A 72089-nucleotide genomic window follows, 5' to 3' on the forward strand; every position below is an offset into this window, starting at 1 on the left:
CCCTGGACGTGTCCCTAATGGACTCCAACACGTTACACGGCCTATCGGCCCAAAAGATGGTGGCGCAGCACCATGACAAATTATGGACGTCTCCTTGTTTCGACGATTCCTGTTGACTCAGAAAGAATTTGGACATGGGACCAGTTCCTTTGGAAAGATTATCTCCTTTGCTTTCTAACCATATGTAGAACGTCAAAAACGGAGTCCGTATGCGTCCTGGGCGACGATTTTAGTGCAGACTGGTTCTGGACTCCGAAACGGACTCAAACTGGATTGGACCTCCACCTTGGCTTGGGCGCCCTTGCTGTTCTTCTCCCGTGTTCCTAAGTAACAATACATCACAATTATTCAGTAGCATCCCATCCTCATCAAAATATAAAGGACACTAAGGAATGAGCTCATCTCATGATTTAGTTGACGTGCACGAGCTCGTGTCAATGGACCTATTGTTGGATGAATACTCGTTGTGTGTGTATCCGAAAGAGTGATGTCCTCATCACCGCATGCGAAGTGTGATCTCAACATAGCCATTTCATGATGTTGTAGAGGCTTAGGAACGTTTCGTAATGATGCAAGCGAAGCCTCCCTCGACGAACGCCATCCCCCGACTCTAGGGCCACATGGAACTTCGACAGCAAAGCCCGCGAAGCATTTTCTTGAGTGTCGTCATCCCCGACATTTTAGCCGGAGGGATGCTTCGGCGGCAATGAAAGTTAAGTACTGTTCTGAGAACAGCGTCCCCCCCCCCCTGACTTTTGGCCATAGGTACCTTCGGCAGCAATGCAAGTTAAGTACCATTCTAAAAACGCCACCCCCGCCGCCCCGATTTTTCGGCCGTAGGTACCTTCGGCAGATGGAACCTTATTCCTAATGGCCCAGTAGCACGTGGCATTATTTCGCATTGTAATTCCTATTTATTCTTCTCTTTTTCTTTTTGATTCCGAAGGTTAGCTTTTTCTTTAGTGCAGGGGCAGGCACTCTTAGCCCTCGACTTTGCCGAAAGGTGCGCCGCCTGATCTTAGGTCGAGCAATACTTTGACTTTTTTTTTCTCCAAAGGTTTGTTTCTTCATGTGGGGGCAGGCACTCTTAGCCCTCGACTTGGCCGAGAGGTGCGCCGCCTGATCTTAGCTCAAGCAACACTTCGCCTTTTTATTTTCTCCTTCGGTGCGGAGGCTGGCACTCTTAGCCCCCGACTTAGCCGAGAGGTGTGCCGCCTTCTTTTAGGTCGAGCGACACTTTGGCTTTTTATTTCCTCCAATAGTTTGTTTCTCCTTCGGTGCAGGGGTAGGCACTCTTAGCCCCTGACTTAGCTGAGAGGTGCGCCGCCTTTTTTTAGGTCGAGCAGCACTTCATCTTTTTTCTGAAGGTTTGTTTCTCCTTCGGTGTGGGGTAGGCACTCTTAGCCCCCGACTTAGCTGAGAGGTGCGCCACCTTCTTTTCGGTCAAGCAGCACTTCGGCTTTATATATATATATATATATATATATATATATATATATATATATATATATATAGGTCGAAGGGTATGGTGTCTTTTCTTGACTCTTCGCACCTCAAGTTTTGCAGCTGATTTTCAGCGTGCTCCTCATCGATTAGTGTGCCCCCATGTTCTAAAGGGCTGACACTTCGACGACGGGTTATTCGTACTGAAACCAAAGTGCATTCTTTCTTGGGGGTATTTCCATATATGTATTGATGTTTACAAAGGTCTTTGCCTCATTAAAAACCTCATGCCCTAACGAAGGATTCCCCCTATGAGGAAAAGAGTGCAGTTCCTGTACATTTTTTATTGCATGAAAGGAAAACAAAATTACATAAATGCTACCCTGGTATGGGTGCTTCACCCGGGGGTGCGAATACTTTCACTGCTACTCACGTAGAACTTGCAAAGGTTGTCCGCATTCCAAGTATGCGGGAGCTCCTCACCTTCCAGAGTAGCCAAGTGATAGGAACCGGGTCTTAACGACCTCTTCACCAAGAAGGGACCATCCCACTTGCTTTGTAGTTACCAGATCCTCAGGGGCGAAGTTCTTTAAGGATGTTTTCTTGTCTCTCCACCTTCTAGTCTCCTCCTGGTATTTGTTCAAGTTTTTGGTAGCCTGCAATCTCACTTCCTCGAGTGCATCTGGATAGGGCTGTGAGCTTTGTTAGATAGTTCTTCAGTTCATTAAAGGCTTCTTGCTGCTCCGTGCCCCATTTGAATGGGTCGGAGCCTTTTTAGCGTCTTGAAGAAAGGTAGGCTTCGTTCTGCGGATTTTGCAATGAACCGATTCAATGCCGCCAACTGTCTGCCACACGCTATGCTTGTTTCCTACTCTACGTAGGTTTCATGTTGATTATTGCCTGAATTTTTTGGGGTTCTACTTCCATGCCCCTCTTCGACACCAAGAACCCCAATAGCCTCCCGGACTGTACTCCAAAGGCGCATTTTTTTCAAGCTTTAGCTTTAGGCCTGCGCTTCGCAAGTTTCCGAAAGTTTCCTGTAGGTCTTCAAGATGTTGGTTCTTTCTGGCACTCTTGACCACTATGCCGTCGACGTATGCCAGGATATTTCACCCTATTTGTGAACTTAACACTGTTTGCACCAACCTGGTGAAGGTAGCACCAGTATTTTGAAGGCCAAAGGGCATCCTTACAAAGTAGTATATGTCGAAGGAGGTTCTGAAACTTGTCTTCTCCTCATCCTCCATCGCCATCCAAACTTGGTGGTACCCAGAGTATGCATCTAGGAAACACAACATTTCACAACCAGCAGCAGAGTCCACCAGCTGATCAATTCTTGGTAGTGGGAAATCATCCTTAGGACAGGCCCTGTTTAGGTCCGTGAAGTCTACGCACATTCTCCACTTGCCATTACTTTTCCTAACTAGCACCGGGTTTGCCAGCCACTCTGAGTGTAACACTCCACATATCACGCCAGCGTCGAGCAGCTTCTTTACTTCAGCCTTCGCTGCTTCTTCCCTCTCTTTCGAAGCTTTTCAAAGCTTTTGCTTCTTTGGCTTCGCACTGGGGTCTACATTTAAAGTGTGCTGAATGATTTCCCTACTGACTCCTTGCAGCTCCTTTGGAGACCAGGCGAAGACATCCTCGTTGCTGCAAAGGAACATTATCAATTCTCGTTGGTCTTCCTCTGGGACCTCCGCCCGATGATGATTTTTTTATCTGGCTTATCTACACTTAGCGGCACTATTTTGGTCTCCCCTTCTGCTGTAGCCTTCGCCACTTTTTTTACATTTTGCTGGACCTCACATTCCCTGAGATCCATCGAAGGCCCCGTCACCACATGGACATTTCGCTGACCTGGAGTGATTCCCACTTTGATCCTACGAGCCACTTGCTGATCTTTGAGCACTGTTATGACGCTTCCGGGACCTGACATCTTCATACACAGATATGCATGGTGCGGTATTGCTCCGAATGTGTTCAGGACTCCTCGCCCGAATATTGCATGATAGGGATAGTTGATATCGACCACATGGAAGGTAATGTCCTTCGTCTGGAAATTTGACCCTTCGCCAAATGACATCGGGATTGTTATCTTTCCCAAAGCATTGATTGCGTTTCCGCAGAAGCCTAGTAGTGGAGACCCAGCCTGGTCAATATCGCTTCGCCATAAACCCATTTTGTCAAAGGCATCCGCAAAAATGATATCTGCCAAGCTTCCACCATCTATCAGGATTCTATGCACTTCATTTCCTGAAATGTTTGTTGTAACCACGAAGGCGTCCGTGTGTGGGTAATCTAGAACCCTTATGTCATCCTGTGAGAATATAATGGGCACATTGGACCACCTTGAGTGAACATAAGTTGGCCCTATGGCAACATGGTTAACCCTTCGCACATATTGTTTTCGCTGCCTCTTCGATTCTATCTCCTGATTGGATCCTCCTGAGATTGCAAACACCATGTTGTATCCATGGTTCACTATGTTTACCGATCTACTGGTCTCCAGTGGTGCTTCGATCGCTGGTCTCGGTGGAGGCGGAGGTAGCTCCCCTTGGAAGGCCAATTGTCCATTCGTCTGATCCAGCTGAGCTGAGGCTATGGGCACATATTGTTGTGCTGGTGTGAGGATTGGTTGCCACTGGTTAGCAAATGTTGTGCCTAGATTGCGGTTCTGATTGTTTTCCCACGCTTCATCGCGCCTGAACTTTGGCGTGGTGCATGGTTCTTACTTGATCGAAGGATTGCTTCGCTAAGCTTTCTTTCATGGCCATGACCTGTGGGCACCGCTTGGTCTTATGACCAGCGCCTTCGCCATGTAACTCACAGTAGAACGTGGCCAGATCCTGCGGAGCCTGTCCAACTCGACCTCCTCGACCTCGGCCTCCACCACTTCTGTCTCCTCGAGTAGCCCCACTTTGCCCTTCGCTTATCGCTTGAGCAACTTCGACTGGGCTGGAGTCTATCTGATTGACCTCTTTTTTCTTTGTTGTGTATTCGGATGCTTTGGCTTTTCTCACATGCCTCAATCGGTCTCTGGAGCGGCCAGCGCCTGCCTCCCTGGCCGACATATTTGTTTTTAGTGCTTTTGAGGCTACCATTTCATTCTTCCTCCGAAGGTGATCGAGCTCGGACCTTACGTATTCTTCCATCTTATTGAGCAGCTCTTGTACACTCCCTGGCCTCTTTCTTGTAACCTTTCCTGCCAGAAGTCCCCCTCTAATGCTCTGTATGGCAGCATCGATGATTGTGTTTTCGCTCAGCCCATTGTCCTGACAGGAGATGTGTATGAAGCGAGACATATAACTCTGTAATGTCTCTGTTGGCTGCTACTTCAGTGTGAAGAGGCCGCCTACGATAATCTTGTCTGCCCGATTTCCTTGGAAATTGCTGTATAGGGCGTTGCGCAGTTGCTCCCATGAATAAATGGATCCCAGAGGTAACGCGGAGTACCACAACCTTGCTATCCCTTTTACAGCCAATACAAAGCCTTCGCTAGTGTTGTGTCATCTCCTCTAGCAGATTCGACTACCGCCTCGAAACTCATTACAAATTCTCTTGGATCTGACTCTCCGTCGAACATTACTACTCTAGGTATCTTGAAGCCTGAAGGCCACGGCTAGTTCTGCAAGCCAATGGAGAGTGGGGACTCTGGATCGCCTGCGGATGACCGTCGCGGAAGGTCCTGCGCCGGTCGTGCTGTGATTTCTGATGGCATCACATGGTGAGCTGTTTCCTCCATGCGATGTAGCATATCAATCTCTTCTTACATTTTCTCTAGTGTTTTCCTAGCTTCCTCCGCTCCCTTGCGATATTCCACGGCTTTTCGACTTGCCGCTAGGCTATCTAACATGCGCTTTTTCTGCGCAATCTGCCTCTCCAGTTCTTCGGCTTCCAACCTGGCTGTTCTTTCCTCCTGTGTCTCATCTTCATCTTCATATTCTGCGAAGTCATCTAGGTCTTCCCACTCTTCATTTTGCGCTTTGCCTCGCTCTTCTGCCGAAGCCTCCAAACAGGCGCGATCGCTAGTTTCTATGACCTGCACTGCTGCTATGTTTTCCTGGACGGCAGCTCTGTGCTTGTCTCTGTTGTCTCCTGGGGGCACAACATCAACACCGTAGTGTTGTTCGCGCTCACCGGAAGCTCCTCCGGCCGAAGTGTTGCTTGAGCCTAGTACTGCCGAAGGGGGCCTTTCAGCCGAAGCTCTGGCTGCAGCCGAAGGCTCCGGCAATGTCTCCGATGTACCAAGTGGCTTTGTCTTCTTTTTGGGTGCCTTAGCTTCATTCCGTTCGATCCCCACGGATGGTGCCAACTGTTGGAACCACTAACCCCAACCAAAGACGGCCTTTGTTCTAGGGGAAAACTGAAGGCTCCTGGGTGTGACACGTGTTATGAGTAAATGATCTTGATTTCTCCTGTCACTTCATGTACAGTATGACCCTATTTATAGCCTATTGGGATCGAAGTCCCAGACAAGGTGAGCCTTCGGATACAGAGATATCGAAGGTCCCTCAGAGTGACACGTGCCGGAGGCAAAACAGTTTCCGTTCCCCATTCCGGTTACACTGTGGCTCTATTTATAGCCCGTACCCGGCGACAAAGGGTTCCGTTTACATATCTTACCCCCTAACCTGCTACATTCCCGGAATATCCGGGGGCATTATGGTACAAATGAGCATGATCGCATAATTACAGCAGTACCCAGGACGACCATAGTTGGGCCCACTGTGTTGAGGTGGTTCATCCCTTCGAAGGGCGCCGAAGCCTTCTTCGCCCGGGCGCATGCCGGGCAGTCCTCGCCTCCCGGCGAAGGTCAGCTCACGTCTTCACCTGCTCCAAACGATGCGGGATGCGAACTAGGGCTTCGCCCGCCAGTCGAAGGTCATGAGCCTTCGTCTTCGCCGGTTCGGGAACTTGAAGATGCGAGGGCGCCTGCACCCTTCGACCAACTTCGCTCCATGATTTCTGCGGCTGATAGACGAACTCCTGCAACAGAAGCAAGACAGCTATCACACAGCATCTCCAGTTGACTTCGCGGTTTCCTTCGAGTTAGGGGTGGCGGGAGATGATCCCCAACAGTAGCCCCCTGCTAGCAAGGTTTATCTTTGATTGGCTGAGCCTGTAGCCTTCGAGATATCTCAACGCTGTCCCCCTTCGGCCTGTCGAAGTATACTGGATTCAATGCACGCCGTTAATTTTGGCTCTTATATATCATTTTTTTTTCAAACTGCTCCTTAGTAGCTACCTAACGATCTCTGTAACTGCTTGCATTTAATGTTCTTGGTGGATGCCTAAGCATGGTTTTCGGTGCCGATTCAATTTTCGATGCGGGAAATTGTAACCGCCACCGCCTCGCCCTATAAATATCGGGCCGCTGTCAAAAAAATTTTACCGTGCCCTTGCTAAAGCTGTCGCTCTTGCACGAAGTAGAGTAAAGTTTTTCGAACGCCATAGACAAAGCCCCCGGTTGTCATCCTGCTGTTGAAGGCATTCCTTGGACTAGATGGCGCCGAAGCTTAGATCCTCCTGACCGAAGACCTACTGGATTGGCCAATCCAAAGTGGACGGCGAAGTTTTGGCTGGCCTTGTCAGAGAAGGTTTAATCAGCGATGTTTCGAAGGTCCGGCTTCCCGGCCAACAAGAGATACCGGAGCCAGCTGATGACGAGGCTGTTGTGTTTGTGCACTATTTCTGGGCCGGCCGTCGCCTTCCTTGCGACGAGATGGTGATTAAAGTATTAAAACTATTCGAAGTCTATTTGCATCAACTGACCCCTAACGCCATAGTGAGAATGGGTCTCTTCGCTTGGGCCACTCGCTCGGAGGGTGTTAAGGCATCCGCTAGGGCCTTCGCCGCTGCGCACCGACTGCACCACCAACTGAAGCCGGTCTTTGCCCGCGGAGTGCAGAGCAAGGCCCACTATGGGTGCTTGAACTTCGCATATCGCGCTGGGTTGTCCACGTCTGTTGTGGTGTACAAGAACAAGTGGCCTAGCGACTAGACCCAGTGGTGGTTCTACCACAAAGTGGAGGCCGAAGAATATCTTGTATCTATATGCGAAGAAGTTAGGGGAAACAGCACACCAGATGTGTGGCTGAAATCATCGCAGCAAATGGCCCTTGAGGCCTTCGCTAGGTGCGTGAAGTATCTTTCAACTCGCGACTTGGTAGAGGAGTTCATAGCTGCCCCTGAGCCGTGGCTGGGTTATTCCGGAATTCGGGGACAAAGGGCCCGAGGGGCTCTGCCAGCCCCATCCTACTGTACACGGCTTCGCAGGTACTCCCTTGTCCATACATGGTTACATAATTGTAGATTTGTCAGTGGCCGAGGTAGAGGCCAAGGCTATAATGTTGGTCGGCAAGTTCACACAGGGTGAAGCACAGCTCTGTGCCGACTAGGGCCTTAACCGAAGACTGAATAAAGTCTTTGAGTATCGAGGTCTATCATATTCTGAATGACCGAAGATCGCCACCGTGCTGCAAGGTGGCGCGGGGGGCTCCCCAGCAGCAGACGCGGGCGAAGAGGCCACCGCTGGCCCTTCGACGAAGAGGAAGCACTCCGAGCAGTCGCCGAAGGGAGGCCGGACTAAGAAAGATGTTGCCCTCTGTAAAAGGCCGTGCGAAGCCGCACCTGAGGTTTTTCACACAGAAACATCTCCGGAGGGTTCTGCTGCCTCGCGCGACATGGCCCGGTGAGAGAGTTTCGAAGGCGCGCAGGAGGGCCAGGCGCCAAAATCATTATTTTGCTCTTGCGTCGATCTCCCAACATTAATACTGAGTGATGACGAGGAGTTGGCAGAGGCGGGGGCGATACCTGAGGGTGCCAACAACATAGAAGTGGTGGCGTACTCATCGCCCTCTTCGCCTTCGAGCTCATCTTCTGAGACCGGAGAGTCGATGCGAGTGCGCCCCACCGGGGCAAGAAGGGTTTGATGGGCCTCAGCGGGCTGCTTGATGCGAAGGCCATTGTGCTTGAGGCGTTGCGGCCCGCCGCTTTTGAGCCAAGTGTCGGGGAGGTTAGTGATGCGAAGAAGATGTTTGGTACCTTCATCCTCCCCGAACTCGAAATTCCGCTCGCCGAAAAGTCCACAAATGAGATGCTCGATGCCTCTGATGTGGCTATTGCGAAGGTATATCGTTTATTTTCTTACATTATTATACTCGGTATTTTGCTGACTTGTATTCAACGCTGCAGGTTTTGCTTCTATCGCGGGCTCAGCGCAAGCAGGCTGAGAAATCCGAAGCCTGGGCCCGAAGCGCACACGCGCAGATTGACTTACTACAAAAACGGGCAAAGAAACCTGAAGGCCAAAAACGCGAGCTGCCGCGGCGAGCGAAGGATGCTGAATTGCGACTGGAACAGCTTGAAAGGGAGCTTAGCACCCTTCGCTCGGAGAAGTAGATTGCCGATAGCGAAGTAAGCTGCCTTCGCCAGAACCTACAGTCCTCCGAGGCGCAAGTGTGCGACTTGCAGGCACTTTGCACATCAGAGAAGGAGAAAGCACAGCGGCTGCAATCTGAATTAAGCGAAATGAAGGCTTTTAACGATGATGCCCTTAATGTCATTGGGGAGCTTGAGCCGAAGGCGGTCGTCGTGTGCGAAGCAATCAGTCATACCTTCGAAGGTATTGGCGCCTCGGCGACTCCCCCATCAATAGAACTTGTCGGGCTGGGGAGACTTATAAGTTGGATCAACAAAACCAGTGGAAGCCTCCTTCCTACCGCGCAACTTTACGGCAACTTCTGCGCGATGGTTGCCACCCAAAGTCTCATGCAGTCTGTCGAGACGACGGGTTGTGACCATCATACTGCTCTCCAAAGGCCTTCCTTCCAGTACCCGGCGGATCTGTCGCCTTCGGCCGTTAAGAAGGCGTCGAAGAGCACCGCTCGATCATTCACCACCAATTATTGGTCCAAGCACGGCCGCGAGCTCGCTCTTCGAGAGGCCGAAATGAATCGACAAAGGGTACACTAAGTTAACTATTGTTTTATCTGGTCGAAGATTATAAATAAATTATGTGTAATAATAATAATATTTTCCCCAGGCCAAGGCGAGGGATGACCGAAGATACTGGGAAGGTACTGGGAAGGTGGGCTGACTCAGCACGAAGGGTCGTCTTGTTTTTTTTTTTTTGCTTTTGTGATTGACGATGTAACACATTGGTTGTGTAATATATTTTATGCTTATATCGAAGTGTTATTGACTTTTTTGCGCTCCCTGCACAGGTCCTTTCTTCGAACACTACGCAGGTAGGCAAAGAAACTGTCCCTTTGACCATGATGAGGGACAATTTTTATGTATCTTGGTCTTGCCGGGAATCATTTCACCGATGCCATGCTGATATCGAGCTGGAGCGGTATTGGCATGCGAAGTGTAGGTCATATGATGATATGAATCCTAGGACAAAAGCTTTTTGGAAATCCGTTAGTCCTTCGACGCTAGCTAGTCGCTGAGCTAAACGGAATCTACGCCGTGTAACGAGGGGAGACGTCGAAGGCACATCGGTGCTCCTTGAGCCAAAGATTGAGCCTCAGGACGAAGAGCCAGTTTTTCACCGACCGCAATTTTGCTATCGCCGTGGTCCCTCTTCACAAGTAGTGAGGCGCAATGGTGGCGATGACGATATCCGTATGTCACCATCATATTGTACTCAAGTTGGGGCCCATCCGGCCCCAACGACGCATTTTCATGCCAGCGAAGGCATTGCTTTTCAATTTTCTTTCAGTCATTGGTATAAGGATTTTGTTGATCCAGATGTTGATGACGATGCGGAATAAATCGGTTTTGTATTATGACTTGTTCTTTTGTTACACTTTTAGTGACATGGTGCCCGAAGCATTTTCTGCGATTTGAGACGTTCCGAATCTTGTTGGTAGGGTTTTCGGATTGGATGTACTGAGCGACGCTATTCCCCCGACCTTCGCCGTAGTTTCCTGTGATTGCATAGGACTTTTATGTTATTATTGTTTTTTTTTTAAAGCGCCATCCCCCCCCCCCCCCCGACTTTTAGTCGCAGGTAACTTCGGCCTGTAGGCATTTGGTTCCTTTTGAGTTCGCCACGGGGGCAGGCACTCTTAGCCCCTGACTTTTAGCTTCGAAGGTTTGATTTTCCTTCGTCTCGGGGGCGGGCGCTCTTTGCCCCCGAGTTTTTCACGAAGTGCGCTGCCGTTTCGTTGGTCAGGCGATACCTCATTTTTCCTCCCGAAGGTATGTTTTTCCTTCGGTCTAGGGGCAGGCACCCTTAGCCCTCGGTTTTTTCGCAAAGTGCGCTGCCGCTTCTTTGGTCCAGCGACACTTCATTTTTTCTCCCGAAGGTATGTTTTTCCTTCAGTGTGGGGGCAGGCACTCTTAGCCCCTGACTTTTTCACGAAGTGCGCTGCCATTTCGTCGGTCCAGCGACACTTCGTTTTTACTCCCGAAGGTATGTTGTTCCTTCGGTGCGGGGGCAGGCACGCTTAGCCCCTGACTTTTTCGCGAAGTGCGCTGCCATTTTGTTTCTCCAGCGACACTTCATTTTTTCTCCTGAAGGTATGTTTTTCCTTTGGCCTGGGGGCAGGCACCCTTAGCCCCCGGTTTTTTCGCGAAGTGCACTGCCGTTTCGTCGGTCCAGCGACACTTCGTTTTTACTCCCAAAGGTATGTTTTTCCTTCAGTGCGGGGGCAGGCACTCTTAGCCCCTGACTTTTTCGCGAAGTGCGCTGCCGTTTCGTTGGTCCAGCGACACTTCATTTTTTCTCCCGAAGGTATGTTTTTTCTTCGGTGCGGGGGCAGGCACTCTTAGCCCCCGAGTGGTTTTTGTAATCCCATAAAGGTCGCAAGTGTACGCCTGTTTGCTGACACTTCGCACCGCGTTCTCGTCGTCGATTGGTGCGCCAATCTACCTCTAGGTTGGCGCACTTCGACAATAAACCACTAGTACTCGAGACAAGCAACATTTTTTGGGGGTGCTACAATCAATGTTTACATGGGTTCCTGCCTCGTTAAAAACCTCACCCCCTAGTGAAGGGGTCCCCCTGTGAGGAAAAGAGTGCAGTACCCTTACAATGTGATTACAAGAAATACTACGAAAGAAAAATTACATTGGAGTCTCGGACTTAGTTGCCGACTTTCAGGCGTAGAACTTGCGAAGATTGTCTGCGTTCCAAGTGTGTGGAAGCTCCTCACCTTCCATATTAGCTAGATGATATGAGCCAGGTCTCAAAGTTCTTTTAACTATAAAAGGGCCATCCCATTTACTCTGAAGTTTTTCAACCGATGTTGTTGTACCGAACCTTCGCAGCACCAAGTCTCCAGGGGCGAAGGTCTTTTCGGATATATTCCTATCTCTCCATTTTCTTGTCTCTTGTTGATACAGATTTTCTGCGGCTTGCAATCTTACTTCTTCAAGGGCATCTTTCGATGATAGTTCTTCGCATTGCTCTGGTTCATTCCTGACCCTGAATGATTTGGTTTTGCATTCGTCTGGAGTCATGGCCGCTTCACCGAAGAGAAGGCGAAATGGCGTGTATCCAGTTGGTCTTGCACCGTTGTTCTTAATGACCATAGTACCTTGGGCAGTTCTTCAACCCACTTCCCTTTTGGCAATCCGTGAAGACGCTTCGCGACCCCCGCGAAGATGGTGCCATTCGCTCTCTCACCTGCCCCATTAGATTGTGGGTGGTATACTGATGCAAAAATTACTTTTATCCCCAGACCATTGCAGAAATCCCTAAAACTCGCACTATCGAACTGAGTGCCATTGTCCACAGTTACTTCGCTTGGGACTCCGAAGCGGCATACAATATTCTGCCAAAGGAATTTTTGTATGTTTCGTGATGTTATGCTCACAAGTGGCATTGCCTCTACCCATTTTGAGAAGTACTCTACTGCCACCACCGCATACCGCAAATTCCCTGGAGCTAGCGGCAGCTGCCCAACAATGTCAATTCCCCATTGCCGTAATGGCCAGATTGGCGAAATAAGTTGTGTCTTCGTCGTCGGTCTATTTGATCCCTTCTCCCAGAATTGGCACTGTTGGGAACTTCGGACCAGTTGATCCGCATCGTTTACAGCCGTTGGCCAATAGAAGCCTTGCTTGTATACTTTTCTGACCAAAGCCCTTGTTCCGATATGAGAACCGCACAACCCGCTGTGAATTTCTCTTAACAGTTTTTGGCCTTCTTTCTGAGATATGCATCGCAAGAATGGTGCACAGACTCCTGCTTTGTACAAATTGTCTTCCATAACTTTGTAATTTCTGGCCCTCTGAGCCATGCGCTTTGCTTCGACCTGATCTTTGATGTCTCTCTGACCGCGAAGATACGCCAGTATTGGAGAATGCCAGTCTTCGCTTTCGACAATCGCAACCAGGCGCGTTTGGTTCAAATTGTCTTCAAGGGCCGGTTCAGTCAGCTTCTCATAGAAAACGTCTGAAGGCATAGGCAGGTTCTGCGAAGCCGCTTTCACTAGCTCATCTGCTTCGGTGTTATCATTTCTTGATACACTCTTGACTGTGAATCCGAGGAAGTATTTTTCAATTCTTCGCACAGCTGCTTTGTACTTAATCAGCTCTGGTTCCTTTGCCTAGAATGTTTTATCAATTTGACTTGCTATGACCTTCGAGTCTATTTTGACAAGTACTCTCCGGGCCCCCAAAGCCTTCGCCTTGCGAAGTACCAGGAGGACTGCTTCGTATTCCACTGTATTGTTTGTGGAGCGGAACTCTAACCTGGCGGCGTATCGTAGCTTCGTCCCCGAAGGTGAAAACATTACTGCCAAAACTCCTGCTCCTGTAGCTCCCCAAGCTCCATCGCAATACGCGGTCCAGACAGGTTCTGGTGGTTCATCATCCGAGGCCTCGGTTAAGGGTGTCCATTCCACCACGAAGTCTGCCAGTACTTGCGATTTTAATGATGTTCGTGCCACAAAAACGATCATGAATGGAGTGATCTCTGTTGCCCACTTCGCTATTCTTCCAATGGCTTCTTTGTTTTCGAACATGTCGCGAAGGGGTAAGGAAGTTGGTACTGTAATCTTGTGAGACGTGAAATAGTAGCAAAGCTTGCGGGATGCCATTACTAGTGCATATGCTACTTTTTCCAACTCTGTGTATGACTTTTTTGGGCCTGCTAGGGCTTCGGATACATAATATACCGGTGCTTGGTGTAGCCTATTGTCTTCGGGTTTTTCCTGTACAAGTACAGCGCTGACTACCGAGGGGGATGCCGCTATGTATAACAGCAAATCTGCGCCTGGATCCGGGCTAGTTAGTGCCGTAAGCTTTGTCAAGTAGATTTTTAACTCATCGAAGGCTGCTTGCTGCTCCGCACCCCATTTGAAAGGGTCAGAACTTTTTAACACCTTGAAGAATGGTAAACTTCGCTCGACAAACTTTGCAATGAACCTGTTCAATGCTGCTAGCCTTCCTGCCAAGCGTTGGGCTTGCTTTCTGTTCTGTGGTGGTTTCATATCTAAAATTGCTTGTATCTTCTGAGGATCCACTTCGATGCCTCTTTTCGGCACTAAAAACCCTAGTTGTCTTCCAGATTACACTCCGAAGATGCATTTTTCTGGGTTTAACTTTAGACCTACTCTTCGTAGAATGTCGAAGGTTTCCCGGAGGTCTTCGATGTGTTGGGTCCTCTTGGTACTCTTTACCACTATGTCATCAACGTAGGCCAATACATTTTGTCCCAGCTGCAGCTTTAATACAGCCTGCACCAACCTCGTGAAGGTTGCTCCAGCGTTTCGAAGTCCGAAAGGCATCCTTATGAAGAAGTATGTTCCGAAGGAGGTTTTGAAACTCGTTTTGTCTTCGTCTTCCTTCGCCATCCATATTTGATGGTACCCTGCATAAGCATCTAGGAAGCTTAGCATCTCGCAGCCGGCCGCAAAGTCTACTAGCTGGTCAATTCTAGGCAGTGGGAAGTCATCCTTGGGACAAGCTTTATTTAATTCTGTGAAGTCGATGCAGATTCTCCACTTTCCATTGCTTTTTCTTACTAACACAGGGTTGGCCAGCCACTCTGAGTGCATTACTTCGCGTATGACTCCGGCATCGAGCAGTTTTTCTACTTCAGCCTTCGCTGCTTCCTCTCTTTCGCCCAAAGCTTTTCTAAGCTTCTGCTTCCTTGGCTTCACTTTGGGGTCCACATTTAGGTTGTGCTGAATGATTTTCCGACTTACTCCTTACAGGTCCCTGGGAGACCAAGCGAAGACGTCGTCGTTGTCGCGAAGGAATGTTACAAGTTGTTGCTGATCCTCTACCGGAGCCTCTGCTCCTATAGTGACCTTTTTATCTTCCTTTTCATGATTTAGCTGTACTATTCTGGTAGCCCCTTCTGGTGCAGCCTTCGCTGCTTTCCCTATCTTTGGCTGGTTGTGGCTTGCTTCGCGACCGATCGAAGGGTCTGTTATGTTGTGGACATTTCTTCTTCCTGGAGCTATTCCCACTTTGATTTGTCTAGCCACTCGCTGATCTCCCAACACCTTTATGACTCCTTCCGGGCCAGGCATCTTCATGCACAAGTATGCGTGGTGTGGTATTGCTCCGAATGTATTGAGGACTCCCCTCCCAAATATCACATTGTACGGGTAGCCAATGTCCACCACATCGAAGGTAATGCCTTCTGTGCGGAAATTCATCTGCTCACCAAACGACACTGGGATTGTTATTTTTTCCAGAGCGTTGATTGTGTTTCCGCCGAAGCCTAGTAATGGCGATCCAGCTTGCTTTAAGTCACTTCTTCGCAGCCCCATTTTGTTGAAGGCGTCAGCGAAGATAATGTCCGCCGAGCTTCCTCCATCGATCAATATCCTGTGTACTTCATTTCCTGAGATGTTCACGGTAATGACGAAGGCATCTATGTGCGGATAGTCTAGTACCCTCATATCCTCTTGCGAGAATGTAATAGGAATGTTCGACCATCTTGAATTGATGTACGTTGGTCCCACTCCGACGTGATTGACCCTTCGCATGTATTCTTTTCATTGTCTCTTGGATTTTGTTTGCTGGTTTGATCCCCCTGAGATGGCCAACACCACGTTGTACCCATGGTTTATCGTGTTAACTGATTTGCTACTTTCTGGTTGTGCCTCGATTGCGGGTCTTGGCGGTGGCGGAGGTAGGTCGCCCTGAATGTTCATTTGCCTAGTTTGATCAAATTGAGCTGAAGTTGCAGGTGCATACTGTGGTGCTGGAATTTGCTGCCATTGGTTCGGAAACACCATGTTCTGATTGTGGTTGTGCCACCCTTCTCTTCTTCCGAAGCTTGTTGCATGGTGAACTGTCCTTCCGTGATCAGCAGACTGCTTCGCCAAGCTTTCTTTCATAGCCACGACCTGTGGGCACTGTTTGGTCCGGTGGCCGGCTCCTTCGCCATGCAGCTCGTAGTAGAAGGTTGCCGGGTCATGCGGAACTCGTCCTCCTCTGCCTCCGCGGCCTCTTCCCCTGCCCGCTCGGCCTCCTCTATTGGATAAGTTGTAGGCTTCGCACGATCCCTGAACGGCTTCAAGCGGGTTGGGGTTGATCTGATTGACTTCTTTTTGGCTTGGATAATCAGAGCCTTCGGGTTTTCTTGGACGGTGCAGTCTGTCTCTATGATTGCCGCCACCTGCCTCTTTAGGTGGTGCATGTTATTTTACTTTGGAGGCTGTTAATTCATTTTTCCTTCAGAGATGATCGAGCTCAGATCTTGAGTATTCTTCCATCTTGTTGAGCAGCTCTTGGACGCTTGCAGGTCTTTTTCTGGTGAGCTTTCCTGCCAATAGCCCCCTCTGATGCCCTGTATTGTGGCATAAATAATTGTATCTTCGCTTAACCCCTTCGCCTGACAACGTATGTGTACGAATCGGCCCATATAGCTCTGCAAAGTTTCTATTGGTTGCTGCTTCAGCGCGAAGAGGTCGGTTGCGGTGATGTTGTCTGCCCGATTCCCCTGGAAGTTGCTGTATAGTGCAGTGCACAGCTGTTCCCATGAATATATGGATCCCGGGGGTAACGCAGAATACCATGACCTTGCTATTCCCTTTATGGCCAATACAAAGGCCTTCTCTAAGGTTACATCGCCCCCCCCCCCCCGGTAGACTCCACAGCTGCTTCGAAACTCATGACAAATTCTCTCGGGTCTGATTCTCCATCAAACATAACCACTCTGGGCATCTTGAACCCTGGCGGCCATGGCTGATTTTGCAGGTCCATGGCTAGGGGTGACTCCGGATCTTCCATGGAAGATCTTCGCCGAACTTCCTGCGAAGCTCGTATCAAGTCTCCCGGCGGCATTGGCCGGCGAGACATGCCCTCCGCTTGGTGGAGTATATCGATTTCCTCTTGGATCTTTTCTAATGTTTTTCTTGCTTCGTCTGCCTGCCTGCGGTACTCTGCGGCTTTCTGACTCGCTGCTAGGCCATCCAACATGCACTTCTTCTGCGCTAGCTGCCTTTCCAACTCTTCGGCTTCTAACCTTGTGTTTCTTTCTTCATTTGTTTCTTCCTCGTGTTCAAACTTTGCGAAGTCGTCGCGTTCCTCCCATTCTTCATTTCGCCCCCTTTCGCCTTCTTTTTCTGGAAGATCGAAGTGAGTGCGATCTATTGGTTCCATGACCGGCATTTGCTCTGTGCCAACCCAGAGTGCTTCGCCCTGTCAGCCATCACCAGGTTGTTGTGGTCCTATGTCAACTTCGCAGTGCCGCTCTCGTCCGGCTGAAGCCCCCCCCCCCCCCCGGCTGAAGCATTACTTGATCTTGGTACGGCCAGAGTGGGTCTTTCGACCGAAGGCCCGGCCGCGGCTGGGGGTTCCAGTAATGCCTCCGCTGTTTCGGGTGGCTTTGATTCCTTCTTGGGTGGCATGCCTTCGTGGGTTCGATCCTGCGGATGGCGCCAACTATTGGGATCGAAGTCCCAGACAAGGTGGGCCTTTGGATACAGAGATATCGAAGGTCCCTCAGAGTGACACGTGCCGGAGGCGAAACAGTTTCCGTTCCCCCTTCCGGTTACACTGTGGCTCTATTTATAGCCCGTACCCGGTGACCACGGGTTCCGTTTACATATCTTACCCCCTAACCTGCTACATTCCCGGAATATCCGGGGGCATTATGGTACAAATGAGCATGATCGCATAATTACAGCAGTACCCAGGACGACCGTAATCGGGCCCACTATGTCGAGGTGGTTCATCCCTTCGAAGGGCGCTGAAGCCTTCTTCGCCCGAGCGCACGTCGGGCAGTCCTCGCCTCCCGGCGAAGGTCAACTCACGTCTTCGCCTGCTCCAAACGATGTGGGATGCGAACCAGGGCTTCGCTTGCCAGTCGAAGGTCGTGAGCCTTCGTCTTCGCCAGTTCGGGAACTTGAAGATGCGAAGGCGCCTGCACCCTTCGACCAACTTCGCTCCATGATTTCCGCGGCTGACAGACGAACTCCTGCAACAGAAGCAAGATAGCTATCACACAGCATCTCCAGTAAACTTCGCGGTTCCCTTCGCGTTAGGGGTGGCGGGAGATGATCCCCAACATAGCCCGTACCCAACTACCCAACGCTTGGATTTATAGTTTAACCCCCTCAACTGCCACATTCCCGGCATTATGGTACAATCAAGTACATTTCCATAATTACAACTATACCCTGGGCAGTTAAGTGAGCCTTGACGTCCATTTGTGGTCTTCGGCCAGTCTCATGGCTGCGCTGAGGGCCCCTCTCTAGCTTTCAACTGAAGGGTCGCCACGACCTTCGCTCCTGCCCTCCGGGGCTGTGGGTCAACCTTCGACCTCTGGCCGAAGGCATGCCAATACCTTCGCACACTCCGGTAAGCGGAATCGCCGGTCAACCTTTGGCTACCTACCGAAGGTCTGCCGCAGCCTTCGCCTACGCAGGCGACAGGAGTCACAGACGTATCTTCGGGCTTCAACAGAAGGTCCATCGTGGCCTTCGCCTGCATAGATGGGGGAGGTTGTAGGCCAACCTTCGGGCTTCGACCGAAGGTCCACCATGGTCTTCGTCTGCATTTCCTGAGACACCACTGCAACACCCATCAGTATTTAGCCACCGGTAGACTTCAACTTGCCATATGAAGGGAGGTGAGAGATCATCCCCAACAGATGCTATTAGATCTCCTATCGGACATGCTTCTGGATGGAAACAACCTGCCCAAAAATACATACGAAGCAAAGCATATTCTTTATCCATTGAAGCTGAAAGTAGAAAAGACACATGCATGTTCGAACGACTGTATCCTCTACCACAAAGATCCAACTACTTTGCATTCATGATGGAATTTATGCTTTTTAGTCCTTTACAAAAAATTATTTTACAAATAGACTCTCTAAGAAAATATATCTAAAAATAAACCATTTTTAGAACACCATGACGTATAGCGCTGTTAGTTTATTACATGGCGCCATGACCTCGTGTGCCGTACCATTGCCACATAGAATCTGGAGAGTTTTTTTATTTTTATATTTTTTTGAGTTAAAATTTAAATAAATAGATTCCCGGCAAAGATATTTGCAAAACTATGCGCCTGCAGCCCTCTCAGGGGGCTGCAGCCCTCTGAGAGGGCGGTTACGGGTCCTAACCGCCCCCTGAGAGGGCGGTAGGCCTAACCGCCCCCTCAGAAGGCGGGTGGGGCCTTCCCGCCCGGCCCAGAGGCTTACCGCCCCTTGAGGGAGCGGGTAGAGCTCCTTACCGCCCTCTCAGGGGGCGGTAAGGGCTCCTCCCCGCCTGCCGCGCTACACTGCCCGCCCGGCGCCCTCTGCTATAAAAAGGCCAAAAATTGGCCAAAAAATCATAAAAATCCGAAAAAAGGAAAAGTTGAGAAGAGAGAGGAGAAGAGAGGAGAGGAGAGGGGAGGAAGAGAGGTCGGCGAAGCCCTGCTGCATTTGGGCCGCGGATTTGAAGGAAAATTTTGGGTAAATCTTTTTTTCCTTTTTATTGTTGTTAATTAGTGCAGTAGTAGTATATGACATAGATTTTAGATATTTATGACCTAGGGTTTAGAAAATTGTCAAATTTAGTTAGAAAATGGTACGATAGCAGTTCAATATAGAATATTATTTTTAGTATATTATTTTCAGTATGTTATCTGTAGTATATTGTTTTTAGTATATTATTTTTAGTATATTATTTGTATTATATTATTTTTAGTATATTATTTGTACCTGCGGACATAGGAGGCAACAGTAGATGATAATTTGCGAACCTAGGGTAGCATTTAAAAATTATTTTATCCGATAATCAGAAATATAGTTTGTTGTCTTAACATGGGTTATGTTTGCGGGTGTTTCCAGGGATGCAAGATAAATTAATTTTTCAGATATATTATGGTGAGGGTGAAATTAGAGTTGGAGGAAGGCCTTGCCAATGGGGATTCTTCTGATGAGGAGGGTAATGCTCCAATTCCTGCAGAGTGGCGGGATCAAGAATTTTTGAAGTTGGTGGTTAGCGAGGCTGACCAGACACCGTGGCAGTACCATGAGAATGAGGTGTCACAGGGTGCTATGTACCCTACAAAAGAGGCAGTTATTGATGCAGTGAAATTCTGGTCGTTGTCTCTTCGTAGGCAATTCAAGGTTGTTAAATCAAGTAAAAGAGAGTATGATGTGAAGTGCTTGGTGCCTCAGTGCCCTTGGCGGGTGCACGCATTCAGAGGGAAATGGGCAGACTACTGGCAATGCTCAATAGTTAAGGAACATAATTGTCACATTGAGGAAATAGAGTTCGCCCACCGAAACCTATCTTCTGCTTTCATTGCAAATGTTATGTACGGAGAGATTGTGGACAACCTAAGGTATGAGCCACGATCAATAATCCGTGCTATTGAGCAAAGGTTCCAGTACACAATAAACTATGTGAAGGCATGGAGGGCGAAACAAAAGGCTATTGAGATGAGGTTCGGTACATATGAAGATTCGTATCACAATCTACCTCGTCAATTAGCCACGATTTGTGCAAGAAATCCAGGCAGCTACTATGATATCAAGCATTACCCCTCTACTGATGTGGAGTACAGCGGAAAAAGAGTGTTGCAGCGTGCTTTCTTTGCATTCGCTGCAACTATCAAAGCATTTAGATATTGTCGACTCATCATATGCCTAGATGGAACATTCCTGACTGGGAAGTACAAAGGACAGATTTTGTCTGCAATAGGGGTCGACGGTAACAACCAAGTCCTGCCACTAGGGTTTGCGTTCGTGGAGAGTGAGAACGGGGACAGCTGGTATTGGTTCCTAGAGCAGGTTAAGCATGCAATTGTTCTTGACCGACCAGATGTGTGTCTCATTCATGATAGACATGCAGGATTGTTGCAGGCTTTGCTGGATATGCAACATGGTAGCGTGCGACGGGGTGTACCAGTACAGTGGCCCGATCTCAAAAGCAGGTGGTGCATGCGCCATATGGGTGCGAACTTCTACAGACAGTTTAAAAACAAAGAGTTAATGAAGCTCTTCAAGAAGTTATGCAGTCAGAACCAGCAACGTAAGTTCAATGCATTATGGGCAAGACTTGATGAACTAACTCTAAAACAAACTGCGGAGGCTGCACCTAACGGTGATGCACCAATAGCTCTCGGTCCTCTCCCAACCGATACTCCGCAGATTGTAAGGAGATCAGGCTTATCTATTAGGAGCTTCTCACAATGGATACGCAATGAGCCGAATGAAAAATGGGCTCTGCTGTACGACAGTGGTGGTGCAAGGTATGGAGTAATGACTACAAACCTTGCAGAGGTTTATAACTGGGTCATGCGAGGAATGAGGTCCCTACCACTAGTTGGAATTGTAGAAGGCATTTTGCATGGGATCTGCAAGTACTTTATTGATCGGTATGCAGCTGCTAAGGTTGTAATGGAGGACAATCGTATGCTTTACGGGTGGATGCTATGTGAGTATATGGAGAAGGCAAATAAGAAGGCCCACATGCATCGCTTAAATCAAGAGGGCACTGCAGAGCACAGGTTCAGTGTCCTGTGTCGGGATAAGGGTCGGAGGGGGGGTAGACGTGAGCGGCATATTCAAGAGTGTGTGCTAAGGAGTGGGACATGCATATGTAGTTGTCAGAAGCCACAATTACTCCACAAATCTTGTACACACGTCATAGCTGCGTGCGCGGAACACCATATGCTTCCCAGGCAATATGTGTCACAGTATTTTATGAAAGATCAAATACTCAACACCTGGAACCAGGAGCTGTATGGTTACGGCATTGTTGACACTTTTACAAGTAAACCAGGGCCTGCAAGAATATATGTGCCTGATTTGGGAAAGATGAAGAATGCACCGGGCCAAAGATAAACTCGTCGGATTCGCAACGATATGGATGAATCCGAGGCTGGCCCTAGGATTAAGTGATGCAGTCAGTGCAATGAAGTAGGTCACACTTATAAATATTGTCCCAAAAATGCAGGCGGTGATGCACCTGTTGTCTAGGTGAGCTTTATGTGTGTTGTGCTAGTTTTGTACCATTTTAATATTCGTTAATTTCGCATATAGTTAATTTGCATTCAAAGTATATTGTTGTTGTATTTATTTATCAATGTATTAATGTACATGTCTTTCAAATGCAGAGATGACTCACCCTCCGACCCCCCGAGCTTTTGGACCCTGCCGTGGACAAGAAGCATCGCAGCTTCTTATCCGCCGAGCACCAGACAGAGCTAGGAGTGTTTCGCCCATGAGGCCCTGGAGAGCTGCTGACGATAGACGAGCGATGGAGTCACAGGTACTTAGAAAATTTGATACGAAATTGTAATATCACAGCTGTTGTTCCATATTATTGATATACTGCAACACTTATAGGTTGGCAGCGGCCGGACTCCTACCGCTTTGCCGGTTGGTCGAGGCCCGATCAACGGAGAACCCTGAGGTTGCGGCCCGTCGTTTCTACTTCGATCGGTCGCTGATAGTAGCACTGGTCGACCGTTGGAGGCCGGAGACACATACGTTCCACCTCCCGTGCGGAGAGATGACCCCGACCCTGCAGAACGTCTCCTACCTCTTAGGCCTTCCTTGCGCGGGAGCTGCGGTTGGGGTCATCGATATGCAGGCTGACTGGATGAACGACATGCATCAGCGATTTGGCCCCGTGGAGCGAAAGGCGGACACCCCCCCCCTACGTGCCTGAGTTCTTATCCGATGCACGAGGGCCAACGAAGAAGTGGATCCTACAGTTCCAGGTACGGTAACATACAACCTATGGAATACTAACAAAGTATGTCATAATGATCCTTTCTGACACCAGTCATATGTGCAGCCGGCGTACATACACCCACACGCCAACGGATACGCGGTCTCGAGACATTTGGAGGCCTTTCTGCTTTGGTTGTTTGGGTGGGTGATGTTCACTAGTGGCCAAGACCACCTGGTTACCAGGACGCTTGTGCCGTACGCCCAGTCGATAGCGGACGCTGATGCGGAGGACGTACCGCAGTTCAGCTGGGCATCCGCTGTTCTTGCTGCGACGTATCGGGCGCTCTGCGACACATGCACGAAGAAGGAGGCACTAACCACTTTCGCCGGGTGTCCACTTCTTCTTCAGCTATGGTCGTACGAGCATTTCACCATAGGCAGGCTGGTGGTGGACCGCTCCTCGTACCTAGAGGAATGGTACGGCGAGACGGACGAGGACACGCCTACAATAGCCTCGATGTGGTGTCGTCGTTGGGTACGTATTGTACATTAATAGTTTCCTTCGTATTGTGTTTCTCTCTAAATATTTGTATTGATGTTTGTCACTCAGCCACACTGGGCGCACGAGCAGCCTCGCAGCGCGTACGAGTATTTTCGTACCCAGTTTGACAGGCTACATCCTGACGATGTGGTATGGGAGCCATACAACGTTCCGTCCGTGCAGGCGCGTGCAGGGTTGGGTCTGTCACCCTTGTGCACCCGCGACGAGGAGTACTGGCTCACGAAGGCGCCCCTTGTCTTCGACATCTATGTCGAAGAGTACTCACCGCACCGCGTCATGCTGCAGTTTGGCCGTCACCACGCATTCCTGCTAGTCCACATCCATAGCGTCCCCGTGCAAGTCCACAGGTACATTTGCAAAATTATAGTTTTAGCAACCTTCGTTTCACTGTGCCTTACATTTACCGTGGTTTCAATGCAGGTACACGTGGAAAGGCCAGCCAGCTAGCAACCTCTGGGCGGAGCGCTTGGCCCCTTACGTGGCAACATGGGCCCAAGCGCTACAGGACGTCGCGGAGGAGGCTCGTCCACACACCGAGCGGAACTTCAGGGAGTACCTACGGTGGGATGTACCACGTACGCGGACCCGTGTCACCTACACCCCTGAGGATGTCCGGCGCCACATCGCGTCGACAGCGGAGACATACCCGGTGCATTGGGACGAGGACGCCGCTTTAGCAGTAAGTAACTTTTTGAAGTCCGTACTCCATATTGAATGAACATAAACGTATACTGTAATTGTTCACTTCTGTTCGTATCCGCAGACAGATATCCTTTATGACGTAAATAGGGATGCAGCTGCTGCCATGGAGCGCGTCCAGCAAGGGCACCACCTAAGTGCGTCGGATGTTGCGAGCTTCATTAAACGGGTTTTCGACAAGACGACGTGCGCCTTGAAGCTCACCTCCTGCCGATCTACCACAGATGTAGCAGGGCCGCCTCCCAGATCGAGTGGTGTACACGCCGAGTCGTCTCGGCCATCAGACATGCACCGACGTTCTTCAGTGTCAGCACTCACACGACCCCTTCTACCACGTCATGAAGGGTCGGAGCAACATGGTACAAATTATACTTTTGAATAATGTTGAACAATATCCTTTACTTATTATTATTAAACATTCATTAGGTCCGCCTGCACAAGTCTCGACACAGCCTCGTAGATCGAGCCCTGTGCGTCCACCCTCAGGTACTCCGGGCACCTTCATCCTAGTTTCTAATACATTCAGCAAAATAAGTAAATATTGTGGTCAGGTTACTTTGGTGACGAGGACGGTCCGTCTTCGGCGGCCCCACGCCCTACCCCGCCCGCAACGTACTACGGCACGTCAGCGTGGCCTTCTTCTGCTGCACCGTTGTACCACGCAGGTACAATTATACATTTTTTACTACTACTTTCAATATATACTGTTCGTATCTAACGTGATTATTTGTTCATAGGCCCCTCCAGCCAGTACACATGGATGCCTGCCGAGCCTTCACAGTCCTCCTACCCTAGTCAGGAGGATGAGGCTGGCCCCGACACCGCATACGACATCATCCATGACTTCTTCGGGGGCACACCTGACTACGACGTCATTCAGCGGTCCCAGGTTTCCAGTGCTCCCCTTCGGACACAGCCCACGCAGGACGAGCCCTCAACACCGGTGGTCCCTACTAGGCCTACCAGACACGTCGGTCCACCCGACCCCCTCACCTACTCCAGGGGTCACGTGAGGGTTAACCAGCGGCATTGGGACTACGATGGGGCGCACGGGCGACAGCAACGAGGGAGGCATGAGTAGCATTTTACATTTTATGTAACTAACATATGCATATTCGCTTCGTGATGTACTCATATGTATTAAGACACGTTTACTTTGTATGGTCGACTTAGCATTTCGTAAATACATTTCATATTCAGACACGTTCAAAGAAGAAGTGACCACAACACTATACTTTAACCATGACTTGACAACACATGCCTCCTGCCGCAGGCTTTAAACAAGATATGACAACACTACCCAGCTTTTTGCAATCAGTAAATGCCAACACGGGTATCAATAAACGTGGAATCTCTGACCATGGGCAATGACACAACTTTCCTATTCTTCAAGATGGAATCCGATACTCCTCCCACCAGCTACGCCCATGCCCTCACTCCTTTCTTCACGAGCGAATCCAATGCTCCGGCCTCCCCCAACTATAAATAGCCGAACCTCCTTACGGTGAAGCATCGCTCATTTCTCATATCTCTCAAGTGCAATGTCTTCCTCAGCTCCATCGAGCCCACCAAAGAAACATTGGGGAACTACCATACCTGAAGGTCTCGAACCACCAATGTGCTTCTGTGGTGACCTTTGTAAGCTCCGCGAGTCGCAGGACATCTCATACACCTATGGACTGCGCTTCTTCATGTGTGCCAACTACGAGTATGACAAGCCTCGCCATACAACAACTGGTTATCGACCGGTACAGTAACAGATATCCGTCTCATCTCTTCCGATTTCGTACCCTCTTTTACTAACCGCTCATCTTGTTCCATTTGTTCAGTCCCCTCCACCGCTCTGTGGTTTTATTCAGTGGCTCGACAATGAGCAAAATGACTCACAGAAGCAGTGGGTCGACATGAACATGAGGTGGAGAAGGGAAGCGTACGTACGTCGGGAGTACGAGCAACAGCAAGAGGAACTTCGCCTCAAGCGGGAGGAAGAAGAGCGCATGAGGAAGGCGGCGCACGACCATACCGTGGCTTAGGCTCGAGAGGCTGAGAGGGAAAGGAAGCGGGAGAGAGCCCGCCGTGCTAAGGCGGCAAGTCCCGATGCCCTCCGAAAGGGAAAGTATCCTAGATGCACGCAGTAGAGAGTACCTAATGTAATCCGACATACTTTTCCTCCCTAAGGCATGTTATGATTAGGATCGGCGCACTAATAAGTAGGTCTTAGTGCGAACCGTACATGCCACCTTTGTTTCCTCATCGTGTCGTCGCGGTTACAGTGTATTGTAATGTTTTCACCCTATGTTTAATACTATGTTTGTCCTTGTTCGCACTCCATACCCATGTAAAATGCTGCAACTACTAATTATTAATTTTTTTCTCCCGCTATTACATAACCTACTCCAAATTTAAATTCTTAATTTCCTTACCCCTTCTTTTTTATTTCTTTAATAATAAAAAAATACATTTTTAGAGGATAAAATGGGAAAAAAAATATTTTTAGAGGAAAAAAATATCCCTAACCGCCCCCTCTGAGAGGACTGCAGACGATTAGTTTTGTAAATACCTTCGCCGGGAATCTATTTATTTAAATTTTAACTAAAAAAATATAAAAATAAAAAAAACTCGAATCTGGATGTCCTGACTAACGGGCTAGCATGGCGCCAGAGCCCATAGCCGTATTTGAATAGCACGGTGCAACAACTCTTGGCCCCGTGCTACGGGACTCCGCATCCATCCCTGACTTCTCTTCCTCATCTCACTCCACCGCATGTATCGATGCCATTCACCCCCGCCGCCATCGCCGCCACGCCGCCGCCCCTGCTAGTGCCGCCGCCCAGGCAGCCGCGCTGCACCGCCGCCAGCGCCCCGCCGCCTGGCTCCCGTGCGCCCATGCCGCCCCGTCTGCCGTGGCGGGGTGGGGCGCGGCAACAGTGGTGCACGCGGTGCGTAACTACGACTCGATCCCGAAGCGGGAGCCTTTTAGCTTGAGCCACAGTATCCTCGACGAGTTCCTCAGGCAGGAGAAGTCCCTCATCCAGCGCACCAAAGACCAGATCACAGGCACGCTGCTCGGCTGCTCAGTACTTCTCCGTTTTATGCCATAGGTTATTTTCTGAATTTTTAATGCGTGTGATGCGGCATCCTGTCAAGATTAACTGGCTAAAGTCAGTTCTGTCTTAGCTTGGTTCTAGTTTTGTTGTTTTGCTGATTAAATTGTACTTTGGATGGTAAGTATTATATTTTGATCTAAAATTAGATGGATTCGTGATCGATAATCTGCTATAGGTTATACATTTTTCCACATATTTTGGTAAATTTGTATGGCAATATAGCCAGCATCTAATACTGAATCCCATATTTGTTTACTGTTTTGAGTGTGGTGATGAACAAGCACAAGTGAGAATTAATGGTGATGATGGTTCTTCTTTGGATACACATTATTGCACAACCATTGAAGGTGATGAATGTTGCAGCTGTTGGGATGCGTACGTTGAGCTGTATAAACTTGAGGTATGCGCCAGTTAAATAATCATCACTACAATAATCTGCAAGAGATGTAATTCTGTGTTTAATGTTGGATTCACTTGTTTTATCCATCTGTTCAACAGCAAGAGCTCCCCAAAGAGGAAATTGCAAGGATGGTGAAGGATTCAGAGGGAGATGTAAGGTACCTTATTGATAGCATCCATCACCGTTCACATCTACGGAGGAAGATGGCTGAGAAAGCTTGTGATTCAGTTTCATCACGCTCTCTGGGGCAAACGTCGAAGCCAAGGCCTTTCCCTGTGCCTGATGGGTTGCCAAAAACGCAGAAAGAACTTGATGAAGAAGAGGAGGCCCTAATGCCAGAGTCACCATACACAAGGTTACTGAGAATAATGGGGAGATATCCTGATTTGTACACCCCACACCCAGATCATGAGACTGACTGAATCAAGTCATTGACCATCCAGATTATCCGATTTGGAAATTTTGCTATGTGTGCCTTGTGCTAAGATTAGATTGCAGCTATCCAGATTAGATTGTGGTTGCCCTGCTTTGCTAAATAAGTTGTACAATTGCGTGTGCTTCGTGGTGTCCAGCTCGCCTCTAGAATTCAGATATCTTTTATTCCCCTTTGAGGTTCAATGTGCTGATGTATCTATGTATATATTCTGGAATCAAATATCTGAATTTGATGAGTTTCTGGGCATCCCAGTTAATAATGTCTTGTTGGCTGATGTTGTGGCTGCCATTTTTCAACATGGTCATTTTCACATGTGATGGCTTGTGCTTTAGGGATGGCATGCCAAAACCTTCCTGTTCGTTGTTAGACTTTTGAGTGACAAACGTGATGACGCACCCCAAATGTCCTGTTAGGATCAGACATCAACAAGTACATTAATCAAGGCATCGACCAAGGCAAATCTGCAAAAGCAATGCCTCAACCATTATACTTGTCACAATGAGCTCTATTCATCTTATGTATTTGTATCATTTTGATGAAACGATAATAGTCAGTAAAGTTTCATTTATCGATAAACAATGAGCTCTATTAATCTTCACCTTGTTAACCTCAACATGCATGCCCAGAACAATCAAACGGCAGAAACCACAAGAAATGGTGATTTAGGAATACAATTTTCCATGCAACGCAAAAAGTCTTGTTCCAGATAAACACACCGATAGAACATATCCATGGATTAGGAATACGTGCAGCAGGATATGCTGGATGATAACTGGACCAATGATCAAAGAGAAATCTAACAACAAACTTTCACTTAGACAAGCTGTTGACAGGATATAGGGCTAGCTGCATTAGAGAGAAAGTCAAGTGGATCTTTTGTAGGGGTCGTTGACATGGTTGTCAGCACTGTAACGATGAAAGTCGCCAGCGTTGCCTCCTTTGTTGTTCCGGCCAGGATGAATAAAGCCCAAACATACATTAGAAAAAGGAGTCACACATAAAAGGAGTGCATAAAGTCCAAAGAGATGAACTTAAATGATCAAATCTACTCTACCAAAAGAATGCACAAAAACTTACGAATAAGGAACTTACATAATAATCAGTATGAGAATGCACAATATCTAACTCATAACAGGTTTAGCAAAAAGAACAGAGAAACAGAATATGGGAGCAACAAAAGCTCATGGATAGGAGATGCAGAAATTAGAAAGTGAGGCATGCTGCCAGCACTTCCATCCTGCTGTTGCATATATTTTTAGAGCTTTCTTCCATCCTGTTAATGCATATTTTGAGAGCCTTGTAACACGCTATCCTCTAACTTAAGCCTTCTAATTTTCTCGTTATCATCCCTACATACGCCTCTCTGATGCAGTTATGCAAACTAAGACCCGTAAAGTAAAATTAAATGGACAAATAGAAAGCTCAACCAAATCACATGGTTCGGCATATCTACTTTAGGTAAATTAGGTTTAAAGGTATCATGTATGATTCAATAAAACTGACTATATATGACTATGGTTCAACATATCTAATTCACATGGTTTTCCAACTTGAAATATTGAAACAGGTATTAAACAAATTAGATAGGATCAAATAGACACAACCAGATTTAGGCAAAGGAACTTGTTGGCATGATTTAGTCACAAAGCCAGCTTCTAACCAAAAACTGATGCAATCATATTGAAGACCTTTGCGAAACAATTGGTGCAATCATATGTAGGCTTTGTCACACACAAACAATACTATTACTATCACATTACCTAACTGATGCACAATGATTGAGCAGTACCAAAACAAATGTTAGATTAATGGCTGCTCAAAGTTACTTGGCAGGTTTTCCAGGCAACAGAAATTAAAGTGATCATCAAGATAATTGATGAGGATGCTGACTCATTTTCAAGAAGAGCAGATTGTACTCAGCTGAGTTTTTGCTGATTGCTGAATGGAATACTAAGTGTAGCGAAATTTCAACAACCAATTACGACCGGGTATGAAATTGTTTTCATAGGCATATCATTTTCATTAAAGCTAATGAAAAGTAGTCAACAGCTAACAACTAATCAGACAAATCCAAAGAGCAAGAATTTATTCAACATTTTTTTTAATTAGTGGTTTCTTGAACAGTGAAATGAGTGGAGTTGTATTGCTGTCTTCTCTGGCGCGCAGGATAGACCAAAGAGCGACTTTTCTCAATGCTTTGATGCTGCTCACACGAGGTCTAATCTCTCTGAAGTCTGAACAATTGAAGCTTGTGCACCTCAGCAAGTCATCATCGAAAATTATGATTATAGTAAAAAATAGTCATACCTCCCTGTGTTGCGCTGCTGCCGACAACGATGACTCACTCCAAGACTCCGAGCCTCCGACGAATAAAATTTATCGGAGGTCTCCAGTAAATTCGATTTCTTGGAGATATTGGATTTACCAGAGTTTTACCAAATAAATTCAAACAAATTTAAATAAAATTCAAACGGAATTTAAATAAACAAAATTCAGATATTACCGATAAGTGGTTTTTTATTGTGGTATAATCTTTTGAGAATGTAGAGACGTTTATGAGAGGTGGCTTCAAATTCGAAATTTAGATTGGTAACTTTAGGATTTTAAGAAAAAGAGGAAATCAAAAGAGGGGGAGAGATTCGAACTAGGACCTCATCGAAACAAGTGATGCGCTCTACCAATGTGTTAGATGTTATTTATGCAATATTCTATGACTTCAATATTATATACATTTTAAAACTCAAATTAATCCGAATTTTTTTGACCGGTTTGTTCTTTTACCAGTACGCACCGGTAAACCAGGTTTATTGTCGGTTTTTGGTCAGTAAAGTGAACCTTGCCGACGATGCCCTCGGTCGGCTGGCTGATGGTCCCCCCCCCCCCCACAGGCCTCTGGATGGCTAGGCAACATGGGCCATGGGTGCCGGAGAAGGGAACCGTCGTATATCTTGGAGAATGAGTGGGGAGCCATAGCAGATCTTGGATAATGACGCTGGGTGGCGGCACGGGCTGACTTGCTGTCTACCTTGCGACTGCACGGGTGAGGGAAATTATAGGGAAATGAACGGGTCCACTTTTAACTCCCCTAGCATGGCAGCGGAGGTTGTGGTGCCATGCCATTTACCAATGGCGCCATCATCTTTAGCGACATGCTATACCACGTCACCCTGCCAATCCAGCACACACCCTATGTGGCAGAGCACAGCGCCAGAGATCATGGCACTGAGAAGTATGCCAACGGCACCAGAGGTGGTGGCACTGTGAAAAGTGTCCATTTCTGGACATCTTTTCCCAGAGTGTCCATTGGAAGTATGAGGAGGTCGACCTAGGGTTGTGCAACCGTTGAGAGAGGCATGTACAACCTGGACTCCGACTCCTACACGATTACAAAACCCGGTAGGGTTCAAAACGGTGATGCAACATCTTATTCCTTTGACTCTGACTAAATATAAGCAATATTTGGTCATGCTCATATCCATTGGAAAGGGCTCGTCGTAAGCTTTCGAGAATATCCAAGATTGCTTAAAACGGACTTCGTATGAGAGAGTTATGCTCGTTTTTCTGACGTGCTGTCTTGGAACTCGACTTCGACCACGATCACAACTTCGACCATGACGACGACCACAACTAGAGCTCAGCCTTGAGCCCAAGTAGACTTGGCCTTCGAGTGATGATGTCCAGGAGGGATTGTGATGCTTCTCCCATATTCCTAAAAATAACACAAAACTTAGTAGTACTCTATTCTTTTTCGAATAAAATATAAACAATAAGGGCGAATTCACCTTGTGTATATCCGAGGGAGCCGTGCCCTTATCACGTAGCAACCTAGGAACGATATTGATGTATACCTAAGACCATTAGTAGAAGATCTAAAAACACTATGGAATGAAGGGGCAAGTACAGGATGCATACAAAAGAGAGAATTCCATGCTACATGTCTTGTTGTTCTACACTATCAATGATTTTCCTACCCTACATAACCTTTTGGGCTAGAGTAAAGAAGAATGCATGGCTTGCCCTCATTGCTTAGATGGTACCACTATTTTGTGCCTACCCTATTCGCGCAAAATGGTGTTCATGCGCCATCATAGGTTCCTTAACAGAAATCACTTGTATCGCAATATGAAGGAATAATATTGATTGGTTGGCAAGATGGCCAAGTCACAAAGTCATGAAATTTGAAGCATACAATGTAAATGGGTACACCTTTTATACCAGAGCAAGGGGATAGTAAGATTATGGTACAGAATAACAATGTCTACATAGATGTCTTCCAGGATAAATGTGGGGTCTGTGCATACTATAGGTACATAAAGGAGATTTAGGAACTCGACTATGTACATTTCAAGACCCCCTATTTTGATGTCATTGGGTCGTATTCTCAAGTGTTAAGGTCGATAAGTATGGAATGACTACTTTGAACCTTGAATGTGCAGAGTACAAAGATGAACCATCTAACCGGACCTCCCTGTGGTCTGACTGCCAGGGCTCAGAGCGGCCACTAAAGCCCAATCAACCACCTTTCACTCCCTCACTCATTCATTCTTTCCCCCACCCGAGAGAGAGAGAGAGAGAGAGAGAGAGAGAGGAGAGATCCCCCGCCATTTCTCCACCTCGAGCCCAATGGAAGCCAAAGATTGAAGGAGGAGATCCCCCACGAGTTCTCCACGTCACCCAGAGCTCATCCCCAATCACCCCCTCATCAGAGCAAGCCCAAGCCAGAAGAGAGAGAGGAGAGCTCCAACTACACAACCACGATGGTCGGAGATCGACGGAGACAGCTTCCTCGAACTTCCCAAAGACTTCCCTGAGCTTCACCCTACCATCTTCTCATCGGAGAAGCTTCCCACGTCTTTTCCACCTCTAGGCTGGTTGGATCATCCCGGAGTCGGTCTCCGCATCGGAGCTTTCCCACACCAAGGTGAATCTCTCTAACCCCTTTCCCCTTGTTTTCCATGAGTTTTCCCCACTCCCTATAGACATAGGACCGAGCTCCACCTAACCATGGACGTCGATTCATGGGGCCCAAGCTTTTGGCCCTATGCATGTCGCCCAAACCACCCAAGATACACTCCTTTAGTCATGTAGAGTATTTTGGTACCACCCATGGTTAGAGGCCTCGCCGGAGCCATCACCGGCGATCTCTTCGAGGTGCTACCGGCCAGGCCCAGCGGTCTGACCGCCACTAGGGCTAGTCTGACCGTCGGGATGAGACTTGGTCAGTTAGACTCAAGTTAGACTCCATAGTCTGGAGTAAGACCACCACTTGGCTGGTCTAACCGCCAAACCCTATGGTCTGACCACTAGGGGTGTGTCTAACTGTCATGTTTACTCAGTACTGATTTTCTCTCTGTTCCACCCTCATAGTCTGACTGCCACCTCCCACTGTTTGACCGCCATCCACCCAGGATATAGTGAACTTAGTTTATCCCATGTGATGTTTAGATCCTTTCTAGCTTACTCATTTCAAATGTTCTTTTACAAAGGTTTTCATATTCATGCATCATAAAGATTACTTTATGGCATTTGATAATGCTTATTGTGATGCATTTTTCTTTTCTTTTAGTGCTTGATGAACTAGAGGGTGACGAGTTTTCTTCAGTAGAATTTTGTGGTTGATCTTGATTGTGAAGCAGAGCACCAAAGCAAGAATTGATGCATATTTCTCCTATATTTTTGTGAATTATTGGTCAATTTTGCTACATATTGCTATCTGTCATATAGGCATGTTTAGCGAGTTGATGTCGGGAATCGGGTAGAACCTATTTTGCTGCATATATTCCTACCTTGGTATATTGTTGATCTCAATCCTTCTAACCTGGGGATAACCATGTTAATGTCTAACTTAAAATTTATCTAAAATGCTTAGCAATGCGTAGATCATCGGTAGAAGTCGAGCGGTAAAATGTTCCATCGTTCGCGAGCTATAGGCTTAATTACTTTCACAATGATAATGATGTTGGGATTATGAGTTGTAAGAATGTGACAAGATATGAGCGGTGTTAGGTCGGGAGAGGAACCCAGATGCCATAAGTCGTTTGCACCATTTAAGCATCGCTCGTTGGTGTTGTTGACTTAACCACCTTTCCGTACTACCACATATCCGAATAGGGTAAGTATGAGCCAAGTATTGTAAGTTGCCATGTTCATTTGACTCATGCATCCATGATGTGAGCAAGAGGGCTTGTAGAGGCACCTGAGGTTGCTCCAGGAGTAGATAGATGGCCTCCACATACTTAGGAAAAGGAACAAAGGTTTAGGGTGGGTACATGAAAGATTGTCATGTGAATCATCGCTTACAACTGACGGGTTGTATGGAGGGTGGCCTCGTGTCATGTGGGTAAAGATGTACTCCCTTGCAATGTGTAAAATCAATTCAAATTTCTGCGCTCTCAGTTATGACCACACTTAATTTTCATTAGACGTCACCGTAGAGTCTCGTTTGGTTTTGATGGTGTGGAAGTTATGTGGGATGGGATGAGATTGCTCAGTTATGTTTATGTTGTGATAACCATATTCATGTGTTGTATATGGTTTTGTTCTTATAATCATGATAGGTTAGCTTAAGTGTTAAAAGTTATGTAGGTGCTCACATGTTAAGTTGTAGGTTGAATTGCTTTTCGCATAATTCAATTTAACCTTGTGGACTATTCCTTGCTAATTCATTCAAATGCATTATCCTTAGAGTCGGAAATATATATACACATACAAGTAAGACTTGCGAGTACCTTCATACTCATCATGCTTTGTTGATTGTTTTGCATAAAAAGTTTAGAAGCTAACTACTTGTGCCCTACCAAGAGCGGTGTGGTGATGAGTAGTTACTGTACTTCTACTAACCCCGGTCGGTTGCCTTGTGGGCAAATGACACTACCGGTATTTGTCTTGTTTTAGATGTTTATTCCGCTACGATTTATGTATTTTTACGCTAGATGATACTTTTTTTTAATTTATCAACTTCTACTCATTTGAACCCTTGTTTAATTGGGATGTTGTGATATACATGTTGGTAGAGATATGTGTGGATAATAGCTCTCTTGAGAATTATTAAAACACACATATCGGGACTGCCAGGATTTGATTCGATTTAATCATTAGTGGCTGCGATTGTTGTGGTGAGATGTGGGTTAGCATGTGTCATGTTGAGAGAGAGATGTGTGCTACCTCTCATCTTATTACATTATTTCCTAATTTGATTAATTAGAATACAATTTAGATGGGTCCTCACACAAGGCAAGCATCTATACATACTTCTCCTATATTTCAGTGAATTATTGATGGTCAATTTCGCTAGATATTGCTATGTGTCATATATGCATGTTTAGCGAGTTGATGTCGGAAATCAGGTAGCACCTATTTATTGTATTTGTTCCTACCTTTATATATTGTTGATATCGATCCTCATATCTTGGGAGTCACATGTTAATGTCTAACTTAAACGTAATGCAATATGCTTAGCAATGCTTAGGTTATTGGTAGAAGTTGAGCGGTGGAACGTTCTGTTGTTTGTGAGCTATAGGGCTTAATTGTTATTCACAATGAAAATAATATTGGGATGATGAGTTGTGAGAATGAGATGAGATATGGGCGGTGTTAGGGGAAGGTCAGGAGAGCGACTCGGGTGCCATAGATTGCTTGCCTCGTTTAAGCACCATTCATTATTGTTGTTGACTTAAGCACTTTTTGGTACTTCCACATATCCGAATAGGGATATGATGAGCCAAGTATTGTAAGTCGCCACATATATTTGATGCATGAGCTTGAGATGTGAGCGAGAGGGCTTCTAATAGGCATATGAGGTTGCTCCGGGAGTAAACCTAGGTGGCTTTCTCATACTCGGGCATGCGAACCAATGTTCGGGGTGGGTACGTGAACGGTTGTCATGTGAATCATCGCTTGCAACTGACGGGTTGTATGGAGGGTAGTCTAGTTTTATGTGGGTAAATATATACTCCCTTGTAGGATGTAACATCAATTTGAAATGCCACACTTTCGGTTATGAGCAAGCTCAATATTCATTAGACATCATCGTAGAGTCCCGTTTGGTATTTGTGGTATGGTGGTATGATGGAGGAGATGAGATAGTTCCTTTATGTTCTATGTTGAGATGATCGTATTCATATGTTGTTTATGGTTTTGTACTTCTGGTCATGTTAGGATAGCCTAAGTGTTATGTTAGTTGCTCACATGTTTATGTTGCTAAATTGCCTATCGCATAATTCAACTTAACCTTGTGGTCTTTTTCTTGCTAATTCATTCAAATGCATTATCCTTGGAGTTAGGAATATATCTACCTGTAACATCCTGAGTTTTAGCATGTAAATTTATTACAAATTTCACCCCAATTTAAAAAAATTCTAATTATTTAAACCAATATAAAACCAAGCAGTATATATTTGAAGTATATATGCTCGTATGTATATATTCAAATATATATTGGGCTAAGTATTCCAAATAGCACCAAGAAAATTTTTGAATTAGTCCCTGCCTTAATTTGGTTCGTATGCTTTAGTTTGCGATCTTTATGGTTCTTTGTGTGGAGATTTTAATTCAAATCTACCCTTAGATTCTATTCGGCTCTAATCTAATTCAAATTCAAATTCCTTGATTCAAATCCTCTTAGGAAGCTCAAGATTCAAGTTCAAATCATAATTCAAATATATTTATTTGAAATGACTCAAATCCAAGTCAAATTCAAATTCAAATCTCTCATTTGAATTTAATGCCAAAACAATTTTCTTTTCCTTTTTCTTTTTCTTCCCTTTGCCAGATTCCTCTCTCCTTCTCGGTTTTGGCCCAAGCGCTGGCCCAGCTCCTTTCTCCCTCTTCTTAGTGTTTCCTTTGTGTTGTTTATCGGTAGTTCTCGCGATTAGTCGATAATGTTTCGGAGCAGTTCGAGGGATTTCAAGACCAAGATTTCGACAACACTGAGCAACATTGGGAAAAGGCAAGTGTCCTTGATCATCTTGAACCTATGTTTTTAAATGTTTTGTTTTACAAAATTGCATACAATGTCTGTCAATATGATGGGTAGTCACCTATGTTAGGGTTTTTCTTAGATTTTCCCTTATCATCCCTTGGAACCTAGATGGTTTATGGATAGGTGACTTTGTGGGTAGATTGCTTAGCCATGCTTTTGGGATGTTAAGAAGTGTCATAATCTTGACTAATGAACATATACAATATTTATGGTTAATTTGTTAATGGTCTAGCATTATGGAACCTTAGGCCTTGAGCAAAGTGGTTTTGATGGTTGTCATGGTTATGATGTTGGTTTAGTGTTTGCTCAAGTAACCTAAGTAAGGACCGGTTCGTGGAGCGACAACCCAAGAAATAACGTACCAACCACGAGACTGATATGGGTAAGGCGTAACATACTGATTAGAGTCTATCCAGTGTGTGTTGGGTCAGCACAAAAGGGGGCTTCTAGGTAGGAGCTTAGCTTGCGTAAAGCCTGGCGGTGAAACCTAGTGGGTAGACACATACTGCATTAGTCTCTAGTTAGTGGAAAGTGTCATACAGTGATTCTTGGCGGCACACCACTGGCGTGTGTTAAGTGTTTCGCGAACACGGCAACATGGAATTCACTAACTCGTGGGGAAAGCTGGACAACCTCTGCAGAGTATAAAACTGTTATAACAGCCGTGCTCACGGTTATGAGAGACTTGGATCCTAACATGATTAGTGGGTTGTGGTTATGAGTTTGGTTGTGGTTATGGTTCTGGTACACGGAGTACTAGATGGTTGTGGTTATGGTTCTGGTACAGGGAGTACTAGATGGTTTTGGTTATGGTTCTGGTACAGGGAGTACTATATGGTTTTGGTTATTATACAGGGAGTACTAGAAGGTTATGGTATGCAAGGTGGGGAGCCTTGTATGCTGCGTGTTGGACTGTATGGGTTACATTCACTTAATAATTGCTTAATACTTTTGAGTCCAAATATGTTTTCATTACTCGCATTTACGCAAATATACCATGTGTTAGCTTATTCTTAGTATAAGCTTGCATATCATTGCTTTCCCCCACTTGCTGAGTACTCTATGTGCTCACACTTGCTATTTTCCCTATACCATGCGACATATATGCTGCTGCTCAGTGAGTGAAGATGTTGAAGACTATCAAGACGAGGTTGTGACGTTCTAGGCGCGTGTCTCCCGGTCGGTTGCCTGCGGTGTTGTTGGGTACCAATGCTTCTGTTCCGCTGCAGATATCTTCATAGAAGACAATATATGTTAATTGTTGTAAGAGTTTAACGTTTATTTAATAAAAGTATTGCTTTTGTTACTTCACCTGTGACGTCCTTATGTGTGCTGAACATTCTGGGCACACATAAGCCGTATCTGGTTTTAGCCATTAAAACCGGGTGTGACAGATTTCTAGCATGCTTAGGATTGAATACGTCTCCTCATAGATGTCGCTTTTAAAATACTTCTCCTCAGAGATAAGACTTACTATTATCAATGATAACTCATATACCATGAATCCTTGATGGTTGTGAATTTTGTGATGGTTTTGAAATGCTTGATTTTGTGTGGGATATGGAGGGAGATGTGTAAAAATGGGTGAAAGCTTCTTTGGCAGGGGCATGTAGAGTAGTACTCTGGACGAGGATGTTCTTAGGGACTTGAGTTACCTTTGCGGTATTCATTGCTAGACGATACATGTCCTGGTCGTTTAAGGACCGAGTCATTTCACAGCCATGCCTTAGCAACCCCTGTGCAACAATGCATCTTGAATTGGCAGGAGTTGACTTCTCCTTCACCGGACTGAGTTGGGCATCATACTAGGAGGCTGGGAGTAGCGAACAGTCAAGTGGCCATGTGTCCCTCTGTTTGGAGGTTGCTAGTACCGGCCTAGGTTTAAAAAGGGGACTGGCTTTCAGTACATGGACTCTGACGCTTGGGGTAAATCTCATAGAAAAGCCTGATAGGAAAGGTATTTGGAGTGTCTCAATATGATTCGCTCCTCTGCTTGCAACAATTGCAGGCTGAGGATACCACATGGGTAAAGCTGTACAACCTCTGCAGAGTGCAAATCTATTTGAATAGCCATGTCCACGATCATGGACATGCAAAGGTAGAACCGTTTTGACTAGAGTTTGGTGCATGTGTCTTGATGAGTGAGTGTGTAGACTAGATGTCCGTGTGATGAGGTTACTAGCTGAATTCGCCAGCACTATTTAAACTGTTTTAAAATTAATCATAGGTGATATAATTGGATATCTACATAAACTACTTTACGCTTAAAACTAAATTGTAAAGCCTCATCCTTGAATCACCCCTTTATGTCTCTATCAAACATCTTGAATTAGTATAGGGCTTGCTGAGTACCTTTCATACTTATTCTTGCTGTCATTTAGATGAGGAAGCCGATGTTGACTTCGCCGGAGGTGAAGGCAAGGATGAAGAATAGTCTTAGAAGTCATGCCCACACCCTAAGCTGCTTGTGGCTTGGACTTTTGCTTTCCGTTGTGTTTTGTTGGCCTCTTGGCTAGGTTTGTAACCTTTGTACTCCGTAACCTTAATAATTATGTTCGAAGTTTGATTGTGATACTACAACTGTTATATTGAGTGTAGTTTGGTCATGTCTCCATAGCATGACATCAGAGCATGGTTGACCGTAGGTTAGAGTAGTATAGTGGTTTTAATAAAACTGGACAATCTCACTAATTAAATGGCACTCTTGAAATTTAAATTTAGAGTCTAAGGATTGTATGTCCTCTTTTATTTCTTGCCTATTTTAGTACCATTTCTTATCTATATTTCTTAGCGATCCACATGATTTAACATGTTCTCTAACTCACCTTCTTCTTTCATGGGTCATGGGTGAGTTGGATGTGTCATGCACTGTGATGTTTTAGTCAATGATTTGCTTCTCGTCGTAACCTTGCTCCAATAATCGCATTGTACCTCACTTGCCTTGGTCCCCTCTCTTCAATATTCTTGCTTCTCACCTACGATGCAATGGTGAACCAACTTGACAAGGATCAAGGAGTACTCAGTAAATGTGAAACATGTAGTATGTCTTCATATTAAATTTTGTGTTGTCGAACAGAATAGGAAGTAGGAATAGCTACCTCATTTGCTATTTTTAACTCAACTGTTATATCACGAGTTATGTGAGATGCGTATTTATTTATTATGCCCTATATATATAATGACTTTATGGATTACTCATTGTATGTCTTTATGCTTGTATGATTAGTGTGGTTGTACCTAATTACGTTGGTCATGCATGAGGTTGTTCTTCATTCGCACTATCAATATATATTTTGTTGCATCAATTAAAAATTGGTGACTACGGAAAAGAGGTACATACGTTTCGCCATGCGACGTAAGTCATGGCCACTTGATGTGCGCATGATGGGACATCTGTTAGCCATGAGACAATAGTTATGGCCGCTTGATGTACGCGGGATGGGACATCCGTTAGCCATTAGACGTTAACCATGGCCACTTATTGTATGCATGATGGGACATTTGTTCGCTGCACGATGTAAAGATGTAGCCATTAGACCATGTAGCGAGGACATGGGGTTATGTACAAAATGATACATGTTGTAAATATGTTGAAATGATGTATGCATTGTGCATGTAGTGTTGGTCACATGGAGGCCGCTCATGGGGCACGAGGGGTCATGTATAAAAGTGAGTCAATATATTACGATTGTGAATGCTCTGTGTTTTTGTTGGGGATAGAATGAAAATGAGAAGCAACGTGTAGATAGGGACGCAAGCATATTATTTTTCCTATCTCTCATGTTGCATGCATTCGCTTTTTGTGGGCTTTTATGGAGCCTACCCGCACTCATATTGATATATTTGTCACCTTGTTGTCTGAACATCTCCTTTGAACCTCTATCCTTGTTACCCAAATTATTCATCCCTCGTCGCAAATCTTGGTTTGGTGACAGGATGAGAACCCGTAGTGGTGCCGATGATGACAATCTAGAGGGTTCAAATGCTCGTGATGGAGGACCACCCCCACTACCCATGATGGAGGTGTTGGATCTTCTCAAAGTCAGTGCACAAAACATGGCTCACCATGTTGGAGGTGAAGCTGATATACAAGGAGGTTTTTTCGGGTTCCTCCTCATTCAACCTAACATGTTCACCCACACCAAAGATCCCATTGACGTAGATGATTAGCTTCACACCATTGAGCAAAAGCTTGCTCTCATGCGGTGTGATGACCATGGCAAGATCCAATATGTTGTCCATCAACTTCGAGGTGCAGCTAGAGCAATGAAAGCGATGGCAAAACTTCACCGAAGCTTTAAGAGCAAGCTTGTGAATCATTACTTAGCAAAAGGGGCAGCACCCTACGAGAGCTACAAACACCTGAAACAGGAAGATTGGGATGCTTTTGCACAGATGAAGAGCTCAGAGGAGTTCAAGACGGAGAGTGAGAAGAAGAAGCAGCTTCGTGCTAAGAACAAGCATGACCACAGGACCGGCGCAGCAGGTTACACTGGGAAAAGGGTGAAATGGTGGGCAGAGGACGAGAAATTAGCCAGAGAAGGCCGCGAGAATCCTTGAAATCAATTCCCAGGATGATCGCGGTCATATTTGCGTGCAAGGGGTGAGCTGTCTGATAGCGGGGAAATCACATTCAAAAACAACGAAACCCAGGCAATCGCAGAAAAAGTTAAAGAAAAGGCAGCCGAAGCTAGCCAAGGTTCTTTCACCGGGGTTAGGGAAAGTGATGTTCTCACAGTGGCGCTGGGAAACCCGGAGCACCCAAGTCGAGTGCGAGGTGTATCAAATTCCCAGGGCTGGAAATACGGCTTTCTCGAAGACATTGGGATGTACAAGAAGAGGAAGAGGTTAGATGCAGTGGATGTGGATGCATTGACACGGGACATCACCCAGAAAATTTACTCAAGCATCATGGGGCAGCTTGCAGCAAAGGGAATAGAGATTTCCATGCCACAGGATTTAGCCCTGGAGCTACAGGGAAGAGTAGCTACGCCTCCAAGGAGGTCGAGCAACAAGTAGCTACTACCGAGACTTAGCCGGATACAATCGACCTGCTAGAAGGGCCCACATCCTGCAGCCTTGTAATCAGGCCTAGCGGATATCACATCGAGGTTGCAAGGGGCTAGGTGCTTCCAGGCGTCCGTATCTTATATATGGTCCCGATACGTGCAGGCTATGTCGTGGTTATGGTGGATATGGTACATAGCAATGCCACTGATCACATGTTGGAGGTCCCCCCCAATGAGAAAGTCATAACTCTCGATGAAGCTCTTCATCAAAGGATCCAGTGGAAGAGAGGCGACATCGTGGTCTCTAGTGCATCCCAGTCTGGACAAGCTCCAAGTGCACCGCTACCACACCGGTCACCTCCTGAGAAGGCAGCTTCACTGCCTTCTCCTCCCAGAGAAGCCAGTTTCACTGCATTCTCCTTCGCATCCGACAGCCTCGCTTCCAGACCCAATACCGTCTCTCCTAGAGAGCCTAAAAAAGAAGAAGAAAAAGGAGGTCGAGAAGAAAGACTCTAAGAAGCCCCTGCTGGAGATGTTGAAGGCCATTGTACCGGCGAAGTTGAAGTCCATTGTACCGATGAAGAAGTCCACGGACATTGCACCAGTGTGGACTCAGGCCAACACGAAATTCAAATATGGGAAGCCCTTGATGACGGCAAATGAGCTAGCAGGGCGGGAAAAGCATGTATCGACCTGCATAATTATTACGTACAGGCTTGTAGAAACAGCAATGATCAGTCCATAGTCGTACAGTACAAACGACATCACTTCTTAAGTGATCAAGATGGCTACTTCATTGTGGGTTTCAATGACTTATACGACCTCTTCAACCTTGATGGCCTGGATGTATCGTCATTACGGGTCTTCACATTGTAAGTCCCATGATACTAGATATTTATTAATTAATACCATTAAGACTTGAATCTAACTGTGTTCTTATCTGTAGACACTTGATAAAAAAAACAAGGAAGAACAAGGATCCCGTCGCATTTCTTGACCCTGAGGCCATTATAATATCGGTCATCCAACTTCACCCTAACTACGTTGTGAATCATGTGGCCAAGACAATGCAACAATACTCAAAAGTGAAGTACTTGATGGGCACCCACAATACCGGTGACCATTGGATCTTACTTAACATTTGCCACGAGTGGGACTTGGTGTTCTACGTCGACTCGTCAAGACCAACATCTGCAAAAGGCAAACTTAGATTGCGTGATTACAGTGTTGTAAAACAACTCCTTGACACGTAAGTTATGTCTATCTTAATTCACATATTAAACTTTTCTAACATTCAAATGCTCCATAATCGATCCCTCTTTATGCCGAACTTTCGACAAGTACCTTCGAGCACAACCTGACTACGACGCAAAAGCCGGTCATAGGCTGACACACAAGACCGGGTACACGGTAAGTGCTACCAAATAAAATACCAAATATTCTCAGTTGCTATTTTTTCTTTTTTCATCTAACAGTAAAGTTTCTTTGCAACAGTGCCACCAATAACTACCGGGCAACACCTGTGGATTCTATGTTGCGTGGAACATGCTCCTCACGCTCCGAGCAAAGAATATCAAATCCCCCGATGTAAGTTCAAAACAAGATTATTCATAACTAATTTTGGTACTTAGTTTAATTCCATTGTAACATGACATTGGTTACGCGTTAAATTATGCAGCAATACAAGTGTATGTTTCTCGACGCCGGTGCACTCCCGGATATTCGACGACGAATCGTTGAGTTCATGGTGTCTGACGTTATCAGCCCACAGAGTGAGTTCCACTACAGAAGCCTTAAGTTGTGAAGTCTTAAGTAATTATGAGTTGATCAGAACTTTGTAACATTTGTGATTCTATAATGAATACATTTGAACTTTGTAATATTTGCAATTCTGCGATGAAGCGAGTACTCCTACAAGTGTGTTTGTCGATATGTATTTGGATGCGTTGCTATTGTTTGCAGGGAGAAGATGGCTGCCAAATCCTGGTTACGTTCCAGGATGCAGCCAGGAAACAACTCATTCCTAACGAGCAAGAGAAACATAAGTGATGGGTAAAATATCTACCCGTCACTTATGTTCTTTATAAGTGACGGGTAACTATGTCCTTCTCCCAGTATATGAGTGAAAGCTATAAGTGACAGGTAGCTAAAGAACATAAGTGACGGGTGTAGACGTCACTCGTCACCTATAAATAATCCATATGTGACAGGTAACCTAGTTACCCGTCACTTATTATACATATAAGTGACAGGTGAAGAGCTCACCCGTCACCTATAAATTTCTCCCCAGCACATAGGAGACGGTCATAGGTAACGAGTAACAGTTATTACCCATCATCTTTGTTCATCATTGATGACGGGTACGGAACCTTCACCAATGACTAGTCATCAGTGACGCGTTCGGGGTGACGGGTACCGTCACCCATGAATGTTATCACCCGTCACCCATATCCCTTTTTTACGTAGTGATTATCATTAATCACCAAAATCACAATCATGATCTAATAGGATTATTTTCGCTATAATCGTTATCTCGAAGTGCCAAACCTATCACCGCTGCCTACCCAAAGTGCCTTTCTCAACTAGCCAAAACAGCTGATTCAAAGTACCGCCACTTGAGGAAAGCCCCTTCTCCGGCACCAATCCTAACTCCAACCACAACATTCTTCAATCACTAGGGTTGGTTGTTTAATATGTTTTTTATTTTATGTACTATTGTTTGATTTTTTTTATCTGTATTGTACGATGTCTTTTGTGCAAGTCAGCAAGTGCAAGTATGCAAGGAACTATTTATATACCTTCTTTTGGTTGTAATGACTAAAGTGCACCTAACTTGTATGCTTTTGGCTACAACTGTTGTAATGAATGATGGTGATAAAGTTGTAGCGTGTTGAACTTGTAGTTTAGGTCTTCTTTAAACTTGATAGAATGCTGGTGATGGTCAATGAACTTGTAATGCATTAATAATGACTTAGGCTTATGCACTAAAACTTATGTGGTGAACTGGAGATGCACCATTGTGTCTTATCCCTTCTTCATGCTGTTATCATTCATATATGTGCCATCACAAATTTGTGATTTTTGATACTGTTTTCTTGTTGTTGCTCTAGGAATGTCACTTGCCAGCAGGGGCGAAGCCAGGATTTGAGGTTGGGGGGGACAAGCCAGTGAAGCCTATGACCAAATGGCCAAAACCAACGTATGTTTTGATATATAAAAAATGTTCAATATAGCTAGTATTACCTAGCAGCTAGCTCCAACATCACATAAATAGCAAATGTGCAAAAACAAGGCCATATATGTGTCATATAAAAGAATATTACATCTCAATTAACTTGAAGTTAGCTTTGCGGGTACAAACTAGATCAAAGGCCTTAATAATATCATCGGAACTAATCCTTGCTACTATATCTCTTTCAATGTAAACCACCAAGTAATCCCGCAAATAGGCATCTCCCATTTTATTTCGAAGACGTGTCTTCACAATTTTTATGGCTGAAAAGGCTCTCTCGGTGGTTGCAGTTGACACGGGGAGAGTTAAGACTAATTTGAACAACCTATATACCATTGGATAAGAAGAATCTTTACCCAACTTAAGTAGTCCACTTGTTAAGAGAAAAGAACATACTTCTTATTCAGATCTGGAATATCAATCTCATGCTTCTCACAAAAAGATTTGACCTCCTCAAGAAGAGGTTCCCAACCGTCATTTCGCAAGTCTCCAAGTAACACTTTGGTGTTAGAAACAGAATCCACTGCATTTAAAATATCAATTGACTTCTTTTGGAGTATTTGACATAGCACATCGGTGATCTTCATAATCTTTTCCATCATGAGCAGAATAAATACAAAATCAAATGTGACAATGATTCGTAGGGCACCTGCAGCATCTCCACGGGAATACTTTGAAACTGAACGATCATTTGCAACGCTGCGTAGGACCGAAATTGTGGCACCAAACATCTTCTTTAAGCTCTGAATTGACTTGTAATAGGAACTCCATCTAGTGTCCCCAGGCCTTTGTAGAGAGCCCATCTGATTTGCCTCTCTTCCAGTGTCAAGCTCTCCTAATTCAATTTCACGAGCTATTTCTTCAGCTTGTGTAGCTAGTAACTCATCGTTCCTCTTAGGGGATACACTCACAACATTTATGATAAAATTTACATGCTGAAAGAAATTATGTACCTCTTGTACTTCTCTTGATGCTACGACGAGAGCCAATTGGAGCTGATGAGCCATACAATGAATATAATATGCATACGGGCACTCATTTAGAATTAAAGCCTTCAATCCGTTCCACTCCCCTCTCATATTACTTGCCCCGTCATAACCTTGACCTCTGATGTCTTGTATACTCAAGCTATTATCAGATAAGACAGCACAAATTGCGTTCTTAAGAGTCAATGCAGCAGTGTCGCTAACATGAATGAGGTCAAGAAAACGCTCCTTTATAAGTCCTTCTTTGTTGACAAAACGAATAACTATTGCCATTTGTTCCTTTTTAGATTCATCTCGAGCTTCATCAACCATGATACAAAACTTGCTACTGCCAATTTCTTCTCTGACTGATTTTCGCACTTTTCTAGCAATTATGCTTAGAATTTCCTTTTGGACATCAGATGAAGTGTACTTTGCATTTCTTGGAGCATTTTCCAAAACAACTTCTTTCACCTCCTTGTTAAATAAAGCTAAAAGCTTGACCATTTCAAGAAAATTACCTCGATGTAATGAATTTAAAGATTCATCATGGCCTCTAAATGGACATCCTTGAAATGTTAACCACCTATAATAAGATATCATAGCCTATGCCCTATACAAAAAAAAAAAGTCATTACCTAATGGACTCAATTGTAGTTGTAAGCCTTAGTCTTGCTCCTTCAACCAATTTGTCTTTTTGTTTAACCATCACCTTGTCAATGTGTCTCATACTATTTTTGAGATTATCAAAACAACCAACTGAATAGTTATGAGCAGATCCAGCATTTCCCATGTGTTTTAGAAAAGCACATTCTTTTCCTTCATTTACTTTCTTCCAATTCTGAAACCCCTTAACAGTAAATGTATCTGATCCATATTTTCCAATTGGTTTTTTTGAAAAGAGAAAACATGGCAGGTAATAAGCACGATCTGTGTGGAGAGAATACTCTAGCCAATTAAATTGTTTAAACCAATTGCTTTGGAATCGACGAGCGTGAGATGCATCATTCAATGGGTACTGATCCATGATAAATTGATATGGGCCCTCTGATATATAAAATCTCCTAGCTTCATCTTGTTGATCAGAAGGGAGTGCGGAGATTTGAACACGTTTACCTGGGTCCCTCTCAAATGCTGTAGTTCTAATTGTTTGCTGTTCAGGTTGCAAATTGGCCTGATCAACCGTTTCCAAATTAGTTGGGTTAGGAATTTCATCAGAGGCAGAGGAAGCCCTCGGAACGACTGGCTTGTAGAAACTATCCATCGTCTTTCTCTTCATATTTGCTAAAAAAAGAAAATCACAAATTTGCAACTGACTAATGAGTATTGACCACCTGATTATATTGTCTTATTTATCTGAATCACTACTAAAAAGAAAAGTAGAACTAAATGTCACCAAATTAAGGATTTAGCCTTATTAGAAAATAGAAACTCACATAAGAGAAAGAGTGAAAGACCTACTGGCTGCTGCTGCGGCCTGGCGCCTGGCGCCTGCGGATAGTAGACTGCGGTGCTCGCCTGCTCCGCTGCTCAGCGTATAGCGTGATCGGCGCCGTCGGCGGCAATCGGAAGACCAAGCTCAGTGCCTCGGTGAGGTCGCTGCGACACTGCCTCACTGGTCGCGCCTCGGCCTCGCGCGGCGTCCCTATCTGGCTATCTCTCGGAGGGAGGTGAAGCGACACTGCATCGATGGCCTTACAGACTTACGGTGATGGGCTTGTGTAGTTGTGTGGGCTGAGCTGCGGGGGTTCTCAAAATCGGATGGGGCCCCGGCCCACCCCGGCCCACCCCCCCCTTAAGCTTCGCCCCTGCTTGCCAGGTGCCCGTTATCCACACTGGGACGGGGGCAGGGAAATCTTGCCCCCATGCGCACGGATGGGGATTGGAGTGGGAGATTTTGATCAGCACCAGAACGGGGATGGGGTGACCCCCGGCGGATGCACCCTGTTGCCATCTCTACATGGTATATTTGAATTTACTAGCAGATCACTGGCATGGTTGGCGGTGGATTTGAGCATTGTCCATGTGATTCTACTCCATGTGTGGGGGGATTAGTGATTGAGTGGTGGTGGATTTGCACATTCTACATGTGAAAATTCACTCTTTGTTCCTATCGAGCTTTAGTGTGGCCATAAAAGTTCCTTGATCATAGGCCCCACATCGGGAAAGAAGTAGGACGGACTAACCAAATTCAAATGTGCAATCGAAGAGGCATCGGGGCATCCGACTTGTTCTCATCCCACAAGCTTAGCTCCTGGCATACCTCAAAAAAGAAGCGAAAAAAAACTTAGCTCCTGGCCACCATACATGCATCCTCTCCTCTAGCGAGTTGTTATGTATTACTTAATCTTGTTGCAGACCTTCTGTGGTTGCAGGATTTCTTCCATATTGTTGCAGCCTTTTTCTCTATTCTAACTAGTACTATTAATTTGAATTTGTTTTCATTTGTTATTTTATATTTCATGACAATTGTAGCAGCACATATTTCTGGATTCTAACTTAATTACGTGGAAATGCCTTCATTGAGTGACTATGTACGACGATTGTGAAATTGTAAGTTTGCTGTGTTTTATACTTTTGTGCTATGTTTGGAGAATCTTAATACAAAGAGTGAGATAGATAATTTCAAGTCAATTTTGTAGTTCCAAAAATAATTTCAAGTTAATTTTGTCAATAGATTAGGTTTCCTTTCCATTTCTTTTTAAAGCACAACCGATTTTTATTGCGAATATTGAATTGTTTGTAGCATGTATTGTCCAACTAGCTTGCAAGAAGTATCTAATGGGAAAATTCCCTTCCATATTGGGAAAATTCCACATATGTAAATGTTGCACCCTTGGCCCTGCCGTCGAGTCTCGGAGAGTCGAAGAAGATGTGCAATTTGCAGTCTATTACATCCTCTTTTGGTGGTGGCGACTAAGTATAGCTGAGAGGGTGAGGTGATAGTATGGAAAGGAATATGTGTGCGGGGATATTGCTTTGCTGAGATAAAATAAAAAATTTATAGTAGTAAATTTGTTTATTGAGATGTAATTTTTTCCCTTATCTTTTAGGAAGGTGTAGAAATTCCATTTCGAACAATGTAATGAGCTCTGTCTCGATAATATTTTTTACTATGTTGCCATCTCGAACAAGGTAATTAATGAGCTCTCGTGGACCTACAAGATTCATGTGGAGCGGCATAATCCACAGTAATTTAGAGGAAATCAAACAGGGGGCTATCTCGAGGATGTTTTCTATCTCCAAAAATCCATTGTTTTGTTTAAAGCATCCAAACAATTCAATTTTACAATTATTGCATTTTAAAATCCTAATGGAGGTTGGTTAGTTTTTGTTCAAGCTCAAGCAAAGAAACCCGACTTTGAAACCTGGCCATATGCCACTCTAGACTGGTGCTTTCTACTACCCAAGAAAATGCAATTTTTTAAAAGAACCGTCGGATTCAACCCCATTTGGAACACGTGGACTTTCTCGAAATCCTGTGGATCCTAAACTTTCTTCAAACTCTTCTGACATTACTGCTCCAGATAGAAACATGACGAACCAATTATTGAGGAAAGTTTAAATCATTACACTGTAGAGCGCCTTGATTTACACGCAAATAATCGCATACAAGAGTCCATGACATATCAAATTGAAGTGCCAGAAAAGGAATTCTAGAATATTATAATAAAACGTTGAAAATGAGCCCCGGTGATTACTTTTCCTGTGACAAGGAGGAGGGCCGGCGATACGTAGCACCGACCTCCACCAGCCAAAAATCTGATTGGAAGCAGCACCTTGCCATGAACAGTAGTATAGTACGTAACAATTAACGACGGCAGCCAAAAATAAACCCCTCCGACCCCAATTTTGACTGGAAGACACGGGAACACCTCGCCGCACATGCCGGCTCGGCTCCACAGCGCGCTGCCGGCAGCCACTCGCTCCCCTCCCGCGCGTCGTCTTGCGCACGAGCACAGTTCCGCAGCCCCACGCTTCCGCTTTCTCTCGTGCTCGCGCCGCAGCCAGTGGCCAGTGGGTGCTTGCTTGTTGGTCTCCGTTCCCGTCCGACACCTGCGCCTACCTGATTTTTTTACTCTAGTCCTCCGCTGAGCTTCCAACGTTTTCTTCTTTTCTTTTCCGCCAAAAAAATCTCTCTGCTTTAAACATGTTTTTTTTATGGGGCTACTATGTTACAAGGATCTTATTTCTTCCACCAAACATTTTTTACATTGATTATTTTCGACCAACAAGGTATGGATAGTTACATTGAAAACATTAATAGTGTAATACACAATAAAAAATTTACCATATGTTACCAAAACAAGGACCATGTGCGAACAGGTGACCACTTGTATGATACTACCTCTTTTGTACTTGTCACATCATGCATACATGCAATAGGTTTGTAGAAACTTTGATAATAAATATGCACAAATATTATTTTTGTTAAAAATAAATGGTACTACTGAAAGATCCATATTCTTTTTGTATCATTATGCCTTTCCTAATTTGGTAACGCAACAGAGATCTTGGTTCATATTTATTTAATAAGGAAACGGAGACTGTGTTGATGCCTAAAATGATGAGTAAAAGGATATAGAAGATAAACAAAAACATTTCAAGGATTATAAGCTGCTTGGGAGTTAAAACAAAAATATGTGTATCTGTCCAGTGCTTGATTTAGTAGGTGGAAAGTAGAGGGGTTTATCTGGAAGAAGGCACCACTATGTAACCATATAAAATTCTCCTCTCCGCTTCGCTCTGTGGTGTCCTGTCTCCTTCCTTCTTCCCTCCTCGGTCCTCCCTGGCTCCCCACTCTCCTCCGACGGCTCCAAGAAATCCGAAGCCCACCTGAGGTGACCCTTGCTTGCACAACTCTCGCTCCTCCGCGCCCACTCATTTATGTTTCTTGTTCGGTATTATTACTCTTATTTGTTCTTTTACTTTCCTTCGAAATCCGTGTGTCGATCGGCGTCTTAATTGGAATTGGTTCGGGACAAGCATAATTTGTGATGGTTCGAGGTTACTGCTTGGATCTTTTAGGGGGGTTTGTTTTCGGTGATGAGGATAGCAACAACCATCAAGATTGATTGCTGCGTGTGGTTGCTCTTGTGAATTCTTTTTTAATATTTTTTGGTTAAATTATCGGGCACTCTAGTTGAGAAAGATGATGTTTCTGAAATTTAGGGGACCAGTTCGATCAGGACGCTGATATGAATGTTGTTGTTCATTTTCTTCTACTTATCACTAGAGTATGTACAGTTGTAGCCTTCTAAGCATGAGCAGGGCTGCTGAATTTCTTGGCTAATCCATTCTGAGCGAGATGCAAATTAGTATCCCTATTTTTTTCTAATATCATCAGCCCCTAATTGACGCAAATACTTGATCATGTCGTATTCAATTCTGTGAAAAATTATTACTGAAGCATTCTCGGAAAAGGAAAATGTGTTATTGTAATTCAGGACCTTCGTTGATTTCTGAGATGGGTGTCAGAATTGCTAGGCGGTCATTTAGTTGCTAGGTGGGCATTTCAATTTGTCCCATTTTTTGTGCTATTTTTATTCTAATGGGCGGCTCTGTGAACAGGGGCTTCTGATTGGCTATACTCATGGCGATGATGGTGCCTGATCTTAGTTTCTCAGCATCTATCTCTAGTGTGAAGCTCCCAAGGTACGGGGCATCAAAGAATGAGACATTCTTGGTTAAGAGATCTCCTACATTCCGTGCAGAGGTTAGACAGGCGGAATCTGAGAAATATGGTACTAATGGCCGTGTAACAAAGATGGTCCCAACAAGTGAGTTGAGGAGGAACAAGGCTGGTGGCATTGTAAGACCAGGGACAGTTAATGGCTCTCCAAATGGTGCTATCAACGGCTCGACCAAGGCGGCCATTAACGGTTCTCCTAAGGTCGTAGTCAATGGCTCGGCCAAAGTGACCATTAATGGTTCTCCGGAGTTGGCTGTTAACGGGACTAGTTTGGTGAAAGGCAGCAAGATGTCCTCTCTAGTTAAGACCCAAAAGAAAATGGGACAGAAAGATACTCCCTTCGAAGAGGAACTGAAGGTTTTGCCCTCTGATGAGGGATTCAACTGGGCCAAAGACAATTACAACTCTTGGCAGAGGAGCGTAGATATATGGTCTTTTGTGCTTTCTCTTAGAATCCGTGTTCTATTCGACAATGCAAAATGGGCTTATGCCGGTGGATTCTCAGAAGAAAAGCAGGTACAAGTTTCATGATATAGGATAACAGTTGAGTCATGTTCCTAAAAAATGCAATTGAGTCAGTAATGCTGTAGTTCCAATTAAGTCAAAAAAAGAAAACACCAAGTGCCAGTTGTCCATTTCGAATTTTCTGTGGAACAATCTATCTAAAGGTGGATTTAAGTCCTGTTGCCTGCATATGAGAATCTTTTGTAGTAGCAGTGCGAAATCATGATGAATCACATCATTTTGGGATGCTAAAAGGAAATTATTTTTCCACTGTACATATGGACTAAAGTGGGCTTTACATATTGCAGAAAATTCGAACGGGAAAAACTGCTTCATGGTTAAGAGAACAAGTATTGCAGCTTGGCCCAACATTTATCAAGCTTGGACAGTTATCCTCTACAAGATCTGATCTGTTTCCAAGGGAATTCGTTGATGAGCTTGCAAAATTGCAGGTACTTTGCATGCCCATATTGGTATATGTTTCGATCAGTTTTCTATTTTCTAGAATTTTATTAAACTTGAGTTGTTCCTGTTCTTTCATTTATCCTGACAGGATTTGTTTGTGCGTTCTTCTGTCTTCCTCTTGGTGATTTTGCTATAACTCTCCAAAAACAATTACAATTAAATAAAAATGATGAATGACAAGACACAAATTTGTGCTGGAGTAACCAAGAACCAAAGCAATTCATAAGAATCCTGTACAAGTACGCATGACGTATCCCCCTTTCTCTTGGCTTCTATGCAGGACAAAGTGCCTGCATTTTCTCCTGAGAAGGCAAGAGCTTTCATAGAGAAGGAAATGGGTTGTCCAATTGAAATTGTGTTCAAAGAATTTGAAGATCGTCCAATAGCTGCTGCCAGTCTTGGTCAGGTGTTTAATCCTAAACTTTACCAGAACCTACATTTCTCATACCAGTACCATTGTATACGGAGTATATCATGATCATAATGTGCAATCCTTTTCTCAAAGATTTCTCTTTAATCGATAAATTCTGTAAAAGTTAGTTTTATTGTAACTTAGCCCCTCTGTAGGATTTGAAGGGAAATTGGAATATATATTTTTTCGGTTCATTCAAGTCTAGATAAAACTATATGTTGATATGTTCACATTTCACAATACATTTTCACATCTGTATATTTCTTCGATTGCTTTGAGTATCATTAGTACCAGTTTTTGGAAACTTGATGCCTTTGTGTTCTACTGAAAAAATTGGTGATCTTTGCGAATAATGGTCAATGTCCTTGATGATCTTTGCGTTTCTTTTTTTCTTAAAAAAATTACTTGATGATCTTTATTCTTCATTTTCGAAATTCTACTTACAAATTCATGTATGTGTTTTCAGGTACATCGTGCAATTCTTCATAATGGAGAAAGAGTTGCAGTGAAAGTCCAGCGACCAGGGCTCAAAAAACTTTTTGACATTGACCTAAGTAAGAGATATATAAGTTATTGGTGTCCTTGAATGGATAACTATTTTTTAGGCCTTGTTTGGTAGAGCTCCAGCCATTACTATAAAAACTATTTTTCGAGACATTTAAGGTAATTTTGTACAGGCGGTTTATTTGAAAAACCGCCTGAACAATTGACGAGAGCCTCCTACGGTTACGGACCGTCTATGAAAATATATTTTCACAGGCGGTTCACATAAGGAACCGTCTGTGGAAATGAACCGCCTCCAGAAATGATCATCTATTAAAAAATTCATAACTTTTGTATATAAAGTCAAATGAGGAAAAAATCTATATGAAAATTGTAGCTCTCGATGAGATCTACAACTTTGTAGTTGACATTTTTTATTTGAAGTCATTTAGATATCCAAATAATCGTTTGAATTTTCAAACGATTATTTGGGCATCTAAATGACTTCAAATGAAAAACTTTTCAACTACAAAGTTGTAGATCCCGTCGAGGGCTACAATTTTCATATAAACTTTATCCTCATCCGACTTCGTATGAAAAAATTATGAACGCAAGATCTGACATGAAGCTAGGAGCTGAAGCTCTGCCAAACAGGGTCTTAGTCAAACAGAACAAATAGAAGTCGAGATTGCATGCTATTATGTTAATTCCAACATATTCGATTGGATTTTTGTCTTTTATCCAGAAGAAAAGGTGAATCTAAGGTTTTTCTTTAGTTCCCTTATTTTTCCTTTTCGTTTTTTAACTTTGCAAACCGGTTGCAAAATTTTAGTGGTAGTATTAACGTTCATGTGCATGGTTCCTTAGAAACGAATTTAAATGTCCTAGATTTGAAACACTCAATTAGTGTCTTTATGATGCTAATATTAACATTTCTTTCCCTCTGGTTTCATGTAGGGAATTTAAAGCTAGTAGCTGAGTATTTTCAGAGAAGTGAAACATTTGGAGGCCCTTCAAGGGACTGGATTGGCATTTATGAGGAATGTTCCAAGTAAGTATATGGATAGTCTTCTTGGATATTTGTATGTATTATGTATGGTAATGAATTATCTAGTGAGGCACTAGCTTGCACTCTTGATAGTTGTTAGTGTATATGGGACAGTGATCAGCTCCATTGGGACTGCTACGTAGAACTACTATTGTAGCAAAATGGAGAATAGATTGCAACATGTTTAGTGCAGAGTTTTTGAAATTTGATTATATCGGCTTATGTTTCTTTGAATTGGTTTTACCAAAAGAAGTTGATCCTTATTTCCATGATTTCAGAATTTTATATGAAGAGATTGATTACATCAATGAAGGAAAGAATGCAGACAGGTTTCGCCGGGATTTCAGAAATATAAAGTGGGTTCGCGTGCCAGTATGTTTCTGGGACCTCAGAATGCAACTATATTTTAGGGTTTTGATTCAGTGCTCCACCACATTAATACCTAATAACTTGTACTTCTAGTTACAATGATTAACCAGACTGAGATTGGGTGCCTAGTAACTTGTAAGAACAAATCAGATACAGCCCTACCTAGGCCTGTTTCAAACTCAAATGGCCATTAGAAAGAAGGATAACGATAAGGGCTTGTTTGTTTTGCTTTCAAACCACGCCTAAGGTGCACCATAGTTTCTTAGGCATGTGTTTGGTTCAAGCTAAAATTGTGGCTTGCCATACTTCCTTTGCACTGTGTTGCACAAGTCATAGACTCAGGTTCTGGCCAAACTTTGCCACACTTGTGGTGCCCATTTCATTCACCACACTTTATGTCACATCACACTTTGCCTAACTTAGGCGTGAACTAGGCAGGCCCTAAGCTCTCCACCTCCTGCCATCGGCAAATCGCCTCCTTGCTCTCGTCCGTGTCTGTACACCAGTAGTGACCATCGAAATAAAAAACCTGCAGCCTGCAGCATCCCAATGGAATTCTGCTTGATAGGAGCAATTATATGGCTTTAGGTTTTTTGTCTGCCCAATGAAGGAGAAGGTTAGAAGATGTTGCAATTAATGCTGGTACTGATATGGTAAGTCACTTGCGTTTTGTGTTTAGTGGTTGCCCCAAGCGGTAAGGGTTTTGCCAAAACCTGATGTCTTCCATATAAGGGATTGGCCATAGCCTGTAGCACCCTTTTAAATTATAATAAATTTTTTTACCTCCACCTTCTGCTTTAACATGTTTAAACGTTAATCATGGTGAAGCACTGAAGCAAAACACTACATTTTCCTTAACATTAATTTCAAAGTCTTACATGTCTTGTCATTATGGTACTTTTTTAGCTTATCATGTGGGACTACACAACTGAAAAGGTGTTAACACTGGAGTATGTTCCCGGTAAGTGTTAATTATTTCTTGTAATAGAAATTATTTTGAGTAGTATTGGAGTCTTGGAGTATGTTTGCACTTGACCACTTATGAAGTAAATTATCTTATTTTTGACATGTTAAGGAATAGGTTATGAAATTATGGTAACATAAAAAATAATCATCCTTAAGATGTATTACTAAATATATATTACCTTGTGATGCATATAATTTGCTCAGCTGAATGATCTACAATTACTGAATTAATATGTCCATATTGCCAATTTCTTGTAAGTGAAATCTGAAAATGATGATATACATTTCTGCATTTCAAAATAATGAAATAACCTTCCGGCCCAAATGTTGCTGCTAAGTGCTAACTTTGTATATCCTCATTGTTTTTCATTTAAAATATATATTGAAGATCCGACACGTACTGTTAAAGCATGTTTATTCAGTTGTAACTCAGAACTATATGCTGTTACAGCAACCCTTACTTTGACATACTATTTATACAGGCATCAAAAAAATTCATTTGCTTATTTATACAGGTATCAAAATAAACAATTTGGGTGTGCTAGACAGCCAGGGCTATAGTCGCTCACTGATTGCCTCTCGTGCAATAGAATCTTACCTGATTCAGGTTGATCTTTTCTTACATGTGTTTGTCATATTTGTTCGAACTCAATTTGCTTGCTTGTGTTACCTTGACTAGAATTGTGTATTGAAGGAGATGATACATCCATTAGTCTTGACTTCACTATGTAGAGTCCTCATGGGCCTAGGATATATATGGGCCTAGATATATATGTAACCCCCCCCCCTCCCCTCCCCTCAAACTCAAGGTGGTACAGGAGGCTCAGAAACATTGAGTTTGAACAAATGAAACCGATGATGCGCTTGAGTTTGGGCTTTGGTCAAGAAGTCTACAACTTCCAACTCCGATGGCATATACTGAAGCGCAATTGTTTTCTGGTAACAATAAGACCGGGTAAAGGAAGCATCAACACCAATATGTTTTGTGAGTTTATGCTTCATAGGATCATTAGCAATATGTATATCGCCAGTGTTATCCCATAAAAGAGGTGTGGGTGCTTCAGAAGAAACTCTAAAATCAGCCAACAACCGGCGAAGCCATACAATTTCTGACATAGTAGTGGCAAGAGCTCAAAATTCTGTCTCTGTACTGGAACGTGATACAACAGCCTGCTTCTTGGATTTCCATGTAAGAGAAGAAGTACCAAGAAGAATACAATAACCAGTGACAGAACGACAATCCATCGGATCACTCGCCCAAGTGGAGTCCGAGTAAGCATAAAGCTGGAGCGGATTAGAACGGGTATAAAACAAGCACTAAGATGATGTACCCTTCAAGTAACGTAATACGTGAATCAATTGACCAAAATGCACAGATGTACGAGCACTCACAAACTGACTCAAGATTTAAATTGCATGAGCAATATCAAGTCTGGTAACCGTGAGATAAACAAGACTATCCATAATTCGACGATATCGAGAGGGGTCCTCAAGGGGTGTGCTATTAGTAAGACAAAGCTGCAGATGAAGCTCCATAGTTGTAGCAACTGTCCGAGTATCAGTTATGCCAGAACTAGCCATGAGATCCTGAATGTATTTAGATTGAGAAAGATAGAAACCCTTTTTAGAAGTCATAACCTCAATCCCCAAGAAGTAACTAATAGATCCTAAATCAGACATCTGAAACTGCTCACTGAATTTCTTCTTCACATGAACAACATGTTCAATATCATCTAATGTAATCAACATGTCAGCATATAGGAGAAGCAATGTATGCCCTTTTGGAGATACGTGAATAAATAAAGCATGATCATGATCATTAGGTGAAAAACCAGCAACCTATATAACAAACAAAACGTGCAAACCAAGCATAAGGAGCTTGTTTAAGGCCATATAAAGCACAACAAAGACGACAAACATATCCTGAATGAGCATCAACACCTGGAGTGGCTGCATATAAACTTCCTCATGCAAATCACCATGAGGAAAAGCATTCTTAACATCCATATGAGATATGGTCCAGGAAGAGTAGCAGCCACTGCAATCAAGGTATGATCTTTGATCATATAAGCAACAGGAGCACATGTCTCATCATAATCTCAACCCTTTAATCTGCTAAAAACCTCTGGCAATAAGACGAGCTTTGTATCTCTCAATAGAACCATCCGACTTTTTCTTAATTTTTGACACCCGCTTATATATGATAGGAACTACATGAGATGGGAACAAGATCCCAAGTTCATGTATGGTCAAGTGCAGCAAGCTCCTCAGACATAGCAGACTGTCACTCTGGAATATCAGATCCCTCCTGATCTGTAGAAGGCTCCTCAGCTACAACAACACTTGCATGAGAAAAACCCCACCCCTCAGGAGCCTCAATAATAGCACGATCACGTAGATTATAATGAGGACCAGTAGACAACTCATCAACAACATCAGAATTAGTGAACAAAGGAGTATCAGGACTGACCAAAGAGGTGGGAATGGACGGATGATTAGAAGGGATTGTGGTCCGATGAGTATAGACATGGGTGATAGGCAAAATATATGGTGGAGTTGAATTCGGAGCAGGAGTGGGTGAATGAGCTAAAACCAAATCAGAGGTGGTTGGAGTAGGTGTAGGAGGAGATGGAATAAGGGTATGATCCCCAGATGGAGGAGGAAGGCATAAAAAAGAAGTGGACTCTATGGGAGAGAATGAAGGCTGAGTGGAGGGATTATAGAAAAATGGACGGTCCTCAACATAAGTCACATCATGAGAAATACGCATGTGACGAGAGGAAGGATCATAGCAATGATAACCCTTATGCTCATGACTGTTTCCAAGAAAAACACACTCAACAGACTAGGCAGACAATTTAGTCCACTCACGAGGTGCAAGCCGGACATAGCAAGTATCTCCGAAAACCCGAAGATGATCATAACTAGGAGGAGTACCAAAAAGAGCCTCACCAGGGCATTTTCCGGCCAGCTTTGAAGATAGTTGCCGGTTAATAAGACAGATGGCTGTAGAAACGGTTTCTCCCCAAAAATAAGAAGGAAGAAAAGATACAATGAGGAGTGTGCGAGCAGTCTCTATAAGATGGCAATGTTTTCGTTCAGCAACTTCATTTTGAGCATGAGCTCCAGGGCATGATAGTTGAGCAAGAGTGCTCTCAGAGTGAGGAACTGACGAAAAACAAAAGACAAATATTCTCCTCCGGAGTCAAAGCGAAAGACTCTAATGGTAGTAGAAAATTGAGTATGGACTATACGAGCAAAAGATTGATATACAGAGCACAACTCGGAGCGATGTTTAATGAAATAAATCCATGTATCGAGAATGATCATCGATAAAAATGACATAATAACCATGAACTCCTTTTGAAGCAAAAGGTGAAGGACCTCATACATCGGAATGAATAAGATCAAAAGTTTTAGCGGAATGGTAAATACTATTGGAATATGGGAGTTGAAGTTGTTTACCAAGCTTGCAACGCTTACAATACTATTGGAATCTGGGAGTTGAACATGTCAATTAATTTGTACAAGTATAACACCATAACTTACTTGTTTTCATAATTTATACTTTTCTTTTATGTACTTTCTTAGATTCTCTTCCCATGCTTAATCTCGATACCAAGTTAGTTGCTATTTCAAAAATGGGATATTCTAATATGACGTGTGATAGTTTGGCCCTAACATTCTTTGTACTGTGTAAAAAATAGATATTGAAGACTGGATTCTTCCATGCTGATCCTCATCCTGGAAACCTTGCTATAGACAAGGATGGCTCTCTAATATATTATGATTTTGGAATGATGGGTGAAATAAAATCATTCACTCGAGAGAGATTACTCTCCTTGTTCTATTCTGTGTACGAGAAGGATGCAAACAAGGTATCTTAATCTTTTCATGGGAATGACATGTTAGTAGTATTTCTATATTTACATAGCACTTTACCTTGGATGGTATTGTGAAAATTAAGATGTTCAACTCTCCACACAATTCATTTATGTCTTCATGAGCTCTATGTTGCAGGTTATGAAAGCTCTAATTGATTTGGAAGCTCTCCAGCCAACAGGAGATCTCTCACCGGTTTGTATAACATACTATTTATTGGGTTGGAAGGTCATTGAAGAAGATTTATTTAATATATGATTTTTTTTTTCCTTTCCGGCTATGTAGGTTAGGAGGTCCATACAATTTTTCTTGGACAATCTCCTGAGCCAGGCACCTGATCAACAACAAACTCTGGCTGCAATTGGAGAGGTTGCATGTCTTCACATACAATTTTTTCAGAATTAATTCAAATGTACATGACCAATATTTAACAGTTTTTCTTTTACTTTTCTAGGACTTGTTTGCGATAGCACAAGATCAACCTTTCCGTTTTCCATCCACATTTACATTTGTCATAAGGGCATTCTCTACTCTTGAAGGTTCTCCATCTCGCACACCCCTGAAATTATGATAGTATGCTTCTATGTATTGATCTCTTAATATCACTTATTTTTGTTAACACAATGACATTATGGTTTGATAGAGATAACACATAGTATCCTCTTGAACATAAGCTTTCATAGTGAAGTTCCTGATTTTGCTAATTGTTAGTTTTAAATCAATAGCAAACGTGAATGAATTTCTACCAGATATGGAAAAAAGGTATACTGGTTCATTGATGAAAAACTAAGCCGCAAATCAGATTTAGTTTCCTGATCATACATTCTACTGATCAGCATATGAACAGAAGATAATTGGTCTGTCTGGTAAATCACATGTAATTGCTGAGAAAGGAAGCTGTAACATGTTTTTTGTTTATCTTCAGTGGCTTACTAGCCTATATCTGAATATATCATATATGATATTGTCAGAAAGTATTTCTTCAAAAAAATATTGTCAGAAAGTTCCAATATTGCATTGAAGCCTCTAGGAAATCACTAGTCTGTCTAAAATATAGCATACATCTTGATTACCTGCTCTAGCAATCTAAATGCTGCACAATTCTGTATGCTAATTATTCATTTATTCTCTATGTGATCAGTCGCAATGGAAATTATAAATTAGCTATAATCTAATGAATATGTTGTTTGTCAGGCATTGGATACACATTAGATCCAGATTTTTCATTTGTCAAAGTCGCAGCACCGTATGCACAGGTTAGCATTCTTTGTATAACCTGTTTTCACCCCTCTATCCATATTCAGTATTTATACTTCTCACATTTGTCTTTTTTATTCATGTATTTTCTTTCTTCCTGCTGTCTTATTTCTTTCTAAAAGGGGTTGCTACGGCTTGAAAGTTATTGACAAGATAAAGAACCCCTTTTATTATACTTGCTGTGATTTTTGGCTTCTTTTGTTATTTCTGCCAATATAATTTTTCTCCCTTTTGTTTTGCAGCAGCGTAACATCTATTTTTTGAATATTTGTCTGTGCAAGCAAGCCTAATTTCGTTTGAACTTCAGGAACTGTTAGAGTTGAAACAGAGACGAGCAGGTGGACCTGAATTAGTCCAGGAGATAAGAAAGCAAGCAAATGATGTAAGGATACAAATCTTTCATTGTAATAATGAATGACTTTTGTCCCCCATTTTCTACACTGGGTTGATGCACATTTTGTGTTTTTACATTCTCTCATGTGTATGCTGCTTGGCCCAGCAGATTGAACATTATCGCTGATGGATATCTCCATATATGACAGGCTCGTGAGTCTACCATATCAATGCCCTACAGAATACAGCGAATTGAGGATTTTGTGGGGCAACTCGAGTCCGGTGATCTGAAACTCAGGGTCAGAGTACTTGAGGTATAGCAATGCTACCGACTTGTATTGATATGTAACATTTTTCTGGGCTGTGGGAGTTTGATGCCAATAAGAATATCATCATTTCCTCCTTTTTTTCACATCACAAGTTAAAAATAAGCACTAAGCCAGTTGTCGTATCTTACTCTGCAATAAAGCTTCCCTTAATATACAACTATCCCTTTTCTTTCTTCATTGGTTTATGTTAATAAATTCTGCCTTGGCTTGTTTAATCTCACGACCTGCTACTTTGTGAAATCTAGTATTCATTTGTTTTGGCTTGAAACTCAAGTCATCATTGAACTGAATGGCATTTGCAGTCGGAACGAGCTGCTCGGAAAGCTACTGTACTTCAGATGGCAACCATGTATACAGCCTTGGGTGGTACTCTCTTTAACGTTGGGGTCACGTTGAATAGTCAAGGGAACCAAATAATCGCAAATGGTTCTTTCATTGGTGCAGGTAGGTTTTGGTATCCATTGCGTGAATAATCCTGAAAAGAGATTCTCCATTTTATGACGTTATCAGTTCACTTTTCAATGTTTCTTCCATCCTTTTGGTCTTTTATTTCTCTAATCATATAATACAAAGTTTGTGTAACTTGCTGACAGGTAAATACTAGAACCAAACTGAATTAAGCTACTGCCTGTGGCTACTGATTCTCTAGAGAAAATAAGCATACACTTTTCCTGATTTGTCTAGTTCTTTCTTTGTTGGATCTTGTGGTTTTCATCTCTAGTATATCCCAATTTGCTTGGGACAAAGGCTTTGTTGTTGTTGTTGTCTGATTCTTTCTCCCAACTGAAAATGTGCAGGCATTTTTTTGGCGTTACTGATCAGATCTATGCAAAGAGTGAAGAAACTTGACAAATTCGAGACAATGATATGATCGTCTTGTAAAACTCATGTCAACGAAACAGTATCTTCCTCTGTAAAGAAATTACATGGCTTATAGTCTATATATATAGTTTATATGTAGGAAATGCCATTCTTTTTGAAGAATGACCTAGCTTGTGGCACTTGTAAATCTGTACAAACTGTATCATTCTTTGGCCCACGAGGTTAATCATACCAACCAGTCGACAAAGCAAGGAAAGCAAGAGAATTTAAGCTTTGTGTTTTTTAATGAAAATTGTGGGGAAGTTTCCACATGAACTTTTTTTTTCTTCTTACGATGTTTCTAGTATTGAGAAGCAGCAAAATGGAAACCTTTAGCTTAGGCATACACTTATTTTTCCAAATCCATAGAAAAGGGGGCTGGGGGCTGAACGCCGTGAGAGTCGTGCTTGTAGAATTTGCTTGAATTATGTTCATGAGATCACCGTATATACATTCACTGATCAGCTATCTGATCATTCTCACTAAGATTCTGGATGTCTTTTTTTCAGGCAAAATATTTGTGCAGTTGAGGGCTCGAACTCTCCTGAATGTCTGTTTGTAAACACAAGTATTTTGTATAGGCTCGCTGCAACAATGGTAGGTGGAAAAAACAAGTATTCTGTATATTTTGCGTAAAAAAAAAGGCATTCAGAATCTTAGTGAGAATGATCAGAATCTTAGTGAGAATGATCCTCGGACACGATGACATTGTTCTTTTGCAAATGAGAAGAGCCTGGGGTATTTCAAAGAAAGTTTAATAAAGCAACCATTTTAACAGAATGTTGTGCTAATACCAGCCATTTTAATAGAGCAACAAAATTGGCAAATAGGCTGTATAGCGAGCCAATAAGAAAAACGTCATAACAAATCAGGAGGTAGCAGGTAGCATTTTTTTTTTTTTTGAACGGGGATTCTCCATTTCCATTAACCAGTTAACGGAACAACTAGTAAAGTCACATAGTTTATAGTTTGGGATACCAGAGCAAGAGAGAAACCAACACCATACAACACCAAAAGACAGATCTAACCATGAGTAACACCCCAGAAACAGTCTAGACCGATAGCAAAAGAACACTACTTATAACCCGACCACATAGTTTCATAAAGCCAAGTATGGAGAAAATCCTTCGGATAGAGGTGTCTGCATCATCGAGCTCCTGAAGTTGTTGAGGATCATCATCCTGCAGAAGCATCCGACGATCGCCAGTGGGAGCTTGGGGTGGTTGTTGTTGAGCCAGAATCTGGGAGACGGTCTATAGCAGGCTGTGTGCACCACGGATCAGATCCTCCTTGCTCATCTCTTTTAGAAAATTTGTCCAAATATTTAAGAAAGAACAAGCATGAGAAATAATTTTAGTAGGATGTTGGATCAGTTTCTTATCAAAGCATGTTCTATTGCTAGCTTTCCAGATAGCCTAACATATTGAGGCTAAACCAGTTGCCAAAAAAATCCTACCCTCTTTCACATGGGATTCAACCCAATCAAAATATTGAGGAACAGAGTTAGGAATAGTTGCAACCCTAATCCAAACAGTCGCAAAATCCCAAACTACTTTAGCAATAGGAAAAAGGAAGAACAAATGTGTACAACTCTCGGGTTGGGTAAAAAAATAACAGGAGCCACCCCCAACCCATCTTCTTTTGAGCATATTATCTTTGGTAAGTAAGGCATCTTGTTCAAGAAACCAAAGAAAAATCTCAATCTTCATAGGGATCTTGGCTTCAAATATCCTTAAATGGATAGTTGGGAGATTCTCTCATCAACCAATCATAAATTGACTTAACAGTATAACATCCCTTTGAATGCAAAGACCAGATTACTCTATCCTCATTTTCTAAGAAATTAACTTCTAGCGCCTCTCTTCTAATTTCCTCTCATTGAACTTGCAAGTCACCAGAAAGCCACCTCCTAAAAGGAACATGCCAGAAATTCAAGTACACATTATGAACAGTAACATTCTTGTTCTCACATATGTTGTACAGAGTAGGATAGAAGTATGGAGAGAGGATTGCTCTTAATCTAGAAATCTTCCCAGAATCTAGGGCCTATTCCATCTTCTACCAACATCTTTCTACCTTGAAGATATAGGTGTCTGACCTAATAAAGGTCATACCAAAATGAAGAATCATTATGCTTGTGTTAAACCAGAGTAATGGGAGTGTTTTTAATGTATTTCTTCTTAACAATTTTCTGCCATATCTCATCCCCTTGTTCCAGTCTCCACCACCATTTGCACAATAAGGCATAATTTTTTTTTTCTAATCACTTTGATACCTAGACCCTTTTTTTTTCTTAGGTGTGCAGATTTTGTCCTAGGCAACTAAATGATACTTTTTCTGAGTGCTTCCTCCTTGCAAAAAAAAAAAATTTCCTTCTGGCCAAATCAATTCTTTCAAGCACAGTCTTAGACATCAAGTACATAGACATATGATATATAGGGATGTTAGAAAGACTAGCATTAATCAAAGTAACCCTTCCTCCTATTGACATTAAGCCACCTTTCCAAACATCAAGCTTTTTGAAATCTTCTCTTCACCATACACCCAATTAGCAATATGTAATATGCTAGGGCTCGCACCCTAAGATATCTTATGGGGAAGTGACCAATTTGGCAATGGAACATGTTTACATATTCAACAGCAATTGTTTCATCACCCCCAACCAAATGACCTCACTTTTCTGGAAGTTAATCCTGAAACTAGACATCAACTCATACATAGAGTAATTTGAGATTATTAGCTTTAGTCATGTTATTTTCCAGACAAAAAATTGTATCATCGGCATATTGTAGTATGGTAATGCAATTCTCAAAAAGATGTGAAGCCATACCAGTGATTTCCTCTCGGGATTGAGCCAGGTTAACCATCTTAGCCAAGCAATCAACAGCAAATTGAATATGAAATGGAAGATAGGACCACCTTGTCTCGCATCTTTATGACTAGTAAAATATGGATCAATCTAATTATTTAGCTTAACACTTAAGGTTTCTCCACTAACCATATTTTTAATCCAAAGCCTCCATTTAGCACTGAAGTCCCTCATCATCAAACATTTGAAAAGAAAATCTCAACTTATTTTATCATAAGCTTTCTCAAAATCCATCTTTAACACTGAACCAATATGATGATTTCTTTTGGTTTCATGAAGTAGTTCATGCAAAGACAGAACACTATTCATAATATTTCTATTTTTAATGAATATGTTTTGGCATTTATTTATCAGGAGGTAGCAAATAAGGCGATCAAGTGGCAAAAACGAAAGATGATAGTACTGAACACGACGAGCAAACAAAAGACATGGCGAAATAAATCAGGTGGCCATGGCAGTGAAAAAGAGAAATGGCGCCGAGATAAATCATTAAACGGAAGTAGCATGATGGCAAGTGAGCAAGAGAAACAACAAAATTAATTAAGCAGTAATACGGACTATGGCAAGGAAACTAAGTAAAAAAAAAGTAGGAAATCATGCGTAGCATCACAGTGGGCCGAGGGAGCCTGTTACGCGTGCCCGTTAGGCATGTTTAGGCCGTTATGCTCTCGTCTCCCTCCTCCCAACCACGAGGACACGCAGCTGCCAGCCTCTGCGCAAGCAGAACGGCGACTCCACGCCTCCTCTGTCCGTAAGTCGTCATCCTCTCTGTTGTTTTCCTCCTTATTTCCTTCTCTCACCATTCCCATGGAGGCCAGCTCCTTAAGCCCTTAAACTCCACGCTTGTTCTACTCCTCTCCATTCCCCCCGTAGTCTTCCCTAAACAGATCAGCAGCAGAGCAAAAGGCCAAGCAGCCATCTATCTCCTGTTCCCCTCTTTTCAAACAGAGGCCCAAATCACAACTACCGCCATCTTCCCCTTCTCCAAATCAAAGCAAGCAAGCCCTACGCCACCTTCAGCTCCTCTCTCCTTTTACTGTGCCGTGCCTGCTCGATCCGGCCATGTTCTTGCCGGTCCACCGTGCCAAGGTGGTGGCCCATACATGGCCCGATGTTTCATATCATGCCGGCTTAGGCACGATGGGCAACGGGCTATGTCGTTTTTAGTCATGCCTATAGTAATGTGTTAGTCTATTTATCTAACCTATTTGGACAATACTAATTGGTATGCTGAACTGATTTTTTATATTTTTATATTTTCATAATCTAAATTTAACAAAAATAGATGTATGTTTTAAAAATAACAAAAGACTTTATGTCGCCTGATGGAAGGGCAACATGTGGTGGTCCTATGTTGAAATGGTTAAAGTAAATAAATGTAACAGTCATGAGGTCAACAGTGATGGCCACGTTCTCCTATCACCTGTTGGAAGTATCTACATCTGACAGGTTCTACTAAAAAAGCTATCGCCTTTCTAGTAGGTGACATTTTTTTCTATATAAGGGGCCGCACTAGGCCTCCACTCTGTATGTCCATTGCTTTCTCAGCAGCCAATAGAGAGAGGGAGGAGATGAGAGGAGAGAGGGGAGGGAAGAGAGAGGAAAGCGGCGAAGCCCAGTCGAAATCCATCTATGGTGAAGGTAAATATTTTTATCTTTGTATTTTTTATAAGCCTAGTTATATTAGTTATCAAATTTAGGTTTAGGCATAGGTTCGTAATCATATCTAGGATTTATTTATATTAGGTCTAGTGTTATTGGACTAGTTTTTAGAGCAATGTAGAGTAATTGTTAGACCTATATTTTTAAGGATAGTTGTATTGTTATTACATCTAGTATTTTTAATAACGGTTAGACCTAGGTTTTTAGAGAGGAGCAGGTCTACCGGAATAAGGAGGCCTGTGAGGCAGAGAGGAGGAGGAAGCGCGAGAGGACATGTCAAGTGTGTGAAGTATGATCAGATACTACGAGGAACATAAAGTACCAATGTTGCACTCAATAGAGTAGCAGATGGAATCGGGTTGTTTACATTCCCTAATGCATATTAACTTTAGAGACGGTACATGACTGGATTATTAAAAAAGTGTACTGTTCATACCATCTTATCTGTTGGTTGTGCGAATAAAATTGCTAGCTTCTACTCTTCTTGTCCGATTATTCTATTTTTTAAAATATCTAAAAACAATGAGTTCTAAAACAATCACAAATTTCTATTTTAAAAACCATAAATTCTAAAAAACAATTAATTTAAACGGACGATATGAACCTAGTATTGGAATTGCAAAATCCAAAACCCTAGATAGAAACCCTAACCCTATATAGGAATCTGTCGCTAATTAGCTAGGTGACATGATGATGTCGCTCTTTCCTTGACAAGTCATGTCACCCTTTCAACGAATGACATAAAGTGCTTCGTATCACGCCACATCTATGCTGGCACGCCACGTTAACATGTTACCAGCTAAAAGGGTGATATGTTCCTATCGCCCTTCCAGCAGGCGATATACATTTGGTCTTGTTATTTTTTTTAAAAGGATACCTATTTGTATTAAATTTGGATTATGAAAATATAAAAATATAAAAATTCCGGGCGAAGCTACCGTATGCTAGGTGGTGTCCGTGCACCACGATAAAACAAATATTATCCCTTGTAAATTCAAATTATTCACCCTAACACAACCAGATTATGTATATTGTTACATGTATATTGATTTAGTGCAACCGTAATTTTAAGTCTAGCTTCGCCTTCAATATTTCTATGGTGCAAAGGATGAGAGAAATGGTGGTGGTAGGTACGACGGTCATATCAAGAGCCAAACTTCACCAAAATTTTATTGGTTTTATATATTTACCAATCCATGCTAAAAAAAAGAAAAAACAGCAGGGTCTCATGTAGCACAGAAATTTCACAAGAATTTTGTACAAAAATGTAACAAAAATATGTTCCATTTCAAATTGGCTGATCCATGTACGCGGTTTTTGTTTTGGTTTTGCTTTTCGGTGTTTATTTCACAAGAGACGGTCGAAATGACTCTATAGTTAGCCTTGGAGTATCTCCGAAAGCCTTTCTATATGACTATATATCTACAGTCAAATTTAGAGATAAAAGGAAGAATATTTTCTAACACACTCTGTATCTGCTTCGCTAAACTTACCGACCCTATCCAGCTCCTATCACTCGCTACTTGTGACGAGTGGGCATCGACTTCCTATCCGCCCTTTTCGGCCATCCCACGCTCGGTCTCCCTCATGTGCCTCTCTTCCCGTACGAGCAGCCCACCGCCCTATGCCATTCGTCCCACACTAGCCCAGCCACCCTCTCTCACGACCGCGCTACCCACCTCGTCGATCCGGCTGTGCAACTCATATTTGGGAGCTTCTTCCTCGTCACCGAGCTTAAGCTCCACCACCACTGCTCCGTCAATCTACTGCCACGAGCTGAGCTAGTCCAAGCTGAGCGCATGGTGAACACACTTATGCTCGGGCCCCTCTCCTTTTCCCCTCCACGTGGCCCCTTACTCACACGCTAACACTGTTATTGTTTATGGTGGCTCCAGGCGGACGATATTGAAGTTGGACGAGGTGGTTTTTGCTCCTGTCCTGGGAGCAACGAAGACGGAAGCGGCCATCAAGTCTATGTCTGGCGAGGTGGTGGATTTGGATGGAGAGATGAGAGGAGACGATAGATCTTATGGTTGCTTGGTTGCGTTTGTGGAGGAGTTTATGAGAGAGATGGAGTTTATGGTTAGGGTTCACTCGTCAGTAAGATAGGAGGGAGCTGTTGGAATATAGGAATTGAGATAAAAGAGTCTATTAAAAAGTATAGTAATATAGTGTCGGTGTATCAGGAACCGGGGGTCCCTGAGTCCCGAGATCAGGCCGGCCGTCCGCCACGTGTCACCATCCCGCGAGGTCCCTCCTGCAGGATGAGGAAAATCTAAGTTCCGGGAGAAGGTGCTCGGGGCCACAGCCTCTGGTCCCCGAGCACCCCAGTTCCCCGATGACCTGCAGAGTCCAAGTACCGGGAAGAAAGTGCTCGGGGAGGTGCCCGCTCGCCCCAGAGTACCATAGTCCCCCGATGGGCCGAACAGCCAAGTGCTCAGGAGAGAGTGCTCGGGGCTGGGTTCGCGCGAGAACACCCGATGCCCCGACGACCCAGAAGGACCCATCGGTGAGGTGTCAACCAGTCAAAGGTCCAAGGCCGCATTTAATGGGCATGCGCGGTCTGACATCCTGACACCCTGACATTCCCAAACTATTCCCGCCGCAGTGTCAGTCCCTGCCATGATTTGGCAGGGGGGCGTGGGTCCATTAATTGCACGGGTCCCGTCCCGTATCATCCGGGGTATCTCGGGATAACGTTGCCAGGATCAAAGCGTTCCGCCTGCCACCCTGCCCTGGCAGAAGAACAAGACAGGGTGGGCGCACCGGGTGCCTCTGTGGCCACCCGGTGGGCCCTCTCAACGGCGCCAAGACGTCCACAGTGACGGGTGGTCGGATGCGCGCCGTATTTTTCCACCGCCCCTGTCACTTCGCCCAGGGGGAATGATGATGCCTTTCTCAGTCGTGGTGTCTTGGAACTTGGGCTCCCCTCTTTCCCATTTGGGGTAAGTCGTGGTCGGCAAGTGTATAAAAGGAAGGGATGGATAACACAGGAAGGGGGACCGCCTGAGTAGATCGATCCTTGAGAAAGACGAAAGCAAACAAGATCAGCAAGATAGAAGAAGCGCAAACAAGATCAGAGAGACACACGAGAAAGCATCCGAAGAACACCGCAAGCAAGCTCGAGTAGAGCTAGAGCAAGGGAGCCTCAAGCTCTCTGTTTCACAATATACCCTTGTAACCAAATATATCCTTGAGGGATTCCCTTCAAGGAAGGATATTGCATCCACACAGGAGTAGGGTATTACGCCCCCGTGCGGCCCCTGTCTAAACTCCGGTGCATTTATTTCTCTTTGCACTAGGTCTATCATCCCCCACCACTGGCCGTTGCATTTATTTCCACTTCCATTTATTTCTCCGACGAACTCGTTCAGGATCATCCCCCCGGCCGAATCTTTAAAAAGGGGTCTCTCGGGATCCCTGCGACAGGAGTTCATCCTCCGACATATAGGAAGTAGTGATTTTTTTAAATAGTTTCTTATATGAGAATATATGTGAGTAAGTTTTAAGGAGGTTTTGGAGATGCTTTTATACTGGCAACCCGACTCTGGTTCCAAGAAACACCGTCCCTCCCCAACTTCGCGCGCCGAACACGCCCGCGATCCAGATCCAGGTACCCTTTCTTCCACCACTACTGACGAGCACATTTCTTCTTTTTCCCGCCGGCATCAACGCCGTCCTCCTCGTCATCCCCTATCCGAGCTTGAGTTGATTCCCTTCTTCTCTTGGTTAGGATGCCGTAGCTTTCTTGGACGGTTTTCTTGTTTTGATGCGGATCTGTTTGCTTTGCTGCGTGGTGATCTGCCGCTGCTCTTGGGCCTTGAGCTGGTGATCTTACTCCTTTTCTTTTGTACGTGTTTCGTTCGCAGCAAGCACGGAAGGGAGAGACAGGGGAGGACGACGCACCATGGCTGATTTCTCCAAGGTGCGCATCAGAATCTTTTGCTTCCTGCTATTACTTTGTATTGCCATTAGCATTTCCTGTTGTTGTTTTTAATTATTTTATCTGGAAGGCACATGTAGCTGCTTGAAGGCCTCTTGGGACAGGAGGTTTAGGCCTGCACCTCTATCGATCAGTATTCTGCTGACCTTTATATTGCAGATGGTGGAGGACACTACCAGGGGTAACCGCCCCATGCCTGCAGTACTCACGGGGTGGTCCACCGGACTGAACGTGATCGGGGTTTCCAACCACTTCAAAAGCCTTGCGGCCGCAGTACCCGGTGTAGTCGAGCACACCTCACGCCGCATTGTCTTGACGTAGTGACGAGAGGAGGGCGTGTACGCGCCCCCGTCGATGAAGGCGACGGTGTGCTCGGGCTCTTGGAACCCAAGCTCTATTTTCTCGGGGCAGCTTTGTCGTCGTCACCCCTACGGCGCTCCTCACGCTCCTTTTGGCACCGCTCGACGAGTCCTTTAACCGAACGGCACTCAGTGAAGTCGTGCTAGTCAGTTTGGTGGATCTCACACCACTTTCCCAGCTCGGGCTTCACGGGAGCGGGAGCCCTCGCGGGAGTGGGCCTCCTGTCGGCAGCCGTCCGCGTGCCGGTCTGCGGGTAGGGCCCTCTGCCGGCACGACAGGGGCAACGTCGCGCCTCCTTCTCTTTTTCTTTTCCCGCCTGTTAGAGCGGGAAGGACCTGCCTTGTCGACAGCGGGTTGCTCAGGGCGCGGGACATGCCACGCCCAAGCCTCCGCCGCCTTAGCGCACTTGTCGGCCAACGCGAACAGCTCCGCGGTGGTTTCGACCTCATGCGTACCTAGCTTTTCGAGCATCCACTCGTCACGGACGCCCTGCCAGAATGCGACGATAATGGCATGGGGGTAATCCGCGGAATGGTGTTGCGGACCTGGCTAAAGCACTGTATGAAGTGTCTCTCCCTCTTGTTGCTTCACGGCATGAAGGTCGCACTCCAAGCTGGGGCGTGTGAAGGTGCCCTGAAAATTGGCCACGAATTGGTGGCAGAGATCATCCCAGGAGCCGATGAACCCTGGGGGTAAGTTCATAAGCCAGGAGCGGGCAGAACCCCTC

General features: G+C 44.2%; 3 protein-coding genes across 3 annotated transcripts; 2 read left to right on the forward strand and 1 right to left on the reverse strand.

The window, feature by feature from the left end:
* The first annotated feature begins 8374 nt into the window (after positions 1-8374).
* Positions 8375-27992, forward strand: LOC133896857 (uncharacterized). Its single transcript, XM_062337501.1, has 5 exons — positions 8375-8572; positions 8917-9408; positions 26483-26855; positions 27232-27305; positions 27404-27992. The coding sequence occupies exons 1-5, from the start codon at positions 8375-8377 to the stop codon at positions 27725-27727; spliced, it is 1461 nt and encodes a 486-aa protein (XP_062193485.1). The 3' UTR covers positions 27728-27992.
* Positions 27993-45339: 17347 nt separating this feature from the next.
* On the reverse strand, positions 45340-46434 carry LOC133896858 (uncharacterized). The gene has a single exon (XM_062337502.1). It carries the CDS (start codon positions 46432-46434, stop codon positions 45340-45342), a length of 1095 nt encoding a protein of 364 aa, XP_062193486.1.
* Positions 46435-50808: 4374 nt separating this feature from the next.
* LOC133897692 (protein ACTIVITY OF BC1 COMPLEX KINASE 7, chloroplastic) lies at positions 50809-62763 on the forward strand. Its single transcript, XM_062338496.1, has 18 exons — positions 50809-50828; positions 51499-52135; positions 52432-52575; positions 52869-52994; positions 53467-53554; positions 54441-54534; positions 54810-54903; positions 55807-55861; positions 56382-56473; positions 59574-59744; positions 59887-59943; positions 60034-60117; positions 60203-60287; positions 60943-61004; positions 61313-61387; positions 61548-61652; positions 61970-62111; positions 62465-62763. The coding sequence occupies exons 2-18, from the start codon at positions 51521-51523 to the stop codon at positions 62536-62538; spliced, it is 2163 nt and encodes a 720-aa protein (XP_062194480.1). The 5' UTR covers positions 50809-50828; positions 51499-51520; the 3' UTR covers positions 62539-62763.
* The last annotated feature ends 9326 nt before the right edge of the window (positions 62764-72089 follow it).

Source organism: Phragmites australis, chromosome 17 (genome assembly GCF_958298935.1).
Source record: "Phragmites australis chromosome 17, lpPhrAust1.1, whole genome shotgun sequence".
Taxonomy (NCBI): Eukaryota; Viridiplantae; Streptophyta; class Magnoliopsida; order Poales; family Poaceae; genus Phragmites; species Phragmites australis.

What these genes read in the sequence shown, in the direction of transcription:
- LOC133896857 (XM_062337501.1), top strand. Translation starts at nt 8,375, where the DNA reads ATGGGCCTCAGCGGGCTGCTTGATGCGAAGGCCATTGTGCTTGAGGCG. An exon ending in CTGATGTGGCTATTGCGAAG is followed by an intron (nt 8,573 to 8,916) that starts GTATATCGTTTA and finishes TGCGACTTGCAG; the next exon opens with GCACTTTGCACATCAGAGAA. An exon ending in TTGAGCTGTATAAACTTGAG is followed by an intron (nt 27,306 to 27,403) that starts GTATGCGCCAGT and finishes TCTGTTCAACAG; the next exon opens with CAAGAGCTCCCCAAAGAGGA.
- LOC133896858 (XM_062337502.1), bottom strand. Translation starts at nt 46,434, where the DNA reads ATGGTCAAGCTTTTAGCTTTATTTAACAAGGAGGTGAAAGAAGTTGTT.
- LOC133897692 (XM_062338496.1), top strand. Translation starts at nt 51,521, where the DNA reads ATGGCGATGATGGTGCCTGATCTTAGTTTCTCAGCATCTATCTCTAGT. An exon ending in CTGCTGCCAGTCTTGGTCAG is followed by an intron (nt 52,995 to 53,466) that starts GTGTTTAATCCT and finishes ATGTGTTTTCAG; the next exon opens with GTACATCGTGCAATTCTTCA. An exon ending in TCAGGGTCAGAGTACTTGAG is followed by an intron (nt 61,653 to 61,969) that starts GTATAGCAATGC and finishes TGGCATTTGCAG; the next exon opens with TCGGAACGAGCTGCTCGGAA.